The sequence below is a fragment of the Papio anubis genome, unplaced genomic scaffold, assembly GCF_008728515.1.
Source record: "Papio anubis isolate 15944 unplaced genomic scaffold, Panubis1.0 scaffold278, whole genome shotgun sequence".
In the NCBI taxonomy this organism is placed as follows: domain Eukaryota; kingdom Metazoa; phylum Chordata; class Mammalia; order Primates; family Cercopithecidae; genus Papio; species Papio anubis.
The window spans coordinates 39,562-108,359 of record NW_022162869.1 but is presented as its reverse complement, the minus strand read 5'-3'; the positions used below and the strand labels follow the sequence as shown (position 1 = coordinate 108,359).

Here is a 68,798-nt window from a genome sequence, read left to right as displayed (position 1 = left end):
CCTGTCTCTACTAAAAATACAAAAAAAAAAAAAAAAAAAAAAAAAATAGGCGTGGTGGTGGTGGGCACCTGTAGTCCCAGCTACTCGGGAAGCTGAGGCAGGAGAATGACGTGAACCCAGGAGGCGGAGTTTGCAGTGAGCTGAGATCATGCCACTGCACTCCAGCCTGGGTGACAGAGCGAGACTCTGTCTCAAAAAAAAAAAACAAAAAACAAAATAATATATGTCTACTGGATCATACTGAAAGACACCATCTGAGATTGGTTCAATCTAGATCGCAGAATCTAGGGAGAGTAAATTGCAAGAAGAAGGGCAGTGTAGATTGCCATTTCCTTTGGCATTCTGGGATAAGTTGAGGCTGGTTAAAATTACAGAGAGGCCAGACATGGAGGCTCATGCCTGTAATCCTAGCACTTTGGGATGCTGAAGTGGATGGATCATGAGGTCAGGAGTTCGAGGTCAGGAGATCTTGGCGCACTGCAAACTGTGCCACCTGGGTTCAAGTGATTCTTCCTGCCTCAGCCTGCTAAGTAGCTGGGATTACAGGTGTGTGCCATCACATGTGGCTAATTTTGTATTTTTAGTAAACATGGGTTTTCACCTTGTTGGCCAGGCTGGTCTCGAACTTCTGACTTCAGGTGATCCACCCTCCTCGGCCTCCCAAAGTGCTGGGATTACAGGGTGAGCCACTAGGCCAGACTGATCCTCCCACCTCTTAGTCTCTGGAGTAGCTGGGACTAAAGGCAGGCACCTCCACTCCTGGCTAACTTTTCTGTTTTTTGTAGAGGTGGAGTATTGCCATGTTATCCAGGCTTCTTATATTTTTTTTATATTCTTTCTTTTTCTTTTTCTTTTTTTTTGAGATGGAGTCTCGCTCTGTTGCCCAGGCTGGAGTGCAGTGGTGCAATCTCTGCTCACTGCACGCTCCACCTCTCGGGTTCACGCCATTCTGCTGCCTCAGCCTCCCGAGTAGCTGGGACTGCAGGCACCCGCCACTGCGCCCAGCTAATTTTTTGTATTTTTACTAGAGATGGGGTTTCACCGTGGTCTCAATCTCCTGACCTTGTGATCTGCCCACCTCAGCCTCCCAAAGTGCTGGGATTACAGGCATGAGCCACCGCACCCGGCTTTTTGTTTTGTTTTGTTTTGAGATGGAGTTTTGCTCTGTTGCCCCGGCTAGAGTGCAGTGGGCAGCATTGGCTCCCTGCAACCTCTGCCTCCCAAGTTCAAGTGATTCTCCTCAGCCACCACACCCGGCTAATTTTTGTATTTTTAGTAGAGACAGGGTTTCACCATGTTGGCCAGGATGGTCTCAAATGTTAACCTCAGGTGATCTGCCCACCTTGGCCTCCAAAAGTGCCTGAATTTCAGGCCTAAGCCACCATGCCCGGCCTACACCCGGCTAATTTTTGTGTTTTGTTTTTAGTAGAGATGGGGTTTCACCATGTTGGCCAGGCTGGTCTCAATGCCTGACCTCAGGTGATCCAACACCACTTTGGCCTCCAAAGTGCTGGGATTACAGGTGAGCCACTGGGCCCGCCTTTTTTTTTTTTGAGACGGAGTCTTGCTCTGTCGCCCAGGCTGGAGTGCTGTGGCTGGATCTCAGCTCACTGCAAGTCTGGGCCCCGGCGTTCCGCCATTCTGGCTCTGCCTCCCGAGTAGCTGGGACTACAGGCTCACCACCTCGCTAGTTTTTGTATTTTTTAGTAGAGACGGGTTTCACCGTTAGCCAGTGATGGTCTCATCTCCTGACCTCGGATCTCACTCGCCTCCTGCCTCCCAAAGTGCTGGGATTACAGGTTGGAGCCACCGCCTCCTCGGGCCCTTTTTTTTTTTTTTTTGAGACACAGTCTTGCTCTTTTGCTCAGGCTAGAGTGCAAATGGCATGAACTGCCGTCTCCCAGGGTTCAAGTGATTCTCTTGCCTCAGCTTCCCAAGTAGCTGGGAGCACAGGCACCCACTACCATGCCCAGCTAATGTTTGTATTTTTAGTAGAGATGAGGATTTTACCATGCTGTGGCTGGTCTGGAACTCCTGACCTCTTTGATCCGCCCACCTCAGCCTCCCAAAGTGCTGGGATTACAGGTGTGAGCCACCGTGCCTGGCCTTATATTCTTGAGTAAAACTTTTCACTTACCCAGCAACAAATTTCAAATCTAACAGGATTCCTGTCCATATTAAAGGAAAATTATTAGGGTTTTAAATATTTAAATATTTAAATATTAAACATTTTCTGATACCTTTTAAATAGTAAGGATTTATTGCCACTTGCTTCAAAACAGTATCTTGTGTTCTGAGAATATACTGAGAATACCGGGTTTGCAAAAGCCTACTGTGAAAACTGATTACTAAGCTTTCTGAATTACAAATGGAAGACTAGGGCTTTGAATATGGTAGGAAAATAGCAGCAGGGGTCTAAAGGAAATTGAAGAGCACTTAAAGGCATGAAAAGTTACCAAGAGTATGGGCAATGCTCATTCTGCTCTTTTTTTTTTTTTTTGGACGGAGTCTCTGTGTCACCCAGGCTGGAGTGTAGTGGCGATGATCTCGGCTTCACACTGCAAGCTCCGCCTCCCAGGTGGTTCACAGGCCATTCTCCACCAGCCTCCGAGTAGCTGGGACTACAGGCGCCACCACCACGCCTGCCAGTTTTTGTATTTTAGTAGAGACGGTTCACCATGCTAGCCAGGGATGGTCTCATCTCCTGACCTTCGTGGATCCGGGCTCTCACTTCGGCCTCCCAGTGCTGGGATTACAGGTTTGAGCCATCACACTCGCCATGATTCTGCTCTTTTTAAAAATTATTATTATTATTTTTGAGATGGAGTCTCGCTTGTCACCAGGCTGGAGTGTAGTGCACGATCTTGCCTCACTGCAACCTCCACCTCCGGTTTAAGTGATTCTCCTGTCTCAGCTCCTGAGTATGGGATTACAGGCACACGCCACCATGCCCAGCTAACTTTTAGTTTTTTAGTAGAGGTAGCATTTCACCATGTTGGCCAGATGGTCTCAATTTCTTTTTTTTTTTTTTGAGACGGAGTCTCAGCTCTGTCGCCCAGGTTGGAGTGCAGGGCCGGATCTCAGCTCACTGCAAGCTCTGCCTCCTGGGTTTACGCCCATTCTCCTGCCTCAGCCTCCTGAGTAGCTGGGACTACAGGCTCAGCCACCACCGCTAGTTTTTGTATTTTTTAGTAGAGATGGGGTTTCTCACTGTGTTAGCTAGGATGGTCTCTCAATCTCTCCTGACCTCGTGATCCGCCTGCCTCGCCTCCCAGTGCTGGATGCAGAGCACTCCCGGGCGCCTCGGCCGGTCTCAATCTCTTGACCTTGTGGTCTGCCTGCCTCAGCCTCCTCAAAGTGCTGGGATTGCATGTGAGCCACCGCTGCCAGAGTTTCTCCAATTTTTTTTTTTTTGAGATGAGTCAACAAACAAACAAACAAAAACAGCCTCCATATCTAGGATGGAGTGCAGTGGCGCAGTATCAGCCACACTGCAGCCTCTGCCTCCCAGGTTCGAAGGGATTCTCCTGCCTCAGCCTCCCAAGTAGCTGGGATTACTGGGCCCACTGGACATGCTCCAGCTAATTTTTGTACTTAGTAGAGACAGGATTTCACCATGTTGACCAGGGCTAGTCTCAAACTCCTGGACCTCAAGTGGTTTGCCCACCCTGCCTCCCAAAGTGCTGGGATTAGAGGCTGAGCCACCATGGTCTGGCCTTACATTTATTTTTAATAAACTAGTTATGGGGTTCACAGGCTGCCCAGGCTTGTCTTGAACTCCAGGGCTCAGTAACCTCCTGCCTCAACCTCTCAAACTGTTAGGATTACAGGTATGAGCCACTGTGCCTAGCCCATTCTCCTCATAACTGCACATTTTAAAGCAGTGAAACTGACAAGTATATAAGGCAGTGGGTTTTGTTGTTGTTATTTTTTGAGAATCAGCCTGTCACCCAGGCTGGAGTGCAAGTGGCATGATCTTGGCTCAATGCAACCTCCACCTCTAGGTTCAAGTGATTCTCCTGCCTCAGCCTCCTGAGAAGTTGGGATTACAGGTGTAAAAACACCACCATGCCTGGCTAATTTTTGTATTTTTAGTAGAGACAGATTTTCGTACCATGTTAGCTAAGCTGGTTCAAACCCTGACCTAGGTAATCTGGCATCCCAAAGTACTGGCTATTAGGCATGAGCCATTGCTACCGCCATAGCAGGACTTTTTCTTTGTCTTTTTTTTTTTTTTTTTTTTGAGACGGAGTCTCAGCTTCTGTCACTTCAGGCTGGAGTGCAGTGGTCGGATCTCAGCCACTGCAAGCTCCGCCTCCCGGTTCACGCCATTCTCCTGCCTCAGCCTCCGAGTAGCTGACTACAGGCTCTCACCACTGCACTCGGGCTAGTTTTTTGTATTTTTAGTAGAGACGGGTTTCACTGTGTTAGCCAGGATGGTCTCGGGACCTCCTGACCTTGTGATCCGGGCCTGCCCTGCCTCCCAGTGCTGCTGATTACAGGCTTGAGCCACCGCTACCGGCTCTTTTTTTTCTTTTTGAGATGGAGTCTTTGCCCTGTCACCCAGGCTGAGTGCACCGCCATCTCAGCTCACTGCAATCCTGCCTCCCGGGTTCAAGTGGGATTCCCCAGCCTCAGCTCCCCTGAGTAGCTGGGACTACAGGCATGTGCCACCACGCCCAGCTTAATTTTTGTAACTTTTTTTTTTTTTTTTTTGAGGATGGAGTCTTGTTCTGTCGCTTCTCCAGGCTGGAGTGCAGTGACCGGATCTCAGCTCACTGCCTCCGGCTTTTACACCCATTCTCCTGCCTCAGCCTTCTGAGTAGCTGGGGACTACAGGCGCTCTGCACCACCTCGCCCGGCTAGTTTTTTATATTTTTAGTAGAGACGTGGGTTTCACTGGTTAGCCAGGATGGTCTCATCTCCTGACCTCGATTCGCCTGCCCTCGCCTCCCAAAGTGTGCTGGGATTACAGGTTTGAGCCACCGTGGCCCGGCCTAATTTTGTAACTTTAGTAGAGATGTGGTTTTACCATGTCGCCTGGCTGGTCTCAACTCCTGACTCCTGCATCTGCTCCGCCTCGCCCCAAAGTTTTGGGATTACAGGCGGAGCCACCGCGGCCCGGCTTTCTTTTTTTTTTTTTTTTTTTTGAGATGAGTTCTCTGCTGCCCATAGAGTGCAGTGGCTTAACTCGCTCACTACAAGCTCTGCCTTCAGGGTTCACGCATTCCCTGCCTCAGTTCTCTGGTTGGGACTACAGGCTTTGTATTTTTTAGTAGAGATGGGGTTTCACCGTGTTAGCTAGGATGGTCTCAATCTCCTGACCTCGTGATCCGCCCGTCTCGGCCTCCCAAAGTGCTGGGATTACAGGCTTGACCCCGGCGCCCGGCCGGTCTCAATCTCTTGACCTTGTGGTCTGCCTGCCTCAGCCTCTCAAAGTGCTGGGATTACAGGCGTGAGCCACCGCGCGTAGCCCAATTTTTTTTTTTTTTTTTTTTGGGAGATGGAGTCAAACAAACAAACAAACAAAAAACAGCCTCCGTTACCCAGGATGGAGTGCAGTGGCGCAGTATCAGCTCACTGCAGCCTCTGCCTCCCAGGTTCAAGGGATTCTCCTGCCTCAGCCTCCCAAGTAGCTGGGATTACCGGGGCCCACTGACATGCCCAGCTAATTTTTGTACTTTTAGTAGAGACAGGATTTCACCATGTTGACCAGGCTAGTCTCAAACTCCTGACCTCAAGTGGTTTGCCCACCTCGGCCTCCCAAAGTGCTGGGATTAGAGGCGTGAGCCACCGTGTCTGGCCTTACATTTATTTTTTAATAAAACTAGTTATGGGGTCTTGCTATGTTGCCCAGGCTTGTCTTGAACTCCAGGGCTCAAGCAATCCTCCTGCCTCAACCTCTCAAACTGCTAGGATTACAGGTATGAGCCACTGTGCCTAGCCCATTCTCCTCATAACTGCATTTTAAAAGCAGGTGAAACTGACAAGTATATAAGGCAGTGGGTTTTTGTTGTTGTTATTTTTTTGAGAAGTCTCGCTCTGTCACCCAGGCTGGAGTGCAGTGGCATGATCTTGGCTCAATGCAACCTCCACCTCTAGGTTCAAGTGATTCTCCTGCCTCAGCCTCCTGAGTAGTTGGGATTACAGGTGTGTACCACCATGCTTGGCGAATTTTTGTATTTTTAGTAGAGACAGATTTTCACCATGTTAGCCAAGCTGGTCTCAAACTCCTGACCTTAGGTAATCTGGCATCCCAAAGTACTGGGCTAATAGGCATGAGCCATTGCGCCCGGCCATAGCAGTGACTTTTTCTTTTTTCTTTTTTGAGATGGAGTCTTGCCCTGTCACCCAGGCTGGAGTGCAACGTCGCCATCTCAGCTCACTGCAATCTCACCCGGTTCACGCTTTATTCTCCTGCCTCAGCCTCCCCGAGAAGCTGGGACTACCACCACTGCCTCCCCGCCAAGGTTTTTGTATTTTTAGTAGAGACGGGAGCCTCACCTGTTAGGCCAGGGATGGTCTCTGACCTCCTGACCTAGATCCCACCGTCTCGGGCCTCCCAAAGTGCTGATTACAGGCTTGAGCCACCGCTACTGGGCTCTTTTTTTTCTTTTTGAGATGGAGTCTTGCCCTGTCACCCAGGGCTGAGTGCAACGTCAGCCATCTCAGCTCACTGCAATCTCTCTGCCTCCCCGGGTTCAAGTGATTCCCCAGCCTCAGCTCCTCTGGAGTAGCTGGGACTACAGGCATGTGCCACTCACGCCCAGCTAATTTTTGTAACTTTTTTGAGGATGGAGTCTTGTTCTTGTCGCCCAGGCTGGGAGGCAGTGACCGGATCTCAGCTCACTGCAGCTCAGCCCCGGGTTTACACCATTCTCCTGCCTCAGCCTTCTGAGTAGCTGGGACTACAGGCGCTTCACCTCACCTCGCCTCGCTAGTTTTTATATTTTTTAGGTAGACGGGTTTCACCGGGTTAGCCAGGGATGGTCTCATCTCCCGATTCGGGGTGATTCTACTGCCCCCGCCTCCCAAAGTGCTGGGATTACAGGCTTGGAGCCACCGTGTGTCCGGCCTAATTTCTTTTTGTAACTTTAGTAGAGATGTGGTTTTTACCCATGCTGGCCTGGCTGGTCTCGAACTCCTGACCTTGTGGATCTGCCTCACTGGCCTCCCAAAGTTTTGGGATTACAGGGCGTGAGAGCCACCGTGTCTCGCTTTTTTTTTTGAGATGGAGTTCTCTCTGTTGCCCAGGCTAGAGTGCAGTGGCTAACTGGCTCACTACAAGCTCTGCCTTCAGGGTTCACGCATTCTGCCTCCTCAGCTCTCGAGTAGCTGGGACTACAGGCTCGGCCACTGTGCCCAGCTAATTTTTGTATTTTTAGTAGAGAGATAGGGTTTCACCTGTTAGCCAGGATGGCCCCGATCTCCTCCCTGACCTTGTGGATCCACTTGTGTCACCTCCCCCAAAAGTGTTGGGATTACAGGCCTGAGCCACCACCCCCCTGCTTTTTTTTTCTTTCTTTTTTTTTTTTTTTTGAGATCTGAGTCTTAGCTCTGCTTGCCAGGCTGGAATGCAGTAGTGGATCTCGGCTCACTGCAACCCTCGGGCCTCTGTGGTTCAAGCTGCATTCTTCTGCCCCCAGCCTCCTGAGTAGCTGGGACTACAGGCACTGCATGCCATGCCTGGCTAATTTCTGTATTTTTAGTAGAGATGGTGTTTCACTGAGTTAGGCCAAAATGGCCTTTGATCTGTTGACCTTTGTGGATTCGGGTCTACCAGCCTCCCCAAAGTGCTGGTGATTTAGCTGAGCCAACACGCACCTGGCCAGCGGTGGTTTTAAAATGAAATCTTAATGGAAACCTAGTATTGTTTTATGAGGACAGTCAAGAAAAAGGTGACAAAGGACAGAGGGAGAGAGGGCCAGGATCTGGGACCCTCTGCCCAGTTTTAATCACAGCTGCTGTGCTGTTAATTCTATTTTATATATATGAGTTTTGCTTTCAGAGAAGTTCAAGAGGCTGGGCACAGTTAACTCAAGCCTGTAATCTCAGCACATTGGGAGGCAGAGGTGGGAGGATCCTTTGGAGCCAGGAGTTCGAGAGCAGCCTGAGTGACATAGCAAGACTCTGTCTCAACAACAACCAAAGCCAGGTGTGGTGGCATGTGCCTGTAGTCCCAGCTACTCAGGAGGCTGATGTGGGAGGATTCCTTGAGTCCAGGAAGTGGAGGCTGCAGAGAGCTGAGATTGTGCCACTGCACTCTAGCCTGGGTTATTTAGAGCAAGACTCTGTCTCAAAAAAAATAAGTTTAAGAAACACTGCTATAGGTCACGAAGAAGCTGTTAGACCATTCCTTGTCATCAGAATTAATCTTTCTTCTGTTTCCTTTGATTTTTTGGTTAACTTGAGAACTTAAACAAATATGCCAAATAGGCCAACAGCCTTACTCACTTGTTTGTTTTACATACATTTGCTGTGATTCATAAATCAGATTAGATTAAAAGGGTTCTCCTGGGACTGATTCCTTACCTTTGTAGCAAAGGTTCTCAGCCTAAGCTGTAAATGAGAATTACCTGTTTAACATTTTAAAGATATCCATGACTAAACCCTCACCCCAGAAATTGCAATTTAGTAGATTTTGGGTGGAGACCTGGCATTCATTTGTATTCTCCAAAAATCTCATAGGTGATTCTGATGTGCAGCCAGGATGGGGCACTTCTAATAGAAAGTTTTCTGGTTTTTTTGAGATGGAGTCTTGCCCTGTCAACCAGGCTAGAGTGCAGTGGTATGATCTGGGCTCAGTGCCTCCCATTCTGGTGGTCTGCTGCATTCTCCTGCCTCAGCCTCCCGACCAGCTGGGACTACAGGGGTGTGCCACCACACCCAGCTAATTTTTGTATTTTTAGTAGAGATGGGGTTTCACCATATTGGCCAGGCTGGACTTGAACTCCTGACCTCGTGATCCACCCACCTTGGCCTCCGAAAGTGCTGGGATTACAGATGTGAGCCACCTTGCTTGTCCAGCATGTACATTCTTATATTTATCTCATTCCAGCCCTCATAATTCAGAACAGGTGTCAGAGGCGTTTGAACCAGAGCAACTCCATCTTGAATAAGTTCTGGATAAAATAAGGCTGAGACTTAATGGGCTGCATTCCCAGACAATTAGGCGTTCTAAGTCACAGGATGAGATAGGAAGTCAGCACAAGATACAGGTCATAAAGATCTTGCTGATAAAAGAGTTTTCAGTTAAGAAGTCGGTCAAAACTCACCAAAACCAAGATGGCAATGAGAGTCATCCTAAAAATTAGCCGGGCGCAGGGCGATGCCTGTAGTCCCAGCTACCGGGAGGTTGAGGCAGAAGAATGGTGTGAACCCGGGAGGCAGAGCTTGCAGTGAGCCATGATTGCGCCACTGCACTCTAGCCTGAGTGACAAAGCAAGACTCCATCTCAAAAAAAAAAAGAGAGTCATCCTTACTGCTACAGCCTCTCCAGCACCATGACAGTTTACAAATGCCATGGCAACATCAGGAAGTTACCCTATGTGGTCTAAAAAGGGGAGAAACCCTCAGTTCTGGGTATTGTCCAGCCCTTGTTTAGCATATAATCAAGAAATAATTCGATTGGTGCGGGCCATCAGACCAGTGATGGAGGTCGGGAGGTGGGCGGACTATGTCAGGAGATCATGACTATCTCAGCCTAACACGGTAAAAAACTCCTCGCTCTACTAAAAATATAAAAATTCACTCAGTGGTGAGTGGGCTCCCTCAAGCAGCTAGAGTTGCAGGAGAATGAGTGCGGGAGGCAGAGGTTTCAGTGAGCCGAGATCACCACTGCACTCTAAGAAGCCTGGGCGATAGAGCCAGATCTCTGTCTCAAAAAAAAAAAAGAAAAACTATAAAATGGCAACCAGCAGCCTTCCTGGCTGCTCTTACCTGTGGAGTAACCATTCTTTTGTTTCTTTACTTTTTTTTTTTTTTTTTTTTTTTTTGAAACGGAGTCTGCCTGTCACTTCCAGGCTACAGTGCAGTGGCATGATCTCAGCCTACTGCCACCTTCTGCCTCCCCGGGTCATGCCATATTCTCCTGCCTCAGCCCTGAGTAGCTGGGGACTACAGGCTTACCTCACCACCACACCACCTAATTTCTTGTATTTTAGTATAGATGGGGTTTCACCGCGGTTAGCCAGGATGGTCTCGATCTCCTGGACCAGGATCAGCCCTACCGGGCCTCCCAAAGTGCTGGGATTACAGGCATGAGCCACCGCCGCTTGGTGTGTTTCTTTACTTTCTTAATAAACTTGCTTTCACTTTATAGACTTACTCTGAAATCTTCTTCGTGATATCCAAGAAACCTCTCTTGGGGTCTGGATTGGGACACCTTTCCAGTAACACAAGTGCTGTTAATCCCTTTTTTTTTTTTTTTTGAGAAGGAGTTTCACTCATTTTGCCTAGGCTGGAGTGCAATGGCACGATCTCGGCTTACTGCAACCTCCGCCTTCCGAGTTCAAGCGATTCTCCTGCCTCAACCTTGTGAGTAGCTGGGATTACAGGTGCATCACCACACACAGCTAATTTTTTAATATTTTTAGTAGAGATGGGGTTTCCCCATGTTAGTGAGGCTGGTCTCGAACTCCTGACCTTCTGATCCGCCCACCTCTGTGTCCCAAAGTGCTGGGATTACAGGCGTGAGCCACCGTGGCCGGCCTGCAATCCCATTTTATAGATAAGAAAAATGAGGCTTGAGGGCATGAATGATGTACCAGTGTCTTATATTGGGAGAAGGCAAAACCAGAACTTCGGTCTTTTGACTTCTAGTCTATTGTAGCATTGCCTCACCAAGCTATCTTCTACTAGACTGCAAGGAAATAAGTACAACCTGAAAATGTAAGCCAAAGGACCCTGTGAGTCAAGTCCAAACCCCTCATTTAACATACAAGTATGTGATTGCTTTCTAAATAAGTGTGATAATAAAATGGACTATCACTTTGATGACTTGTATATTGAGCCAAGCAGTTTACATCCATAAGGTCATTTCGTCCTCAAAACTCCATGGACCCCAGGTACTATTGTGTGTTTATTTCAGAAAGGTGAAAACTAGTGCTCAGAAAAGGTAAGGGTCGTGATTCCAATCCCAATTTCTCCCATGAGAGTCTGAGCCAGCAACCACTATACTCCACTACCTCCTAGTTGGTAATTATATGATTTCTGAGGAAGGCATGCTCACTGACTAGATTGGTCTGATTTTTTGTTTTCTTTTAAGGTTTTGGAAATGTAGGCTCAGCCATTTAAGAATGGGAAGATTGGACAGGCGCAGTGGCTCACGCCTGTAATCCCAGCACTTTGGGAGGCCGAGGCAGGCAGATCATGAGGTCAGGAGATCGAGACCATCCTGGCTAACACAGTGAAACCCCATCTCTACTAAAAAATACAAAAAATTAGCCGGGTGTGGTGGTGCCTGTAGTCCCAGCTACTCGGAAGCTGAGGTGAGAACATGAACCTCGGAGGCAGGAGCCAAGAGCTTTGCAGATCACTTCACTGCACTCCAGCCTCACGCATAGAGCAAGACTCCATCACCCCAAAAAAAAAAAGATTGAAGGGTCAGGGCGCTGCACTCCAAGCCTGCAATCCCAAAGCATCACTCTTTGGGAGGCCGACGCATGGATCATGAGGCCGAGATCGACCATCCTGGCTACTACGCCGGTGAAACCCTGCCTCAGCAATACAAAACTAGCTGGCTGGCGGTGGTGCCTGTAGTCCCAGCTACTCGGGAGGCTGAGGCAGGAGGAATGGCTGAACCCGAGAGGAGGCTTGCAGTGAGCTGAGATCCGCCACTGCACTCCAGCCTGGGTGATAGAGCAAGACTCCATCTCAAAAAAAAAAAAGATTGGGAAGATGGGTCCGCATGGTGGTGGTTCATGCCTGTAATCCCAGCACTTAGAGGCCATGTGGGTGGGATCACTTAAGGGGTCAGGAGAGTGAGACTATGCTCTACAATATGCAATCCCCGTCTCCTACTAATAAACTACAAAAATTCAGCCAGGCATAATGGCATGCACCGTAGTCCCCAGCCACTTGGGAGGCTGAGGCAGGAGAATCAAGAACTCCTGGGGAGGTGGAGGCTGCAGGAGCAGAGATCACGCCACTGGCTCATATCTGAGTGACAGAGCAAGACTCTGTCTCAAAAAAAAAAAAAAAAAAAAAAAAAAAAAGAGAGGGGTAAAAGATTTTTAATAGGTGTGGTGTATTTTTACGCCTCTGTAATCCCTAAGGCCCTTGGGAGGCCAAGGAGGGTGGATCACCTGAGGTCAGGAGTTTGAGACCAGCCTGGCCAATATGGTGAAATGCCATCTCTACTAAAAATACAAAAATTAGGGGTGGTGGTGCGTGCCTGTAGTTCCAGCTACTAGGAAGGCTGAGGCAGGAGAATTGCTTGAACCTGGGAGATAGAGGTTGCATTGAGCGCCATTGCACTCTAGTCTGGGTGACAAGAGCGAAACTCCACTTCAAAAAAAGAAAGAAAAAAAGGGAACTTTCTAACGCAAACAATTGGTGTGCTTCACACTGTTGTGGTAAGCACATAAATGCATGATCCATGCTTTCTAGAAGAGAACTTCTCACTGGCTTTTCATGAAAGCCCAGGGGGAGGGTGGTTAACCTAGACTGCCCAGAATACAAACTTCCAACTACCTGGAAGGTGGCTTTGCAAAGAGGAATGTGGTTCAATTATTTTGGAAATATTGAGCAAAGACATCTGCCTTGAGGAAATATGCAAGACATGAGAAGGGCTTATCTATCAACTGCCTGCCCTCTTTTGCCCAAGGCTTTCCTATTATGATCTTGTAAACCATCATTCCTGAGTCCTCCAAGTGTGTCTGCATTTGTTGCGTGGATAGATTTACCCAGACAGGTGGAAGAGTCATGACTTAAGGGTTATAAACAGCTGCAGAGGCCTGAGCTGCTCCCATAGTCTTGGTAGCAGGGAATGAGGCCATTCCTGGTGCCAGGCATTAACCAGCCTTAGAATAGGCCCCCAAATAGGAGCGACTGTAATTTTCACCCAGTACATGCACCACCCATTACAACTAAACAGTAACATTAAAATGTAAAGAATTTCCAGTCCTTTTAAAAGGGATCATCTTGGCGTGCTCTCTGTTGCTGACTCATAGTGCTGCTGCTTTGAGACTATTAGGTTTCTAAATGGGACACACAGTAGGTATTCAATAAATAAATGTCAACTTGTTGCAGTACTTTTCATCCTTTAAGGAGGATGCCCTTACTATTCCACCATCAGTAAAGCAAATGAGAGAATAGTAACAGTGACAAATCTCCCTTCTGCTTGCCGAGGTTGTAACTCCCCAAGAAAGAGCTTCACCCTCTGTCAGGTAACGTTTTAAAGTGACAGCCAGCACGACTTGTACCCAGCGCGAGGTAGATTCGCCTTCTGTCCAATCATCGCCGAGATTTTGGGGTGGGGGAGGGGAGAGCGTCCCAAGGCCTTCCCAGTCCAGGAAGGGGGCGGGCTTAGGCTGAGCCGTGGCCGCCACAGCCTATCGTAATGCCGCATGGTGCTTGGCACTCCAGAAAGCCAATAGGAACGAAAGGGTTCATTTGAATCGGCCAATGCCGGAGGATTAGGGGGAGGGCTTTGAGAAGTCTATAAAAGTGTCGCTCGCCCGGACAGGCGGTGGCGGCGGCTCCTGCGGCGGTGGCCGGCTCTTGGGTGTGGAGTTACCCTGCGCACCTCGGGTCCGACCCTTTGAGCGTTCTGCTCCCGCGCCAGCCTACCTCGCTCCTCGGCGCCATGACGACGACGACCACCTTCAAGGGAGTCGACCCTAACAGCAGGAATAGCTCCCGGTGAGGCAACCGGGTCGCGCCCGAGCCGCACGGGGCTGAGGGGCCGGGAGGGCCGCTGCCGGCGGGGCCTCGCGCCGGTCGTTGCGGGTAACAAGCCCGGTGCTCTGTGCTCGCTCCGGGGCGGGTGGCGGGGTTCTGCCGTCGGCGCCGCCTTTGTGCCGCCTGGCGAGCCCTGCGCGCCGGCCCCACCCGGGTCCCTGCTGCTTTCCATTCATTCCTCCCACGGAGCCAGGGGCTGGGGAGGCCGGAGCTGGTCGCCCCTCGGAGCACGGCCGGTTTTCGTTAATCGGAACCTGTGGGGAGGGCTTCCCTTTCTTCTGTGGGCATCCGGGCTGGTCCATCCCCAGGGTGGTGGGCTTGGCCCCCCAGGTGCCCGGGGAGCCTTAGGGCCCCATGCATGGTCAGGCCCTATTGTCCCATTGCTGGGCCACGCGCTCCTGCCTTTGGCCCGTGGCATGCGGTTGGTCTTGCTCTCGCGCGCAGCCATCGGATCCGGAGACCGGATCGATTACGTCCGGGGGGCTTCTTACCCTCGCCGTGCCCCACTCCTTATTCGGACCTACCTGGCAGGTGCATTTGTGGTCGGGCGGGGCTGGTCATCACGACCTTTCACCCCGCATTCAGGACCCAACCGTTCTTCCCTTCCTCGAAGTGCCTCCCCTCTTCCAAGTGTCTCCCCTTTCCTAACAAAGGAAAGACCCCTTCTCCCCCTCCCTGCGCTCATTTCTAAGAGGGAGGGGGAATGAGCCAACCCGAGTGGGTTTTCTGCGCTTAAACCTTCGGACCATGGTCTTTGCATCCTACCTTCGCTTCCTCCTTTGACGTTTGCCCAATGAGTTCATCCCTGGCCCTGGTTCCCTTGCAGGAGGAGGTTTCTTGTTCTTGGGCGGGGCCGGAGACATCCATTGTCTCTAACGTGGTAGCTCTACCTGGGAAGCGAGGGATTTTTCTTGCCCTTCATCCCACTGCTTTTTGGGCTTGAGGCACTGGGTACAGTGTTTGGACAGGAACCCTTTTCAAGTCCTTGCTTAACTTGGTGGAAGGGTTTGGATTCTGTAGAAGGTGTCCACATTGTCTCAGCTAATTGCACACTGTTCCTTAAGGTGGGTTACAGTTATGTCTGGGATCCTTCTCAAGGCTTGGAGGAAGCTTAAATTTCACTTTTTTGAGCATGTATTTTACATCGATTATGACCTGCATTCATGTGTGGCTAGCCTCGGGGTCCTGGCCAAGTGGCACAAAGGGAGCCATTTTGTGGGGCTAAGAAGACACGTGAAATAGCAATATCTCACAGGGGTTAGAGAACTTGGGAACAAAAAGCACGCCTCACTCAGCAATTGAGCCTTAGGAGGAAAGCATGGGAAATGACATTTCTTTACAACTCATTTCTTTCAGGTTTACAAGGTCAAAAAGATTGGGTAAAATTCAAAAAAATAAATTGGTGATTACTGGGATAGGGAACTTGAGTAGCACAGGAAACTGGTTGCTCCCTTTCTGTTTTCTTCCCAATGAGATAATTTTTTCAGCGGACAGGAACAGATTGAGCCTTGGTTTTTCATTTTGTGTTGTGAGGCCAACTTTCTGCCGGTTAGACTTCAGTTGTCAGAATGATAATGTGTAATCTGGGGTTTTATTTGGGGTTGAGTTCATATTAGTGTTTTGCAAAGAATTTCAGTAATCAGGTCAAATGAATCCTCACACTTAGTTTTTTCATATGTACATTTGAAATATGAGACAAATGAGTTTTGATCCTGTGGAATGAATGTTTAATTCACCTTTTGCCATCAATTCCCCTCCAGTATTGTGCTCTAGGGACTGTAGTAGCATTGTCATTTTATTGTCTCTCTACCTTCCCTTTTTCTATAATCTCACCTAATTCTCATAAACTTAATTTTGTCCAATAATGTTCTCCTGGCCCCATAAACTCGTTATAAATTTAGTCTGGTAAGGAATGATCTGCAAAGATATACGGAAACTTCGGGATTTAAAGAGAGAAGAAAGAAAAGGAGTAATTTTTAAAAAATCGTTATCTACAGTACATGGACACATTTTTGTTCAGTCTTAAATATATAATCCTGATTTAGTTGTCATGTATGATTCTGAAAGAATAGTAGGATCCTAAAACATTGTACTTTCTGCCTTATGATCTACATCCTTTGTTTGGGGATGTCTCACTATTACAAATGGTCTCTACAACACTGACGTCATCCGAGTTGGTTACTACCTGCTATTGCAGGAGGAACAGAGACCTTTAGAAAGTTGGACTGATTAGAGTTTTGACTTGCTCTTACGCTGGTGTTTGGGTACTAGTGTCTTTTTCTTGATTTTTTTTGTTTTGTTTTGGAGATGGAGTTTTGCTCTTCTTGCCCAGGCTTGAGTGCAATGGCCCAATCTCTGCTCACCTCCGCCTTCTGAGTTCAAGCGATTCTCCTGCCTCAGCCTCCCGACTAGGTGAGATTACAGGCATGCACCACCACACCTGGCTAATTTTGTATTTTTAGTAGAGACAGGGTTTCTCCATGTTGGCCAGGCTGGTCTCAAACTCCCGACCTCGGGTGATCCGCCCGCCTTGGCCTCCCAAAGTTCTGGGATTACAGGCGTGAGCCACCACGCCCAGCCTTATTTTTTAAAATTAATTTTTTTTTTTGAGACATAGTCTCACTCTGTTGCCAGGCTGGAGTGCAGTGGCACGATCTCCGGCTCACTGCAACCTCTGCCTCACGGGTTCAAGCGATTCTTCTGCTTCACCCTCCTGAATAGCTGGGACTACAGGCACATGCCACCATGCCCAGCTAATTTTTGTACTTTTTGAGTAGAGACAGAGTTTCACGACATTGGCCAGGATGGTCTCAATCTCTTGACTTCGTGATCCGCCTGCCTTAGCCTCTCAAAGTGCTGGGAAAACAGGCATGAGCCACCGCTCCTGGCCTTAATTTTATTATTAATATTATTAGAGACGAAGTCTTGCTCTTTTGCCCAGGCTGGAGTGCAGTGGCACGATCTTAGCTCACTGTAGCCTCCGCCTCCTGGGTTCAAGCGATTCTCCTACCTCAGCCTCCTGAGTAGCTGGGATTACAGGTTCGCGGCACCACACCCAGCTAGAAGTGCTATATATTCTTAGAAAAATGTTTCTTGGCCGGGCATGCTGGCTCACACCTGTAATCCCAGCAGTTTGGATCTTACTATGTTGGGAGGCAGGCAGATCACAAGGTCAGGAGATCGAGACCATCCTGGCTAACACAGTGAAACCTCATCTCTACCAAAAATACAAAAAATTAGCTGGCCTTGGTGGCAGGCGCCTGTAGCCCCAGCTACTCTGGAGACTGAGGCAGGAGAAAGGTGTGAACCTGGGAGGCGGAGCTTGCAGTGAGCTGAGATCATGCCACTGCACTCCAGCCTGGGCAACAGAGTGGGACTCCGTCTCAAAAAAAGAAAAAGAAAGAAAGAATGGCCAGGCCCGGTGGCTCACGCCTGTAATCCCAGCACTTTGGGAGGCAGTGAATTGGATCACCTGAGTCCGAGTTCAGACCAGCCTGACTAACATGGAGAAAACCGTCTCTACTAAAAATACAAAAAAAATTAGCCAGGCATGAAAATTAGGCGCATGCCTGTAATCCCAGGTGCTCGAGAGGCTGGGCAGGAGTCCCAGCAGACAGAAGAAGCGGAGGGTTGGAATGAGCTGAGATCACGCCGACACACTCCAGCCTGGGCAAAAGAACAAAAAACAAAACAAGATCAAAATGTTTCTTATTCTGGCCCGGTATGATGGCTCAAACCTATAATCAACACTGGGAGCCAGACAGGCCGGATCCGAGGTCAAAGTCAGGACCATCCTGGCTAACACCGTGAAACCCGATCTCTACAAAATACAAAGATGGCAGGCGGTGGTGCTCAGGAGGCTGAACAGGAGAAGTCGGCGGCCCGTGGCAAAGGTGGACACGGTGAGCCGAGATCCAGCGCTCCACTACACTCAGCCAGAACTGAAACAGACTCCGTCATGTTTTCTTATTAAAACTTCTGCTGAAGAAACTCGAACCAGACCCACTTCATTATCAGCAGTAAAGGAATTGAATCAGTGGATTAGAAGTCCTTCCATATTCTGTAATTACACAGGGCAGTAGGAAAACAACAAAAAAGAAAAAAGTTTAAAAAAAAAAAAAAAGTTGGCTGGGCTCGGTGGCTCATGCCTATAATCCCAGCACTTTGGGAGGCGACACAGGCGGATCCTGCCTGAGCTCAGGAGTTCAAGACCAGCTTGACCAGCGTGGGTGAAACCCTGTCTTTACTAAAAATGCAAAAATTTGGAAGGCGAGAGTAGCGGTGGGCACTCAAGCCTGTAATCCCAGCACTTGGCGGAGGCCCGAGGCGAGTGAGATCCACGAGGAATCGGGAGATCCGAGACCATCCTACAGCTATGCAGTGAAACCCAGTCTCTACTGAAAAAAATACAAAAAAACTAGCCCGGGCGGGTGGCGAGAGCCTGTAGTCCCAGCTACTTGGGAGGCTAAAGGGCAGGAGAATGGTGTAATAAACCGGGGGCCGGAGCTGCAGTGAGCTGAGATCCGGCCACTGCCTCAGCCTGAGGCGACAGGGAGACTACGTCTCAGCAGGTGGGCCAGGTGCAGTGGCTTGCGCCTGTAATCCCCTTTGGGGGAGGCCAGGTGGAGGTCAGGGAGTTAGAACCAGCCTGACCAACAGATGAAACCATCTGAAATTCTAAAAAGTTAGCTGTTTGGTGGTGGTGGCGGGTGCCTGTAATCCCAGCTACTAGGAGGCTGAGGTAGGGCGTCGGCTGAACCGGGGTGAGGAGGTTGCAGTGGGCGAGAGTGCCTGCACTCAAGCCTGAGGCGACAATAGTGGTGTGCCTTAAAAAGGCGGTAGCGGTGGCTCAAGCCTGTAATCCCAGCACTTTGGGAGGCAGCCCGAGGTGGATGCAGGAGTCAGGAGATGAGACCATCCTGGCTAACATGGTGAAACCCTGTCTCTACTAAAATACTAAAAACTAGCCAGGCGTGGTGTGAGGCCTGTAGTCCCAGCTACTGGGAGGCTAGAGAGGCAGGAGAATAAGCGTGAACCTGGGAGGCTGAGAAGCTTGCAGTGAGCAGGAATCAGCGCCCACTGCACTCCAGCCCTGGGTGACCTGTGAGACTCCATCTCAAAAAAAAAAAAAAAGAGGCCGAGGCGCCGTGGCTCAAACCTGTAATCCCAGCACTTTAGGAGGCTGAGACAGGCCCAGATCACTAAGGTCAGGAGTCCAGAGACCATCCCACAGCTAACATGAGTGAAACCCCACTCTACTAAAATACAAAAAAATACAAAAAAAAACTAGCCGGGCGAAGTGGCGGGCGCCTGTAGTTCCAGCTGCTCGGGAGGCTGAGGCAGGAGAATGGCGTGAACCCGGGAGGCGGAGCTTGCAGTGAGCTGAGATCCGGCCACTGCACTCCAGCCTGGGCGGCAGAGGGAGACTCCGTCTCAAAAAAAAAAAAAAAAAGAAAGAAAAAAAAGTATTTCCATAAAACCACCTGCATTTTTTGTTTTGAGAGGTGGCATGAGGAGTTAAATTGACTTTTTCCAAGGAGGAGACAAATTGGTCAACCTATGGCAGGAAGATTTGGAAATGTTAAAAAATATATTACCATGTTGGAACAGAGAGCTATAGATGATGTTCAAAGGAATACTGACATAGACCATGCCATGGAATCTTCTACTTAATTTCTCATACTGACTTTGTCCTCATGGGTAGTTACTTAAGTTTATTGTGAGAATAGTGAGGTACAAGTATGTAAATGGCTTTTTAGTGAGGTTGAGATAGAAGAGACTATTATCAGCTCTTCTTGGGCTTCTAAATTGGTCAAGCCAACTTGTGTGTGTGTGTGTGCGCGCGCATGTACGTGTGCATGTGCGTGTAAGGGCATAAATGATTAGAGATGGGGATCTTACTATGTTGCCTAGGCTGGCCTTGAACTCCTGGGCTCAAGCAATCCTCCTGACTCAGCTTCCAGAATGACTGGGACTACAGGGGCCTGCTACTGACCGTGCCCAAGTTATTTATCTAGTTGAAAATAAGAAGGAAGTGATTTTTTTAAAATATACTTTTTTTGGCTGGGCGCAGTGGCTCACGCCTGTAATCCCAGCACTTTGGGAGGCCGAGGCGGGCGGATCATGAAGTCAGGAGATCAAGAGCATCCTGACTAACACAGTGAAATCCTGTCTCTACTAAAAACACAAAAAATTAGCCAAGCGTGGTGGCGGGCACCTGTCGTCCCAGCTACTCAGGAGGCTAAGGCAGGAGAATGGCGTGAACCTGGGAGGTGGAGCTTGCATTGAGCTGAGAGTGTGCCACTGCATTCCAGCCTGGGCGACAGAGCGAGATTCTGTCTCAAAAAAAAAAATATATATATTATTTACTTTTTACATTTTGAGACAGTCTTGCTCTGTCACACAGGCTGGAGTTCAGCGGTGGGAACAAAGCTCACTGCAGCCTTAACCTCCTGGGCTGAAGCGATCCTTCTGTCTCAGAGTCCAGTGTAGCTGGGATCACAGGCATGTGCCGCTACACTTGGCTGATTTTTAATTTTTTTTTTATAGAGACGGGGTCTTGCCATGTTGCCCAGGCTGGTCTTGAACTCCTAGGCTCAAATGATGATCCTGCTTTGGCCTCCTAGAGTGCTGGGATTACAGGTGTGTGCCACTGTGCCTGGAAACGATTTTTAAATGAATAATAACAAGAAATGCTTCTAAACTTCTTTGCAAATATATTCCGCCAAGCCCAGTAGAGTAAGGTGCATTAGGTCTTTTGCCATTTCCAAAAAGGGGACACCAACCAGGCTGTTATTTGTGATGAGTTCCACGCTGTTTGAGCTGCCTTGTGTGATCGATGACCTTATTACAAGTATTATAAAGCAGTACTTAGTATCTTAACATCTAGCATTGAATGTAGACGCTGATGGAGGTGATTCCTTTTCCTGTTAGCAGCTATCTGTTGTGGGGGTGAGGGAGATGAATGGGTGAGGAAAGTGAAATGAAAGTTGTCTGAAAAGATTTATGCCAAGAAATGTTTCAGTATGATCTGAAGTTGATGTTTTGCCATTATTTGTAGGGTTTTGCGGCCTCCAGGTGGTGGATCCAATTTTTCATTAGGTTTTGATGAACCAACAGAACAACCTGTGAGGAAGAACAAAATGGCCTCTAATATCTTTGGGACACCTGAAGAAAATCAAGCTTCTTGGGCCAAGTCGGCAGGTACTCTTGTTATCTGTGCTCACTGTTCAAAGGGATGGGCCCAGCATCAACAGCCACAGATGCAGCCTGGGCACCAACGTGTGCCCCCGCCCCGTGTCTAAAAAACAAAACAAAACAAAAATTAGCTGGTGGTAGTGGCAGTGTGCCTTTAGTCCCTGATACTCGGGAAGCTGAGGTGGGAGGATTGCTGAGCTTAGGAGGTGGAGGCTGCAGTGAGCTGTGATTGAGCCACTGCCCTCCAGCCTAGGTGACAGAGTGAAACCCTGTGTCAAAAACAAACAAAAGAAAAACCAACTACAGCTGGTTTTGAACTAATAACAAAATCTAGCTTAATGGTAATAAACAACAGTTTAGACTTAGCCTGAGAGGAAAGAAATGGGAAATACTGAGAGGCTATGTGATGTATCAGAGTAAGGACTGAAGTCAGACTGAGTTAATGTTTAAGTGATCAGCTTAACTTCCTTAAGACTGTTTCCTCATTTCATAATATGAGACTAACACATAACGTCAATTGAAGTGTGTTTTTGTTTGTTTGTTTGTTTGTTTTTGAGACAGAGTCTCATTCTGTTGCCCAGGCTGGAGTGCAGAGTGCAGTGGTGCCAACTTGGCTCACTGCAACCTCCACCTCCCGAGTTCAAATGATTCTCCTGCCTCGGCCTCCCAAGTAGCTAGGATTACAAGCATGCACCACCACGTCCAGCTAATTTTTATATTTTTAGTAGAGACAGGGTTTCACCCTGTTGGCCAGGCTGGTCTTGAACTCCTGACCTCAGGTGATCCGCCCACCTTGGCCTCCCAAAGTGCTGGGGTTACAGGCATGAGCCACCATACCCAGCCTGAAGTGTTTTGCTTTAGAGTTTTTCTATTGTATTTCTGAAGAAAGTATATTTTGATTTTTAGGTGCCAAGTCTAGCGGTGGCAGGGAAGACTTGGAGTCATCTGGACTGCAGAGAAGGAACTCCTCTGAAGCAAGCTCCGGAGACTTCTTAGATCTGAAGGTCAGTGTGACAGCATGAGGCCAGAAAGGCTTTGAGGTCAATATGATTCTGAAATTTGTACTAAGAGTTTCAGTTCTCCCACTGGAATTTTACATTGATGTAGTTAGGAAAGGGACTGGGCCATATTGATAATGGAAGATGGATAGTAAAATCATAGAAGTGTGTTAACATGGTCTCAGTCTGTTTCTGTATCTCTTTTACCATTAGGATTTGTTTTATCTCCCATATTGATTTTTGGAACTTGCGGTTCTTTCTCACTTCCTGTGTGTCTCATATATAGAAGCGTTTCTGAGTTCAGGGGCTGTTTTTTTTGCAGATACTGCTTTGCGTTGAACTCCAGGAGACTAGTGCTGGCATTACCATTAGTTGTGTCTGCAATTGAGTACTGCCACCAAGCCCCCCAGGGTGTGTGCTGCAAAGTGGAAAGACCCTGCCCGACTAAGCACTAAAGCCCTCAGAGCACAGTGAGGCGTCACCTGTCTGAGTGCCGAGAGAACTGGAGAAGGGCTTTGGAACTGATAGGGGTCCTTCTACAACTAGATGAGGGGAAAGGAGAGAGATGAAAGGATAGATTCACCAGTTTTCCATTCTAATAAAAGATCACTGAAATGCTAATTGGTGTTAGGTCATCAGAGGAAATGTTGGGTTTTTTTGTTTGTTTGTTTTAGATGTGGTACTGGCACTAGAGCAATTTATCATGCAGAATTTTTGCATAGCATTGTCCTAAGTTGGACAGAGGTAGCCGACTGACCCTGTACTTGATTGCATCACAATGAAATGTCACATTTGGTTTCCAGTAGATGTTAGCTGCTATGAACTATGACTGTTTTGTGTGTTCCAAAATTAAAATAGGAAGTAAATTTTTGAATTTTTTTCTTTTCTAGGGAGAAGGTGATATTCATGGTGAGTACTTCTGAAGACCAAATTTCTGGCTCTGTCCATGGTTTCAGGACAGATCTGAATCTTGATTTAAATCATGGGGAAAGAGATGGGGGAGTGAAACCTGGCCATGCTCCAAGTGTCGCCATACTCTGGGTGGAGAGGAACAAAAATGAAACTGGAAAGTTAGTAAACATGGCCACATTTTTAATCTGCCAGTAATGCGATCAATGCTAGAAATGTAATAGAAGGGAAAAAACAGAATCCTTTAAAATTACATATATTGGCTGGGCATGGTGGCTCACGCCTGTAATCTCAACACTTTGGGAGGCTGAGGCAGGTGGATTGCTTGAGCCCAGGAGTTCAAGACCAGCCTGGAAACATGGCAAAACCCTGTTTCTATAAAAAAGTACAAAAATTAGCCTGGCATGGTTACACATGCCTGTAGTCCAGCTACTCGGGAGGCTCAGGTAGGAGGATTGCTTGAGCCCAGGACGTGGAGGTTGCAATGGGCAGAGATCACACCATTATACTCCAGTATGGGTGACAGAGGGAGACCTTGCCTTAAAAAAATAAACTAAACCAAAATATATGTATACACACACATACATATTAATCAGGTCAGTATTTGTTACACTTAATGAGAACTTTTTTTTTTTTTTTGAGACGGAGTCTCGCTCTGTCGCCCAGGCTAGAGTGCAGTGGCCGGATCGCAGCTCACTGCAAGCTCCGCCTCCCGGGTTCACGCCATTCTCCTGCCTCAGCCTCCCGAGTAGCTGGGACTACAGGCGCCCGCCACCTCGCCCGGCTAGTTTTTTGTATTTTTTTAGTAGAGACGGGGTTTCACCGTGTTAGCCAGGATGGTCTCGATCTCCCGACCTCGTGATCCGCCCGTCTCGGCCTCCCAAAGTGCTGGGATTACAGGCTTGAGCCACCGCGCCCGGCCTGAGAACTTTTTTTTTTTGAGACCAGGTGTCTCTCTGTTGCCAAGGCTGGAGTGCAGTGGGCAATCACAGCTCACTGTGGCTTCTTTGGGCTTAAGTGATCCTCCCACTTCAGCCTCCCGAGTAGCTGGGACTACAGGGGTACACTACCACACCTCGCTAATTTCTTTTTATTTTTAGTAGAGATAAGGTCTCACTATGTTGCCCAGGCTGGTCTCAAACTCCTGAGCTTAAGTGATCCTCCCACCTCAGCCTCCCCAAAGTGTTGATATTACTGGCATGAGCCACAGCGCCCAGCTGAGAGCTTTTTGTATTTATGTGGTTATTTATTACAGACTAGCCAAGTGCAGTATAGAGAAGAGGGGAAAGAGTAAAACAAGGAGGTTGATCTGTAACTATGAACAATCAAGATAACTCACACCAGCCAGAGAGAGCTTTTTAATATAAGCATTTCAAGCTCAGCTCACAAAGTTCATTTGTTTTTATTTTTTATTTTTATTTTTTTTTTTTTTGAGACGGAGTCTCACTCTGTCGCCCAGGCTGGAGTGCAGTGGCCGGATCTCAGCTCACTGCAAGCTCCGCCTCCCGGGTTCCCGCCATTCTCCTGCCTCAGCCTCCCGAGTAGCTGGGACTACAGGCGCCCGCCACCTCGCCCGACTAGTTTTTTGTATTTTTTAGTAGAGACGGGGTTTCACCGTGTTAGCCAGGATGGTCTCGATCTCCTGACCTCGTGATCCACCCGTCTCGGCCTCCCAAAGTGCTGGGATTACAGGCTTGAGCCACCGCGCCCGGCGTTCATTTGTTTTTATAGGGAGGTGCTTATTCAGCAAGACATTGGTTACCCGCTTGGTGATTTTGTAAATGATGATTTAGGGGGCAGATGTAATTTTTCAGCTAACCATCCATATTACCAATTATAGGTGGAAATGAGCTGTGATCATTGACTTAATTATCTTAAATCTTGGAAGTATTTATTGGCATTTCTTTAATAAGTGCTAAAGAATTGCTGATGAATGCAAGGTTTATAAGTGTCAGGCAGTAGCAATCGGTGAAGTGCAGCAGTCACAAGGCCCTCTGGTCTAGACAGAGCAGCAGCTTCCTCTTAAGGCCTTTTCATACCCTTATGTTTTGTGGTGTGCTTACAAGGACACACAGAAAGGTTGAAGAAGCAGATTCCTCTCCTGCCTTCTACGCAGTGTTTTGTTTTTTGGTTGATTTTTTTTTTTGAGTTGGAGTCTGGCTCTGTCACCCAGGCTGGAGTGTAGTGGCAGGATCTCAGCTCACTGCAACCTCTGCCTCCCGGGTTCAAGCAATTCTCCTGGTTCAGCCTCCTGAATAGCTGGGATTACAGGCACGTGGCACCATGAGCCGGGTGCATGAGCCACTGCGCCCGGCCTCACAGTGTTTCTTGGTGGGGCTTAGAGGAGAAGCTTCTGAGCCTTTGGGAGCATTGCCTGGGTTCTTCCTTATAGGACCTGTTTAGGGGGAAAACACTCAGATGTGTTTTTCCTCTTTTTTCACACCACAACAATCAGCAACACAGAAGACACCTGTGACCAAATGTTGGGGGTTTCTCCCCACACACCAATCAGTGGACACCAGCTGGGAGTCCTCCAATCCAGTTTCTACACCCTCTACCAGAAGATAACCTCAGATTCAACAGGTTGAGGGTCAGTCCCACAAGACCACCCCTTCCTTCCCATCAGTTGTAAGCCTGGGCCTCTGGAACTTCTGACTGACTGGCTTCAAGTTGCGGTTCCTGTGACGACTCCTATGGTTTTAATTTGCTAGAGAGGTTCACAAAAAGAACTTAGGGAAACATTTATGTTTACAGGTTCATTATGAATATATGATTCAATTTTTTTTTCTGTACTTTTTTTTTTTTTCGGGAGGCTGAGAGACGGAGTCTGGCTCTGTCGCCCGGGCTGGAGTGCAGTGGCCGGATCTCAGCTCACTGCAAGCTCCGCCCCCCGGGTTTACGCCATTCTCCTGCCTCAGCCTCCCGAGTAGCTGGGACTACAGGCGCCCGCCGCCTCGCCCGGCTAGTTTTTTGTATTTTTTAGTAGAGACGGGGTTTCACTGTGTTCGCCAGGATGGTCTCGATCTCCTGACCTCATGATCCGCCCGTCTCGGCCTCCCAAAGTGCTGGGATTACAGGCTTGAGCCACCGCGCCCGGCCGATACATATATTTTTCATTTTTTTTTCTAAACTGAATCTTGCTCTGTTTCCCAGATTGGAGTGCAGTGTCGCCCTCACAGCTCACTGCAACTTCAAACTCCTGAGCTCAAGCAGTCCTCCTGCCTCATCCTCCTGAGTAGCTGGGATATACGTGTATGCCACCATGCCTGGCTAATTGTTTTTCTTTTTTGTAGAGATGTGGTCTCACTATGTTATGTTACACAGGCTAGTCATGTGATCCTCCCGCCTCAGCCTCCAAAAGTATTGAGATTACAGGCATGAGCCACTGCACCTGGGTTTTTACGAAGGATATTTGAAAGGATACAAATCAACAGCCCGGTGAGGGGATACATGGGGCCTGGTAAGGAAAGGTCCCAAGTGCAGGAGCTCCCATACCTTGGAGTTGGGGTGTGCCACCCTCCTGGCACATGGATGAGTTGTTACCCTTGCCAGCACCACGTGATGTTCAGTTATCACCAGGAGATCCTCAGAATCCATCACGGTGTTTTGAGTTCGGGCAGTTTTGCTCTCACCCCGGCTAGAGTGCAGTGGTGTAATCATGGCTCACTGTAGCGTCCACCTCCTGGACTCAAGCAATCTTCCCACCTTCGCCTCCCAAAGTGAGAAACCATGCCCAGCCCCTTTTGGGGTTTTTTTTGAGATGGAGATTCGCTCTTTTTTTTTTTTTTTGAGATGGAGTCTCACTCTGTTGCCCAGACTGGAGTGCAGTGGTGCGATCTTGGCTCACTGCATCCTCCGCCTCCCGGGTTCAAGCGATTCTCCTTCCTCAGCCTCCTGAGTAGCTGGGATTTTTTTTTTTTTTGGGGGCAGTCTGCAGCTGTGCTCCCAGGCTGGAGTGCAGTGGCCTGATCTCGGCTCACACTGCAAGCTCTGCCTCCCGGGTTCCACGCCATTCTCCTGCCTCAGCCTCCCAAGTGGCTGAGCTACCACGCCACCAGCCCGGCTAGTTTTGTATTTTCAGTAGAGACAGGGTTTCACCATGTTAGCCAGGATAGTCTCGATCTCCTGACCTCGTGATCCACCCGCCTCTCGGCCTCCCAAAGTGCTGGGATTACAGGCTTGAGCCACCGCGCCCGGCCGAGTAGCTGGGATTACAGGCACCCACCACCACACCCAGGTAATTTTTTATTTTTAGTAGAGACAGGGTTTTGTCACGTTGGTCAGGCTGGTCTGGAACTCCTGACCTCAGGTGATCCACCCTTCTCGGCCTCCCAAAGTGCTAGGATTATGACTGTGAGCCACCGTGCCTGGCAAAGTTTCACACTTTTTGCCCAGGCTAGAGTGAAATGGCATGATCTCGGCTCACTGCAACCTCCGCCTCTTGAGTTTAAGCAATTCTCGTGTCTCTGCCTCCTGAATAGCTGAGATTACACATGCACGCCACTATACCTGGCTAATTTTGTATTTTTAGTAGAGACGAGGTTTTACCATGTTGGCCAGGCTGGTCTTGAACTCCTAACCTCCAGTAATCCACCCGGTTTGGCTTTCCAAAGTGCTGGTATTACAGGCATGAGCCACCATGCCTGGCCCCTTTTGGTTTTTTATGGAGGCTTCATTACATAAGCATGATTGACAACTGTACAGAAATGTGATTAGACAAAAGGTTTGATTTCATACCAGTGGACTGAACAAGGAGACTCAGAAGGCCCATCTGTTCAGATTCTTGGCCTCTCCACGTAGCATTCCCTCCTCCAGGGTATGGAGCAGAACCCTCTGGCTTGAGGGTCTTTTGACCTGCCATCAGATTACAGTCCTGCCCTGGGCTGATAAAAGGAGGACAGAAGGTCACAAAGAGATTCTGTTTCCTGAGGGCTGTTCCTGAGGCTTAATGCACCCCATTGTAACAAAAGACTATATCAAGGGCTATGGGAGTTACTGGCCGGTAGCCATGGACGAAAACAGATTGTGTGTGTATATTTTCATCCATGTATGTATATGATAATATCATAGGACCAGTTACTTTTGCAGTGGACCGAAGATGTGTGTATTAGTTACTGTTTGTGTTCTATTTGTACCGTTCTGGAAAGACTTCTGGAGGTAAAATCTAGGTTTTTTTGATTCCACTGCTTGCTTCCTTCCTTCTTCCCTCCCCTCCTTCTTTGACGGAGTTTCGCTCTTGTTGTCCAGGCTGGAGTACAGTGGCACGATCTTGGCTCACTCCCGCCTCCCGGGTTCAAGTGATTCTCCTACCTCAGCCTCCCTGAGTAGCTGGGACTACAAGGCCCGCCACCACGCCTGGCTGATTTTTTTTTTTTTTATTGGTAGTAAAGACAGAATTTCACCATGTTGGCCAGGCTGGTCTTGAACTCCTGACCTCAGGTGATCCACCTGCCTCGGCCTCCCAAAATGCTGGGATTACAGGCGTGAGCCACCAGGCCCGGGTGTTTCCACTGCTTTCTATATTCTGAATACTTTCACTGTCAGACCTTATTTAGCAAGACTCAGGTAATCTTTATTCAATTATTTTGGCCAGTTAATATAACTAGAAGTTAGGGGAACCTGGAGAAATATGTCGACAATGTGTCATTAGTCCTACCACATAATTAATAATCTGTTCCCTGTTCAGTCCCCCTCACAGTTTTGTTTTTGTTTTTCTGAGACAGTCTTGCTCTGTCACCCAGGCTGGAGTACAGTGGTGCGATCTCAGCTCAATGCAACCTCCGACTCCTAGGTTCAAGCGATTCTCCTGCCTTAGCCTCCCGAGTATCTGGGACTACCAGTGTGTGCCACCACACCTGGCTATTTTTTGTATTTTTAGTACAGACGGGGTTTCGCCATGTTCGCCAGGCTGGTCTCGAACTCCTGACCTCAGGTGATCCACCCACCTTGGCCTCCCAAAGTACTGGGAGGCATGAACCACTGTGCCCAGCCTCGCTGAACTGATTTAATTTTTAGCAGACACGGGGTTTTCACCATATTGGCCAGGCTGGTTGCAAACTCCTAAGTCCTTTCTTTTCTCCCCCAGTGGTTACCTGATTTTGTTTTTTCCTTTTTTTTTTTTTTTTTTAATTGAGCTAGATCTGTTGCCCAGGCTGGAATGCAGTGGCACGATCTCAGCTCACTGCAACTCCACCTCCCAGGTTCAAGCGATTCTCCTGCCTCAGCTTCCCGAGTAGCTGGGATTAGAGGCATGTGCCACCACACCTGGCTAATTTTTGTATTTTTAGTAGAGACGGTATTTCACCATGTTGGCCAGGCTGGTCTTGAACTCCTGACCTCAGGTGATCCCCCTGCCTTGGCCTCTCAAAGTGCTGGGATTACAGGTGTAAGCTACTGTGCCTGGCCTTTTTCCTTTAAGTTTTTGACCTGATATATTCTGTGTTGTTGACTGCTGCAACTTTTAGTTCATCTGTCTTAAAATGACAAGGGGCACAATAATATTTTTTCTTTACTGAGACAGGTTCTTACTGTTGCCTAGGCCACAAGTGCAGTGGTACAATCGCCATTCACTGCAGCCCTGGCTTTTGGGTTCAAGCCGTCCTCTCGCCTCAGCTTCCCTAGTCGTGGAGGCTACAGCTGCATGCTGCCACGCCTGGCTCATTTTCGTAGTTTTGTTTTTGAGACAGAGTCTTGCTCTGTTGCCCAGGCTAGAATGCAGTGGCATGATCTCAGCTCACTGCAGCCTCCACCTCCTGGGTTCAAGCAATTCTCCTGCCTCAGCCTCCTGAGTAGCTGGGATTACAGATGCCCGCCACTGTGTCCGGCTAATTTTTGTGTTTTCAGTAGAGACGGTTTCACCATCTTGCCCAGGCTGGTCTCGAACTCCTTACCTCGTGATCCACCCGCCTTGGCCTCCCAAAGTGTTGGGATTATAGGCGTGAGCCACCGCGCTTGGCCAGTTTTTGTAGTTTTCGTAGAGACAGGGTTTTGCCATGTTTCCCAGGCTAGTCCTGGGTTCATGTTGATCTTCCTGCCTTGGCCTCCCAAAATTCTGGGATTACAGGTGTGAGCCACTGTGCCTGGCTGGGGTACAGTAATAAGATACATCTAGAGGATGAAAGGTCAACCCCAATTCAGTTTAAGATAGATTCCCTTTGGATGTACAGGAAGTTTCTTTTACCTCCTGGGCTATTAAACGCAGGAATGGCTACAGGAATGACTTTGGAGTTTCCGTCTTGAGAAATCTTTTAAGAGGGAGAAGGTCCCGGCAGTTCAGGCAGAGAAGTCTCCCTGACTGCGGGCAAGTTAGATGGTCGGCTGTATTTCTTCCAGTTCTGATTCTTGGATGCTTACAATGAATCATTTCTATTCAGATAGAGGTGTCTTTGTTCAGTTATCTTACTGATGTGCCAAATAAGAGAGACAAGTTAGGAGTGTCTAAAATGTATATTTTGGTAGAAATAATTTCATTTGAAGCTTTTTTTTTTTTTTTTTTTAAATTCAGCAGACAAAAGCTTTCTGTGTCAAATTGGTATAAAAGTTTCTAAACATTGGGCTGGGCACGGTGGCTCACGTCTTTGGGAGACCGAGGTGTGCGGATCACGAGGTTAAGAGATCAAGACCAGCCTGGCCAACATGGTGAAACCCCGTCTTTACTAAAAATACAAAAATTAGCCACGCGTGGTGGTGCGCGCATGAAATTCCAGCTACTCGGGAGGTTGAGGCAGGAGAATCGCTTGAACCCGGGAGGTGAAGGTTGCAGTGAGCTGAGATCGCACCACTGCACTCCAGCCTGGCAAGAGAGAGACTCCATCTAAAAAAATAAATAAAAGTTTCTTTTTTTTTTTTTTTGAGACGGAGTCTGGCTCTGTTGCCCAGGCTGGAGTGCAGTGGCCGGATCTCAGCTCACTGCAAGCTCCGCCTCCCAGGTTTACGCCATTCTCCTGCCTCAGCCTCCCGAGTAGCTGGGACTACAGGCGCCGCCACCACGCCTGGCTAGTTTTATGTATTTTTTAGTAGAGACGGGGTTTCACCGTGTTAGCCAGGCTGGTCTCGATCTCCTGACCTCGTGATCCGCCCATCTCGGCCTCCCAAAGTGCTGGGATTACAGGCTTGAGCCACCGCGCCCGGCCATAAATAAAAGTTTCTGAACACTTACTCTCAATTCCTGTACTTACCTCATTATAGGCTGGAAACGAACAAACCTCCCTCATCTGTGACTGGAGTATTTCTGACTGGACAGACATTTATTTAATTTATTTTTGAGACAGAGTCTCACTCTGTCGCCCAGGCTGGAGTGCAGTGGCACGATCTTGGCTCACTTCAAACTCCGCCTCCCGGGTTCAAGCGATTCTCCTGCCCCAGTCTCCCGAGTATCTGTGAATACAGGCGCGCACACACGCCCGGCTAAGTTTTGTACTTTTGTAGAGATGGGGTTTCACCGTGTTGGCCAAGCTGGTCTCAAACTCCTGATCTCAGGTGATGCGGCTGCCTTGGCCTCCCAAAGTGCTGGGATTTACAGGCGTGAGCCACTGCACCTGGCCTGGACAGATTAAGTAAGGCCTATGGCTGCTTGTTTAGTCTCCATGGGTGCTTTTTTCTTCTTCCTCTTCTTCTTTATTAGTATGTTATGTATTTGTGAAAAACAAAACAGTTCTAGTAATCATGTAAGACAAATATAAGATTAGTAGGATTGAGCTTGATTCATCTGAAGAGGACTTTATGAAAATGAACCACCATGGCAGGACTGCAAGGTAATTTTTTGTTCTTCAGAATGTTCCTTAACTGCTTGATTCAGACAGGGAATGAAGACTTCAGTAGATCCTGTATGTATAGCAGGAGGCCATGTCCCACCTGCAGAAATGAAACTGCTTGAACTATCAAGTTGTCTCAGTTCGAATTCTCTTTATCTTGAATATTTTAAATGTGGAGTTTTGTTTTTCTTTTATATTTACAATTATATTTAGGTTATTTCAGGGGCACTTATTGTAGGACTTGTGTATCTGAGCCAACGCATTTCATCTTGCTTCTTTTTTTTTTTTTTTTTTGAGACGGAGCCTTCCTCTGTTGCCCAGGCTGGAGTGCAGTGGCGCGATCTCGGCTCACTGCAAGCTCCGTGTCCAGGGTTCACGCCATTCTCCTGCCTCAGCCTCCCAAGTAGCTGGGACTACAGGCTCCTGCCGCCACAGCCGGCTAATTTTTTGCATTTTTAGTAGAGATGGGGTTTCACCGTGTTAGCCAGGATGGTCTCGATCTCCTGACCTCGTGATCCACCCACCTCGGCCTCCCAAAGTGCTGGGATTACAGGCGTGACATCTTGCTTCTTTTACAATGGATGTAACCATAGGAAACTAATGGGTGACCTTCTCTGAGTTTTAGTTCATAATTGCGACGGCTGTTGTTCTGAAAAGCTTCATACTCTATTTTTGCTTGTAGTTAAATAGTATAGAACATTTTATATGTTACTTCCATAGAATGTTCCAGAAATTCATGAAATGTTAAAAGCAGCAGTAGCATGTTAACATTAACAAAGCATGAAAAATAAACAAAATAAATGTCTGTCCAGTCAGAAATAGTGCAGCCACAGAAGAGGGAGGTTTGTTTGTTTGTAGCCTGTAATGAGGTAAGTACATGAATTGAGAATAAGTGTTTAAAAACTTTTTTTTTTTTTTTTTTTTTTTATAAGACAGAGTCTTTCTGTTGCCAGGCTGGAGTGCAGTAGCGTGATCTTGGCTCCCTGCAACCTCCACCTCCTGGGTTTAAGCGATTTTCCTGCCTCAGCCTCCTGAGTAGCTGGGATTACAGGCGCGCACCACCATGCCTGGGTAATTTTATATTTTTAGTCGAGATGGGGTTTCTCCATGTTGGTCAGGCTGGTCTCGAACTCCTGACCTCAGGTGATCCACCCGCCTTGGCCTCCCAAAGTGCTGGGATTACAGGTGTGAGCCACCACGTCCAGCAAGAATATATATTTTTAGTTTAAAGACCTCTTCTTGGCTGGGCACAGTGGCTCAGACCTGTAATCTCAGTACTTTGGGTGGCTGAGGCAGGTGGATCACCTGAGGCTATAACCCCAGCTACTTGGGAGGCTAAGGCAGGAGAATTGCTTGAGCCAGGGAGGCGGAGGTTATGGTGAGCCAAGATCGCGCTACTGTACTTTAGTCTGGGTGACGGAATGAGACCCAGTCTCAAAAAAAAAAAAAAAAAAAATTCCATTAATATAGGAGCGTTATTAACTGCCCTTACTGCATTTTCAGGCAAAAGGGCTTCTATGAAATATTTGTACAAATATCTTAGAATATGCAACTTAATTTGGTTCATACTGAAATAAACTTGCTATTAAAAAGAAAACTAGGCCCGAGTATGGAGGCTCACACCTGTAATCCCAGCACTTTGGGAGGCCAAGGCAGGTGGATCGCCTGAGGTCAGGAGTTTGAGACCAGCCTGGCCAACATGGTGAAACCCTGTCTCTACTGAAAATACAAAAAATTAGTCGGGCGTTGTAGCGTGCACCTGTAATCCCACCTATTTGGGAGGCTGAAGTAGGAGAATCGCTTGAGCCCAGGAGGTGGAGGTTGCAGTGAGCCAAGATCGCACCACTGCACTCCAGCCTGGACAACAACAGCGAAACTCTGCCTCAAAAAAAAAAAAAAAAAAAGAAAACTAGGCAGTGGCTTAATGCCATAATCCCAGCACTTTGGGAGGTCAAGGTAGGCAGCTTACTTGAGGCCAGGAGTTCGAGACCAGCCTGGCCAACACGGCGAAACCCTGTCTCTACTAAAAATACAAAAATCAATCAGGCATGGTGGTGTGTGCCTGTAATCCCAGCTACTCGGGAGGCTGAGGCAGGAGAATTGCTTGAATCTGGGAGGCAGAGGTTAAAGACCCTGTCTCCAAAAAAAAAAAAGAAAAAAAGAAAACTAGGCTGTGTGAAGGGTGAAGGTGGCTCATGCCTATAATCCCAGCACTTAGGGAGGCTGAGATGGGAGGGAGGATACTTGAGCCCAGGAATTTGAGACCAGCCTGGGTGACATAAGGAGACTCCATCTTTTAAAAATAAAAAAAATAGCCAGTTGTGGTGGTGCACACCTATAGTCCCAGCTGTATGGGAGACTGATACAGGAAGACTGCTTGAGCACAGGAGTTTGAGGCTACAGTGGGCTGTGATTGAGCCACTGCACTCCAGCCTGGGCCACAGAGTGACACCGTGTCTCAATATCCCTCACCACCACCCCCTGCAAAAAAATTAAAAATAAAAAAATATGTCAACTATTAAATTCTTAGTAAACATTTTCCTTTCATAGAAAATACAGAATTTTTTTTTTTTTTTTTTTTTTTTTGAGGCGGAGTCTCGCTCTGCCGCCTAGGCTGGAGTGCAGTGGCCGGATCTCAGCTCACTGCAAGCTCTGCCTCCCGGGTTCACGCCATTCTCCTGCCTCAGCCTCCCGAGCAGCTGGGACTACAGGCGCCCGCCACCTCGCCCGGCTAGTTTTCTGTCTTTTTTAGTAGAGACGGGGTTTCACCGTGTTAGCCAGGATGGTCTCGATCTCCTGACCTCGTGATCCGCCCGTCTCGGCCTCCCAAAGTGCTGGGATTACAGGCTTGAGCCACCGCGCCCGGCGAAAATACAGAATTTTTGCATTCACTTTTCACTTTGAATCAGTGTTTTTTCTCGGTTTGGAAACAATCCTGACGAGAAACAATTCGTTTGGAAAGGCTGGATTGTTCCAGTTTTTTTTGCGGTCAGAGAATTGGATAAATAGCCTATGTCATGGGATAATTACTATAAAGAAGTGAAGCTTGACAGTGAAGTGAGAGATTTGAAAAAATACAGTTAATAAGCAAGGTGAATTACTACCCTGTTTGTAAATATGGATACATTTTCAAGAGTGAAAAAAAGGAAGTTGATACCATTTATGTTAAATGTAACCAAAACATGTTGCATGTTACCTGGTTAAATGTAAATAAATATACATAAAACAAGTGGACTAGAAGGCTGCACAGGACTTGCAGTGGGAGCTCTGGGAGTAGTGAGAGCCTGACCCACCTGGAGCTGGAAGGGGCCAGAGAGCTAGAGTTCCCTGTTCTTACTTAAAAATCTTCATGTCCTCATGTATTTGTGTAATTTAGAAAAGAATGTAAACAACAGATATGGGAAAGATGAACACTGGTGAATTCTGTGGAGTGGGAGCGTGGCGGGTGACAGATACGGGAAAGATGAACACTGGTGAATTCTGTGCAGTGGGAGCGTGGCGGGTGGCAGACATGGGAGAGATGAACACTGGTGAATTCTGTGGAGTGGGAGCGTGGCGGGTGACAGATATGGGAAAGATGAACACTGGTGAATTCTGCAGTGGGAGCGTGGCGGGTGACAGATATGGGAAAGATGAACACTGGTGAATTCTGTGGAGTGGGAGCGTGGCGGGTGACAGATATGGGAAAGATGAACACTGGTGAATTCTGTGCAGTGGGAGCGTGGCGGGTGACTGTTATTTTCTTTATACTTTTAGGTATGTTTCCAACCATCAAACCAAAAACAAAAAAGATCCTTAATCTTAACAGGAAATAGCTGTCGTTATGAGTGTTATTTCTATTCCCTGTTTTCATAGAAAATGTGGACACAGACTTGCCAGGCAGCCTGGGGCAGAGTGAAGAGAAGCCGGTGCCTGCTGCGCCTGTGCCCAGCCCGGTGGCCCCGGCCCCAGTGCCATCCAGAAGAAATCCCCCTGGCGGCAAGTCCAGCCTCGTGTTGGGTTAGCTCTGACTGTCCTGAATGCTGTCGTTTTGTCTGTTTTCTCCATGCTTGTGAACTGCACAACTTGAGCCTGACTGTACATCTCTTGGATTTGTTTCATTAAAAAGAAGCACTTTATGTACTGCTGTCTTTTTTTTTTTTTCTTTTTTTTTCTTTTGAAGAACAGGTTTCTCTCTGTCCTGACTCCTGGGTCTGTGGGCCGTGGCATGAGTGTTTTCTAGTAGTAGATTGGAGGGAAAGCTTTGTGACACTTAGTACTGTGTTTTTAAGAACAAATAATTTGGTTCCAGATGTGTTAGAGGATCTTTTGTACTGAGGTTTTTAACACTTTACTTGGGTTTACCAAGCCTCAACTGGTCAGACCATGAACAGTCCCCAGGCACCGTTCCTGCCAGGCCTCAGCACAGGGAGTCTCTCCACAGAGCCGCCTTGGTGTTGCCCTAACTTGCCAGTGGCCTTTGCTCAGAGCCTCCTCCTGTGCCATGTGAACAATGAAGAGGCCTGTGCCTCATGCCTTGCCGCCTGCAAAGCAAAGAAACTGCCTTTTATTTTTTAACCTTAAAAAGTAGCCAGATAGTAACAAGACTGGCTGGCTGATGAGCAGAGCCTCTGCTCTCAGGCAGAGGAAGGCTTGGATGTACAATGAAACTGACTGGAACTAAGAGCAGTGAAGCAAGGGAGGCAATCACACCGAAGTGGGCCTTCATTCAGGAACGGGACCCCACAGGGGTGTTTTTTTAAATAACTTGATGCTGTGTGCATGATGCTGGTGCTTGACCGTGAAAGGAAAGTCTCATCCTTAAAATGTGTGTTGTATTTCACAATCCTGGACTGTTGCTTCAAGTAAACAATATCCACATTTTGAAACATTGTGTACTGTGTCTTCTTTTTGAGATAGTTTCAGTGTTCTCTCTGGTTAGATGCTTTTCTCTTTGTCACTATAAATCCTGCCCACTGATTGGATGAGTCATTTGAAGTTAAATAGCCAGATGTGCCTGTAATTAGCTACTTGGGAAGCCAAGGCAAGAGGATGCTTGAGCCCAGGAGTTTGAGGCTATCCTGGGCAACATAGCGAGACCTCCTTAAAAAACAAACAAGGCCGGGCGCGGTGGCTCAAGCCTGTAATCCCAGCACTTTGGGAGGCCGAGACGGGCGGATCACAAGGTCAGGAGATCGAGACCATCCTGGCTAACACGGTGAAACCCCGTCTCTACTAAGAAATACAAAAAACTAGCCGGGCGAGGTGGCGGGCGCCTGTAGTCCCAGCTACTCAGGAGGCTGAGGCAGGAGAATGGCGTGAACCCGGGAGGCGGAGCTTGCAGTGAGCTGAGATCCGGCCACTGCACTCCAGCCTGGGCGGCAGAGCGAGACTCCGTCTCAAAAAAAAAAACAAAACAAACAAACAAAAACAAGTTAAAACAGATGAAGACCCAGGGAGAAGTGGGTTTCTTTCTGAAGAAGTCTCTAAAGTAGGTTAGACTCTTCTACCTCCCCACTGTTCTGGGCAGTAACATTTTAAAGTGTTCTCCAAGACTGGGCAACATGGTGAAACCTCATCTCTACCAAAAATAGCCAGGTGTGATGACACACGACTAGTCAGGAGGCTGAGGCAGGAGGATTGCTTGAGCCTGTGAGATCGAGGCCGCAGTGAGCCACGATCGCACCACTGCACTCCAGCCTGGGTGACAGCAAGACCCTGTGTCAAAAAAAGTGTTCTCCAACTTTAAATATGTGGGGATTTCTCCCCACCAGCAAGCAAGCAGTTCTGCAGTGGATACCAGCTAGATGTCCTCCAATTTTTTTTTTTGGATACAGAGTCTTGCTCTGTTGCCTAGGCCAGAGTGCAGTGGTGTGATCTCAGCTCACTGCAAGCTCTGCCTCCCGGGTTCACGCCATTCTCCTGCCTCAGCCTCCACCGTAGCTGGGACTACAGGCCCGCCACCTCGCCCAGCTAATTTTTTGTATTTTTATTAGAGATGGTGTCACCGTGTTAGCCAGGATGGTCTCGATCTCCTGACCTCGTGATCCGCCCGCCTTGGCCTCCCAAAGTGCTGGGATTACAGGCGTGAGCCACCGCTCCTGGCCCGGTTCAGCATTTTCTAGACGGGAGTAGGTAAGCCATGTCAGTTCCACATAAAGTCCTGAGGACAGTCCTGATTACCTATGTTTGATCAAAATCATCTTTCCAGGGGAAACCACGCTGAAGCTCCCATGTTTCAAGCCAACTCTAGTGTGAATTAGCTCTTAACCAGCTAGACTTACACAAAGCAGTTAACCGATTCATTTCACTTTGTAGTCCTCAAGGGACTGTTCCTGCCCCACTCACAGACGATATCAATCCACTGAGACTGCCGCACTCACAGACGAAATCAATCCACTGAGACTGCCGCACTCACAGACGAAATCAATCCAACTGAGACCACGGCATTGCGGTAAAAAAAAGAGTTTGGCCGGGCGCGGTGGCTCACGCCTGTAATCCCAGCACTTTGGGAGGCCGAGGCAGGCGGATCACTTGAGGTCAGGAGTTTGAGATCAGCCTGACCAGCATGGCTAAACCCCGTCTCTACTAAAAATAAAGATTAGCCAGGCGTGGTGGCAGGTGCCTGTAATCCCAAGTACTCGGGAGGCTGAAGCAAGAGAATCGGTTGAACCTGGGAAGCGGAGGCTGCAGTGAGCCGAGATCGCGCCACTGTTGCACCGCATACGGCCTGGGCGACAGAGCAAGACTCCCTCTCAGAAAAACAAACAAAAAAACCGTGGAGCTAGCCCCACAGGTTTAGGACCCTTGACTTCCTCGTTAGTATTTCAGATCAACCCTTTGTTGGGCCCCTGGAAGGTCGGTCCCCTACTAGTAACGTGAGGTGAACGGGGGTACGTCTGCTGTAAAGTGGGGGGCGTCTGATGCGGACAAAGGCTGGGTCCCGAGAAAGCGCAGGGTCAGAAAAGTGCCCCCCAAAGCCGTCCCTGCACCCGAACCCTAGGAAGGCCTCGCGCAGAGCCTTCCGCAGCGGTTTACGACCTGGGCGGGGCGTCCCGGAGGCTCTATGCAAATCAGCCCAGCGGACCCCGTCCAGCGCCCGGGCTCCGGAAGCAGCGCTCCCCTCCGACTCCCCGCGCTTCCGGCCGGGCCCGCGCCCCCCAGACGCCGAGAGCCTGCAGCCCCGGCCCGGCGGCGATGGCGCGGCGCCTGCGTGTGCTGGTGGACATGGACGGCGTCCTGGCCGACTTCGAGGCCGGCCTTCTGCGGGGCTTCCGCCGCCGCTTCCCTGAGGAGCCGCACGTGCCGCTGGAGCAGCGCCGCGGCTTCCTGGCCCGCGAGCAGTACCGCGCCCTGCGGCCCGACCTGGCGGTAGGGGGCGCGGGGTCCCCACACGGGCAGGGCCGGCTCGCTCCGTTCCCGGGGTCACCCCCTTCTGTGTGAAGGGCGCAGAGCCCTTACCCTGGCACCCGCGGGCAGCGCACCCTGGGGAGGAGCCTTTGGGCGCGTGCCCCTGACCAAAGACCCCTCCGCAGCTCGGAGCCCGGGCCCAGAGCCCCCAGGAGCCTCCCTGCGAGTCCTCGTGGGAACTGCATCTGCCGGAGGCAGAAGCCGGGACCTAGAACTCTTGTCTTTCAGGATAAAGTGGCCAGTGTGTACGAAGCCCCGGGCTTTTTCCTGGACCTGGAGCCCATCCCGGGGGCCTTGGACGCTGTGCGGGAGATGAACGACCTACCGGAGTAAGGAGAGTGGGGGCGGGCGGAGTCCTGGGCGGGCTCCCGGCTCCCGGTGGTAACCGCGACCTTCTCCGCAGCACTGAGGTCTTCATCTGCACCAGCCCCCTGCTGAAGTACGACCACTGTGTGGGTGAGAAGGTGTGGCTGCCCCGCCCCTACTCCGCACGTGGAGCTGCCTAAATCCTGATTTTAAAAAGAAACCACCAGAAACCCAGAAGGTCGGGGGTGGGGGGCTCTCAAAGGCTTAGACCCCACTCCCTGTCCCTGAATTCCAGCTCCCATCAGGCCCTACTCACAGACCTGTGTCTTCTACACAGTACCGCTGGGTGGAGCAGCACCTGGGGCCCCAGTTCGTAGAACGAATTATCCTGACAAGGGACAAGACGGTGGTCTTGGGGGACCTGCTCATTGATGATAAGGACACAATTCGAGGTTGGATCCGTTATCCTTGGCAGCCTCCAGGCCTCTAGCCTGCCCTGATTAGGGAGAGGAAGTAATCATGCCCATTACAGATGTCAGCGCTGCCTTTCTTGTCCCAGGCGACGAGGAGACCCCGCGCTGGGAGCACATCTTGTTCACCTGCTGTCACAATCGGCACCTGGTCCTGCCCCCGACAAAGAGACGGTTGCTCTCCTGGAGTGACAACTGGAGGGAGATCTTAGACAGCAAGCGAGGAGCCGCGCAGCGGGAATGAGCGGGGATGCCGCGGGCAGCAGCTGGCGCTGAAGGGCGGGCAGGGGCCACCACAGAGCCGAGTCAGGGCGGCATCGTGCTGGTGCCTCTGGCCCTGTGGAGTGGAGCAGGCAGATACCGTTAAGCGCTGTGCTGCCAGGCCCCAGGCCCAGCCACCCGGTACCTTCCGAGAGGCTGCCGCTGGCCCCTGGCTTGCGTGGAAATAGTGGGAAAACCAGTTGGAACTCTTTAATAAAAGACCTTGGCTTTCTGGTCTTCTAGGACCCTTTATTTGGGAACATAAAGGGACAGGCTCCCTGGGTGGGTGCTGATGAGCCCTTCCCTCCCCTCTGAGCCCAGTGGTCCCTGAATCTGCCCCATTTCCATGCCCATGTGGGTATCATTCTTGTAGCACCTGCCATTCCTGGGCCATGTAAGGGGTCAGCCTTGAGGAGGTACACAAGAGGCAAGGACCCCCCATTTTCCCTGAGCAACTTCCCATCAGCTCCCACGCACCTTCTGTTGACCAGGTGGCGCCGTGGACATGGAGCCACATCCTTTATGTTGCTGTCTCTTCCTGTCTCCCTTGAGCACCATTTTCACTGCGTCCCTCATGAGATACACTTCTGGGGTAGGGCTCCCCATCACTGAGTGTGACGGCAAAGGAGGAGGGCCAAAGCTTTCAGCTGGGGCGGTGGAGTGGTGAGGGGGGAGGAGGAGGGCCAAAGCTTTCAGCTGGGGCCATGGAGTGGTGAGGGGGGAGGAGGAGGGCCAAAGCCTTCAGCTGGGGCCGTGGGGTGGCAAGGGGAGAAGATGCAGTTCCCAGGGCTGGCGCCTCTACTCCGACATCTCATCACCTGCATGGCCTTGTGCTTGATGCCCAATGGCCACATTAAGTCACTGGGCTGTCACTCAAGGGCAGGGACCATATCTTCATCTTGGAATCATGGTGCCTAGCAGATAGCAGGGCTGGGTGGACAGTCAATGCTGGGCCACAGGTTATCCAGGTTGGCATCCACCAGGCCCAAATGCCCAGCTTGGGGAGCCCCTGGGGGAGGTATCCATCCTCCACAGCCCCGGAGGGGGCACCACATCTTTTACCATGAGGCATCTCATTCCTATCCCTGAAAACTACTCCAGCCACTTCTGTTAAGGGATAATCCCTGATTTCCCGCAGCAAAGGCAGCTCTCCTAAGCCTCAGTCCCAGCTCTTGAGAACACTGTACTGCTAAGCCTCTGGGTCCAGGCACTTGGCCACTTCTTACACCAGGGCCTGAGCCTGGCAGTGGTGGCACCAGACGTAGGGTAGAGAGTGCCGGCCTATGAAAGCAGCTCCAGTTTGATCTCCGCGTGCCTCGAGTCTGGCTTCCTCACTCCTGACGGCGTTTCATCACAGTGTAAATGCCTGTCCTGCTGAAAGAACCTGCCTTTCAAATGGCTGAAAAGGCACCAGTGGGGCAGCATATGCTCCCCCCGTTCCCTGCGTCCACATCAGGACCGTGGTCTCCAGCAGTAGGGGTGCTACAGTCTCACGGTCCCCGTGGATCAGCGCTGCCGTGGGGCCATGCTCCTCGGCAGTGGGATACCCAGGGCAGAGTGCGCCTGCCGGCTGCGGGCCTCGGCCACCTGGCGTGGGGAGCAGAAGTCCTCCAGGAAGATCTGCGCCAGGTTCCGGAGCCTGGCACTGGCCGAGAGGGAGAAGCGAAGCATGCACTGCACCACGGGCGCGGCAGTCAGCTCCGGGGGAAAGCTGTGGCCCGGCGGGCTCAGGTGCATGAGCGTGGTAATGGCAGACAGCACCGTCTCCTCGTTGGGGCTGGACAGGCAGTTGATGATGAGTGGGACGCCTCCTGCCTGCAGGATGTGCTCCTTGTTGGCCTGGTCTGGGCACAGGTTGCACAGGCCTCCTGTGGGAGACCAAGGAACAATCTGGATGCTGTAGCCCCGGGCCTCCTGCCAGCTCCCCAGCTCATGAATCCCAGGGAGGGCCCAGGCTGAGAAGCTGGTCCCAGCACAAGCGATCCAAAGCCCATTCCGGCTCCTGCCTTCTCGGTTCTAGAAAGGCCTGCCTGCTCCCGTCGGCCACAGCCCAGCCTTCCAGAGGTGCGCACAAATCCCTTTCCCTCTCGGTTCAGCCAGTTCAATGGCTGATACGCTTTCTTTTTTCCCTTTAATGTAAAAACCTAAAACAAGGCCGGCCCAGGCACAGTGGCTCACGCCTGTAATCCCAGCACTTTGGGAGGCTGAGGTGGGTGGATCACCTGAGGTCAGGAGTTCGAGACCAGCCTGGCCAACATGGTGAAACTCTGTCTCCACTAAAAATACAAAAATCAGTCGGGCGTGGCAGGTGCCTGTAATCCCAGCTACTTGTGAGGCTGAGGCAGGAGAATCGCTTGAATCTGGGAGGCGGAGGATGCAGTAAGCCGAGATTGCACCATTGCACTCCGGCCTGGGCAACAGAGCGAGACCCTATCTCAAAAAAATAAACTAAAAACCTATAATGTATCATCACCTTAGAACAATTTATAAAAATTATAAACATATAAGATGATGGTTTCATGGGTATACACTTACACCAAAATTTATCAAATTGTACCCTTTAAATATGTACAGTTTATTATGTCCATAATATAGCAATAAAACTGGTAAAAATACTAGAATGGGCTGGGCACAGTGGCTCACACCTGTAATTCCAGTGCTTTAGGAGGCCAAGGCAGGAGGATCCCTTGAGCCCAGGAATTCAAGACCAGCCTGGGCGACATGGCAAAACTCTGGCTCTACAAAAACACACAAAATTAGCCAGGCGTGGCGGTACATGCCTGTAGCCCCAGCTACTTGAGTGGCTGAGGTGGGAGGACTGTCTGAACCCAGGAGGTGGAGCTACAGTAAGCCATGATCACACCACTGCACTCCAACCTGGGCGACAGAGTGAGACTCTGTCTCAAAAACAAACAAATGGCTCAAAAACAAACAAACAAATTATAGGCTCACGCCTATAATCCCAGCACTTTTGGGAGGCCGAGGTGGATGGATCACCCTGAGGTCAGGAGTTCCAGACCAGCCTGGCCAACATGGTAAAACCCCATCTCTACTAAAAATGCAAAAATTAGCTGGGCCTGGTGGCGTATGTTTATAATCCCAGCTACTTGGGAAGCTGAGGCAGAATAGCTTAACCCAGTAGGTGGAGGTTGCTGAGATGGCACCACTGCATTCCAGCCTGTGCGACAGAGCAATAGTATGTCTCAAATGTCAGGCGGCTGACTGAACATTGGTTTTTCATCCCACAATTTGAAATATGTGAATACATGTAAGTATTTAGTAAAAATGGGATACTCTGCTTGCTGCTTGATCAGTTTTCTGAGATGGGGTCGGGTCTCCCTATGTTGTCCAGTCTGGTCTTAACTTCTGGCTTCAAGTCATACTTCTGCCTCAGCCTCCCTGGGAGTTAAGACTACAGGCATGTACCACTGTGCATGGTTTACGCCAGCTTTTATTTTATTTATTTATTTAATTTTTTTGAGACAGAGTTTTGCTCTGTCACGCAGGCTGGAGTGCAGTGGCGTGATCTCGGCTCACTGCAACCTCCACCTCCTGGGTTCAAGTGATTCTCCTGCCTCAGCCTCCCAAGTAGCTGGGATAACAGGCATGTGCCACCACGCCCGGCTAAATTTTTGTAGTTTTAGTAGAGACGGGGTTTCACCATGTTGGCCAGGCTGGTCTCGAACTCCTGACCTCAGGTGATTCACCCGCCTCGGCCTCCCAAAGTGCTGGGACTATAGGCATGAGCCACTGTGCCCGCCCCAGCTTTTTACATTTAACAATATATTGTGATTAGCGGGGCATGATGGAGCCCACCTATAGTCCTAGCTACTAGGGAGGCTGAGGCAGGAGAATCGCTTGAACCCAGGAGGCTGAGGTTGCAGTGAGCCAAGATTGTGCCATTGCACTCCAGCCTGAGCAAACGAGTGAAATCCATCTCAAAAACAAAACAAAACAAAAAAACCCCAAAAACAATGTATTGTGAACATCTTTCCATGCCAATAAATGCACATTCATGGCTATGCAATCATTGTAGATTAATGGTAAGGAGTGTACCATTTGACTTATGTACTGTAATTAAGAGATTAGAGCATTTTAAAGTTATTTGCATGTCACCGTTACTAGGATTCTGGAGGAAAACAGAAAAGGCAACAGTGAGACATCAGTGGTTGGTTCTGCATCAAAGAACTCATGTGCTCAGGTAGTGTGGCCGGAATCCCACCCCCATTCCCTCAGGTCAGGCCCCCTCAGTGTAATGACCTCTTGGCCTTGGGGACAGATGCTACCTTGTTTTGGAGGTCACTCCGCTCAGCACCGCTGCTCACTGCGGGAAGATGACTTTCCGTGCATCCTAACGCAGCTTCCTGTCATCACAGTACCCCTCCCTTTGGTTCCTGCTCAGTGGAGGAAGCCACCTCTCAGCTCATTTGCAAAACATGCCCAGTGTCCTGAGTGACCAATCAGGAGTGAAGACCACAGCTCCACCCACTTGCCCTGTTTTTCTGGAAACTAACAAAGATTTACCTGAACCTGAAGCCCCACTAAGACATCTTCCCCAGCCGGAGGGACAGGTGCCCATGGTGCCCCTGCCAAGGACCCTCCTCCACTGACGGGGGCAGGAGCCTGCCAAGGTTTCACTCTGCTGCCTGCTCCCGAGCAGCACCTGGGTCAGACTGGTCCTGCTTTGGGGAAACTTTTTTTTCTTTTTGAGACGGAGTCTCGCTCAGTTGCCCAGGCTGGAGTGCAATGGCGCGATCTTGGCTCACTGCAACCTCCACCTCACAGGTTCAAGTGATTCTCCTGCCTCAGCCTCCCAAGTAGCTGGGATTACAGGCACATGCCACCACGCCCGACTCTTTTTTTTGTAGTTTTAGTAGAGACAGGGTTTCACCATGTTAGCCAGCTGATCTTAAACTCTTGACCTCAGGTGATCCACCCATCTTGGCCTCCCAAAGTGCTGGGATTACAGGCGTGAGTCACCACGCCCAGCTGGAGGAACATTATTACAGGATCCCACTGCATGTAGAGTAAATTCCAGACCCCCGTGTGCTCCTTACCCCTGAGCTGTCCTGTCTGTTCTTCCCTCTCCCTGGCACTCACTGCAGTCGCCAACCTCAGTCCATCCCTGAGACCCTTCAGCCCCCAGCTGTCACACGCTGACACCCTCTTGCTGCTAACAAGCCCTCCACGGCTCTCCTTGTGAGTTGCGTCTTCCTGGGATACCAGACTAGACGCTCTGCCATGTCGGGGTGGCCCTTCGTCACCCAGTTCTTTAAGCACTGACCCGGGGGGGGAAGGGTTGAAAGAACCATGGATGGTCAGGGGGCTGGACAGGATGGCTCCCTGACATCCCGCCCACCCTGGACTTCTGTAGTTCTTAGATCTGGGCTGCAGCTCACAGGCAGGACATGTCTGAGAGACCGAGGGGGCTCTTTGGCCTCTCTGGAGTCCTGAGAAAGAGGAGCAGCGGCAGAGGGCAACTAGGCACTGACCGAGAGCCTCTCCCCATGGGGCCCTTGGAGCCTCCCTTGCCAGTCCCACCTCAGCACTTCCTAAAGCACAGGGTGGCCCCTAGCATGGCTGCCTTCTGTCCTTCCGCCAGGAGCTGTAAGGCAGGGCTCAAGCTCCTGGAACTGTGGACACTTCACTGAGCACGCACTGGACACATGACTGAACCCTAGAAACAAGTGCTATCATCACCCCCATTTCCGTGGGAGAAGTCAAGGCCATGAGAGGCTGAGTGAGCTGCCCACAACGCTAAAGCGGGGGAGCCTTCTGCCCCTCCCAAGGGAAATGGCAGCCCTCCGGAAGCAGTAAGGACAGCTCATCCAGCCTTGGGCAGATGCCAGGTTCAGTCCGGAGCAGGGGCAGTGGAAGTGCTATGGTTGGACTCAGCTGCTCAGACACACCCGCGGCATGTCTCCCGAGCTGACAGGGGAGCAGCCTCCTGTGCACACTGGACTGCGGGTGGGGTGATGGGATTTCTCTCTGTGTAAAGTGTGATAAGATGAAGCCCAAGTCACGGCCTGCCAGCTGAGTCATCACCACACCCAGGTGCACCTGGGCAGGACACGGCCACCCAGACTGCAGAAAACCAGAGGGTGGGGGCAGGAGGCGGCCTCAGGAAAGCCACTCTCTCCCCTCCCTCCCCACGCAGAGGCCCGGGAGTCTCCAAGGATGGGCCGGGGGCCTGCCGGAGCTCACCAGCTGCTTGGGCACCCTCCACAGTAGCAGGGACCTTCCTGAAGTCCCTCTGCCTGATGGGCAGTGTCCCTTAGAGATGAAGAAGGGGGTGAGGGCCAGAAAAGAAAAGGGCAGAGAGCTTCAGGGCAGGTAGGCTGACCTGGAGCAGAAAGATGAGCCGAGATGGCGCCAGAGGACCCACAAGAGGCCACAGCCACAGCTGCTTTGAGCTTCTCCCTGGGTCTCCCTGTGTGAACCTGCCCTGAAGAACTGAGGAAGGCCATGGAAAAAGAGCAACGGGGAAACTGGGAGCTTCTTAGAATGCTCGGTAATAGTCAGATGGCTAAATTATGGAACATGTATATGATGAAGCAGTATAGAGTACTTTTTTTTTTTTTTTTTTTGGAAGGGGGTGCCCCCTTTGTCGCCCAGGCTGGAGTGCAGTGGCCGGATCTCAGCTCACTGCAAGCTCCGCCTCCCGGGTTCACGCCATTCTCCTGCCTCAGCCTCCCGAGTAGCTGGGACTACAGGCGCCCGCCACCTCGTCCGGCTAGTTTTTTGTATTTTTTTAGTAGAGACGGGGTTTCACCGTGTTAGCCAGGATGGTCTCGATCTCCCGACCTCGTGATCCGCCCGTCTCGGCCTCCCAAAGTGCTGGGATTACAGGCTTGAGCCACCGCGCCCAGCCACTTTTTTTTTTTTTGAGTATGAGCCTCGCTCTTGTCGCCCATGCTGGTGTGCAGTGACACGATCTCGGCTCACTGAAACCTCCACCTCCTGGGTTCAAGTGATTCTCCTGCCTCAGCCTCCTAAGTAGCTGGAATTACAGGCATGCACCACCATGCCCAGTTAATTTTGTATTTTTAGTAGAGACGGGGGTTTCACCATGTTGGCCAGGCTAATCTCGAACTCCTGACCTCATGCCTTGGCCTCCCAAAGTGCTGGGATGACAGGCGTGAGCTGCTGTGTTTGGCAATATTTACAGTTCTTAAAAATAATGTCTTCAGGTTGGGCGTGGTGGCTCACGCCTTTAATCCCAGTATTCTGGGAGCTGAGGCGGGTGGATCACGAGGTCAGGAGATTGAGACCACCCTGGCTAAAACGGTGAAACCCCATCTCTATTAAAAATACAAAAAATTAGCCAGGCGCGGTGGCGGGCGCCTGTAGTCCCAGCTACTCGGGAGGCTGAGGCAGGAGAATGGCCTGAACCCGGGAGGCGGAGCCTGCAGTGAGCAGAGATCACGCCACTGTACTCCAGCCTGGGCAACAGAGCGAAACTCTGTCTCAAAAGAAAAAAAAAAAAAAGTCTTCAAAGGCCAGGTGTGGTGGCTTATGCCTGTCATCCCAGTACTTTGGGAGGCCGAGGTGGGTGGATCACAAGGTTAAGACCAACATAGCCAATATAGTGAAACCCCGTCTCTACTAAGAAAAAAAAAAAAATACCTGGGCCTGGTGGTGTATCCCTGTAGTCCCAGCTACTCAGGAGGCCGAGGCAAGAGAATTGCTTGAACTCAGGAGGTGGAGGTTGCAGTGAGCCGAGATTGCGCCATTGCACTCCAGCTCGGGTGACAGAGTGAGACTTCACCTCAAAAATTAAAAAAAAAAAAAAAGGCTCCAAAGAATAATTCATGTTAGAAAATGCCTGTAATTTAAGATGAAGGAGGGAAGAAGAACACCAGATTGTACATACAATAAGATAGGCCCGCTAAGATGCCACCTCCTCTGAGAGCTTTCTGTGACCACCTAACCTGCCCCCAACTACGTCCCCCGCACCAGGCTTTGCTTCTTTCCCTCACACTTACTGACATTACAGTAGTTATCTGTCAAAATGTTTATTGGCTGTTGCTCCACTAAACTATAAACTCCGTGAGAATGGGGACTCTGCCTTGTCTCACTCTCTATCGGCAGCCTCGCATGTGGCAGGTGTTCAATAAATAGGAAACTGTTATCCCTACAGATATTCTTTTAAAAATTAAAAAAGCCGGGGACAGGCATGGCGGCTCACTCCTGTAATCCCAGCACTTTGGGAGGCCGAGGGGGGTGGATTACTCGAGGTCAGGAGTTCCAGACCAGCCCGGCCAACATGGCAAAAACCTGTCTCTACTAAAAATACAAAAATTAGCCAGGCATGGTGGCACACACATGCAACCTCAGCTACTCGGGAGGCTAAGGTGGGAGAATTGCTTGAACCCAGGAGGCGGAGGTTGCAGCCAGCTGCGATGGCGCCAACTGTGCTCCAGCGTAGATGACAGGGAGAGACTCCATCTCAGAAACAAAAGAAATGGCCAATACTAAGTGTTGGCAAGGAAGTGGAGCATATAGCATAACCTGGTGTAACTACGTGGAAAGTGATTTGGCAGCTTCTCATGACGTTAAACGCACATCTACCCTAGGACTGAGCAACTCCACTCCTAGGTGAGAAATGAGTACATATTTGTATGAACATGATCCTAACAGCTTCATTCATAAAGCTTCCAAATTAGGAACAACTCAAATCTCCCTCTACAGGTAGATGGATAAACATCCAAAGGAATGGACGATGATACTGCAACCATTTAGATGAATCTGAAAAACGTAATGTTGAGTGAAAGAAATGAGATACGAGTAGATCCTGCATGATTCTGTTTGTATGAAGTTCAAGAACAGGCAAAACAAATCCAGGGGATAGAGGTTAGAATAGTGGTTGCCTTGGAGTGGGAGATACTGACCCAGCGTGGGTGTGAAGGGAATTTCTATGTCTTGGTTTAGAAGCTGCTTACATGGATGTACACATAGCTCAGTGAATTTCAACATTCACCAAACTGGCACTTAAGATATGTGCATTTTATTCTGTTGATCATACTGCAATCTTTTTTTTTTTTTTTTTGAGACCAAGTCTCGCTCTGTCGCCCAGGCTAGAGTGCAGTGGTACCATCTTGGTTCACTGCAAGCTCCGCCTCCCAGGTTCACACCATTCTCCTGCCTCAACCTCTCGAGTAGCTGGGACTACAGGCGTCCGCCACCTCGGCCGGCTAATTTTTTTGTATTTTTAGTAGAGATGGGGTTTCACTGTATTAGCCAGGATGGTCTCGACCTCCTGACCTCGTGATCCACCCACCACAGCCTCCCAAAGAACTGGGATTACAGGCATGAGCCACCGGGCCCCGCCGCCATACTGCAATCTGAAAAACAATTATAAAACAGAAAACAGAACAAGTTCTGACTGCCTAATGAACATGCTCTGGACAAGACAGAGAAAACAAGCAGCAAGGGCTGGGCCTTCGAGACTTCAGGAAACACAGGAACTCTATACGAGAACCCTGAGGGAGGCAAAAGAGGAAACCCCACATGAAAGCAAGATGAGAAAGCTAGAGATTCGGGGAGGTCAGGTGGGTGACCTCAGCTCACACGCCATGTCGGGCACTGGTGCAGGCAGCAACAACCCGGACCATGAGGGGAAGGTCAAAGGATGGTCCCAGGGATTAAATGAGGTGATGGTGGTCGAGCACGGTGGCTCACACCTGTAATCCCAGCACTTTGGGAGGCCGAGGGTGGATCACCTGAGGTCAGGAGTTCAAGACCACCCTGGCCAACATGGCGAAACTGCATCTCTACTAAAAATACAAAAATTAGCTGGGCATGGTGGCATTCGCCTGTAGTCCCAGCTACTTGGGAGGCTGAGGCAGGAGAATGGCTTGAACTCGGGAGGCGGAAGTTGCAGTAAGCCCAGATCGTGCCACTGCACTCCAGCCTGGGCAACAGGGTGAGACTCCATCTCAAAAACAAAACAAAACAACAAAACAAGGTGATGCTTCTGACAAGCGCTTAGCTGGCACCTGGCACCTGGTGGCTGGGCAGGCCCTCGGTGAGGGCAGCTCAAGATACAGCTACATCTGGGGACTCGCCCATGCTGAGATGAATCAACCCAGGGTCAAAGTCTTCACAGGGGGCCGGGCGTGGTGGCTCACGCCTGTAATCCAGCATATTGGGAGGCCGAGGCCAGTGGATCACCTGAGGTCAGGAGCTCTAGACCAGCCTTGCCAAGACGGTGAAACTCCGTCTCTACTAAAAATACAAAAAATTAGCCAGGCATGGTGGCAGGGGCCTGTAATCCCAGCTACTCGGGGGTGCTGAGGCAGGGAATCGCTTGAACCCGGGAGGCGGAGGTTGCAGCGAGCCAAGCTTGCGCCACTGCACTCCAGCCTGGTGGGACAAGAGCAAGACTTCATCTCAAAATATATATATATACATATTACATAACAAGTATTATATTATATATTATATAATATATATTATACATTACATATATATTTTATATTACATATATTATATGTTATATTATATATTATATATATATATATCTTCACAACGGATTATTTGTTCTTGGGCTTTCCTTTAGTGTCTTGCAAATGTCTCCTTCGATTTCAAGTCTGAAGGACAGACAGTACACAGAGTAAGCCACCCTTTGTGTAAGAAGGCAGGGTGAACAGGAACACACCGTGTATGAACTCACCCTTGCAAGACGCCAAAGTGTAATAAGGAAACGGGTTAGTATGAGACAGGGAACAAGGGAGAAGGGACCCGAATGGAGGTGAGACTTCTGAAAATACCCTGTAATACAGTTTTGACTTATGCATCGCGGCTTTTCATAATTTTTTTTTTTTTTGAGACAGAGTTGTGCTTTGTTGCCCAAGGTGGAGCGCAGTGGCGCGATCTCGGCTCGCTGCAACATTCCCCTCCCAGGTTCAAGCGATTCTTCTGCCTCAGCCCCCCAAGTAGCTGGGAGGACAGGCATGCACCGCCACGCCCGGCTAATTTTTGTATTTTTAGTAGAGATGGGGTTTTGCCATGTTGGCCACGCTGGTCTCAAACTCCTGGCCTCAAGTGATGCACCGACCTAGGGCTCCCCAGTGTTGGGATTACAGGTGTGAGCCACCGTGCCTGGCCTGTCACACAGCATTTAAACAAGACAGTTCTTTACTGACCAACAGGGCAAGGGTGTCAAAATTTGTTGCTAAGTTAAAAAAAAAGATACAGAGGCTGGGCGCAGTGGCTCATACATGCAATCCTAGCACTTTGGGAGGCTGAGGTAGGCAGATCCTGAGGTTAGGAGTTAGAGACCAGCCTGGCCAACATAGTGAAACACCGTCTCTATTAAAAATACAAAAAATTAGCCAGGCGTGGCCGGGCGCGGTGGCTCACGCCTGTAATCCCAGCACTTTGGGAGGCTGAGGCAGGTGGATCACGAGGTCAGGAGATCGAGACCATCCCGGCTAACACAGTGAAACCCTGTCTCTACTGAAAATACAAAAAAAAACACTGAGCCAGGTGGCGGGTGCCTGTAGTCCCAGCTACTCGGGAGGCTGAGGAGGAGAATGGCGTGAACCCTGGAGGCGGAGTTTGCAGTGAGCCGACATTGCGCCACTGCACTCTAGTCTGGGCAACAGAGTGAGACTCCCGTCTCAAAAAAAAAAAAAAAAAAATTAGCCAGGCGTGGTGGTGGGCACCTGTAATCCCAGCTACTCGGGAGGCTGAGGCGGGAGAATCGCTTGAACCCAGGAGGTGGAGGTTGCAGTGAGCCGAGATCCTGCCATTGCACTCCAGCCTGGGCAACAGTGTGAGACTCTGTCTTGAAAAAAACAGCATATAGAGACAGCATGCCACCACATGTGTACAACATGCAGGAAATTTACTGTATACATATTTGTTTATAAATCCTGAAAATATCCCTGGTGAGCACACAGAAACAAATACTTGTGGTTGCCTCTGGAAAAAGCTACTGAGGGAGAGCTACTGTTCACGACTCTTTGAATTTCATACCACCTGAACCAGTTATGTATTAACATAGACAGCGTGCACACACATGCACCCTGCTTGTGCCTGGTACTAAAGGGAGGGGGAATTGGTCTGGGAGTCAGGGCATATGGGGAGGTGGCCTTTGCGTAGGTCGGAGACAGCCTGAATCTAGCCTGCTGAACAAATGGTGAAAGCGGCTGGAGACATCCAGGGAGAGATTAATGGAGCAAGAATCTCAATGTCACCTCCTTCCTGAGATGGGAATCCCGCTACATGTGGATGGCAGGAGAACTTCTTCTGAAGCAGAAAGACGTGTGGCCCAGGATCAGTAAGAGAAGGAGACACAGGGCAGCCACCCAATGCAGAAAGGAAGCAGGGCTCTGTGTCAGGCAGACCCAGTGAGAACCCCAGCACTGCCACTGAGGACCAGGCAACCAGAGTCAGCTACTGAATTTCTCTAAGCCTTGGTTTCTTCACCAGTAAAATGGGCAGAGAAAGTAAATGATGTGATCAGCACATCTTGCTCGCACACACAGGTGATGTGGAGTGAGCATGCACCTGCTCAGAGCCAGGGGTTGGCAGTGCCAGACCTGCAGCCTCACACACAGAAAAGTGCCGGCACATACAGGCAGTTTATCAACGAGAAAGCAAGTGCCTGCGTAGCCAGTACTGAGGTGATCCATAAGCCTTCACATGTGCCTTTCTGATCCAATCCTCTCCCTCCCTCAGAGGTGCACACCTTCCTAATCACACTGTAAGTATTACTATGTGTATAGCATCATTTGCTAAATATTATGTTTGTAAGATTGTTGCGTGGAACTGTAGATTTCATTTTCGTTGCTAAATAGTAGAAATATCTGGCCAGACACAGTGGCTCACGCCTGTAATCCCAGCATTTTGGGAGGCTGAAGTGGGTGGGTCACAAGGTCAGGAGCTCAAGACCATCCTGGCCAATGTGGTGAAACCCCATCTCTACTAAAAATACAAAAATTAGCCGGGTGTGGTGGCGGGCACCTGTAGTCCCAGCTGCTCGGGAGGCTGAGGCAGGACAATTACTTGAACCCAGGAAGCAGAGGTTGCAGTGAGCTGAGATCGCACCATTATACTACACCCTGGGCGACAGAGCGAGACTCCGTCTCAAAAAAAAAAAAAAAAAAGAAAAATATCCTGTGATGTCAGTATCCATTCTCCTGCTGACTGTCTCCAGTTCGGGACTGTTACAGACAGTGCTGCTGGTGGCATTTCACTGCATGTGCACGTACCCTAGCCCTATGGATTTAAATGCTGGGTCATGGGGTGCGCCTGCTATCTTCAACTTTACAAAATACTGTTTTCCTTTTTCTTTCTTTTTTTTTGAGACGGAGTCTTGCTCCGTCGCCCAGGCTGGAGAGCAGTGGCCCGATTCCGGCTCCCTGCAAGCTCCGCCTCCCGGGTTCACGCCATTCTCCTGCCTCAGCCTCCTGAGCAGCTGGGACTACAGGCGCCCGCCACCACGCCCGGCTAATTTTTTGTATTTTTGGTAGAGCCGGCGTTTCACCGTGTTAGCCAGGATGGTCTCGATCTCCTGACCTCGTGATCCACCCGCCTCGGCCTCCCAAAGTGCTGGGATTACAGGCGTGAGCCACCGCGCCCGGCCTTTTTTTTCTTTTTTGAGATGGAGCTTCACTCTGTCGCCTAGGCTGCAAGTGCAGTAGTAGGATACTGGCTCACTGCAACCCTCGCCTCCTGAGTTCAAGCAATTCTGCCTCAGCCTCCCAAGTAGCTGGGATTACAGGCATGCACCACCACGCCTGGCTAATTTTGTCTGTATTTTAAGTAGAGACGGGGTTTCACCATGTTGGTCAGGCTGGTCTCAAACTCCTGACCTCAAATGATCCACCCATCTCGGCATCCCAAAGTGCTGGGATTACAGGCATGAGCCACTGTTCCCAGCCCAAAACACTGTTTTCCAAAGGCTGATGAGGATTCATTTACCAGCCTTTATCGGAACACCACTACCATCTGGTGGCAGCTACATGTATTGCAGGAAACAGAACACAGGAAAGAGATTGACCTGAATTCTAGGAGGCCACCTTCTTAAAACTTTTTTTCTTTTTTTTGAGGAGTTTCACTCTGTCGCCCAGGCTGGAGTGCAGTGGTGCGATCTCGGCTCACTGCAACCTCCACCTCCCGGGTTCACGCCATTCTCCTGCCTCAGCCTCCCAAGTAGCTGGGACTATAGGCGCCCGCCACCATGACCGGTTAATTTTTTCCATTTTTTAGTAGAGCTGGGGTTTCACCGTGTTAGCCAGGATGGTCTCGATCTCCTGACCTCGTGATCCGCCCGCCTCGGCCTCCCAAAGTGTTGGGATTACAGGCGTGAGCCACCGCACCCCACCTTTAAACTGTTTCAGTAACAAAACTGCTAAGTAATCTATGATTCTCTTGGATTCAACCAGTTTTCATGAAAGCAGAAAATTATTTCCTGATTCCTTCATATCTCCATGCAACATCTAGGATGGTGCAGGTATACAGAACATCTAAGAGTCAGTCAATGGTGCTGTGGGCAGACACTCCCAAATGAATTCCAAAGGCTACCAATGCTTTCATTTAGGACTTGAACTCAGAATTCTTTCATTCAACGACTATTTACTGAGATCTTGGTTTTACATCTAGTTTCCATAATTCATCCACCTCCCATCTAACATCCCAAACAAGGGCAGCTCTGGCCTTACCAAGGCTCCCTCCCAATGTCTGTTCCTTCTTTTTTTGTTTGTGGTTTTTTTGGAGACAGTGTCTTGCTCTGTCACCCAGGCTAGAGGGCAGCGTTGTGATCATGGCTCACTGCAGGCTCAACCTTCTGGGCTCCAGTGATCCTTCTGCCTCAGCCTCCTAAGTACCTGGGACTACAGGCGTGTGCCACCATGCCTCATTAATTTTTTATAGTTTTTTTTTGTAGAGATGGGGTCTTACTATGTTTCCCAGGCTGGCCTCAAACTCCTGGGCTCAAGTGATCCTCCGACCCCAGCCTCCCAAAGTGCTAGGATTACAGGCATGAGCCACTGCACCCAGCCCCAGTGGCAGTTCCTCTGTGACACTGGTACAATGTGGCCCCCGACTGTGGGCACTACCAGTTGCAGCAGAAATTACTTCCCACCAGAACTCACTCAGGGATGTGGCAGAGGCAGCAAGGTGCCATAGAGACAAAGAACAAAGGAAGAGGCTGGGCGGGGTGGCTCATGCCTGTAATCCCAGCACTTTGGGAGGCCGAGGTGGGCGGATCATCACGTCAGGAGTTTGAGACCAGCCTGACCAATATGGTGAAATCCCATCTCTACTGAAAATACAAAAAAATCAGCTGGGCGTGATGGCATGCACCTGTAATCCCAGCTGCTCAGGAGGCTGAGGCAGGAGAATCGCTCGAACCCGGAAGGCAGAGGTTGCAGTGAGCACTGCACTCTAGCCTGGGTGACAGAGACTCTGCCTCAAAAAAAGAACAAGGGACTAGAGTCTGAGCCTGGTGCCAGCTGGGTTCCCGGGGCACGGAATTTGGATCCTGGATGACAGGGGCGAAATCCTGGCTCCAGTCATCACTAACAGCGGGAACTCCAGGCAGTGGACTTGCCCTCACTTGGTGGTGGGGGTTCCTGATATGTAAAAAGGGGTTAGAACCATCCGCCTTGCTGTTAATGACAGATTCAGAGGCCTTGTAGGCAGGGCGGGTTCAGGTGGGTGTGTGGTGAGCACATGGTGTGCACTGGGTGGGCGTCCAGAAGAGGCAGCTTTTATCCCAACAGCACCCAAACAAGAGCCCTGCACCCTAGGGAGAAAAGGCAGCCAGAAGCACAGGAAAGGGTCAATAAACTAGTTCTACAATTGCTCTAAATGGGCAAATCCACGAGAGGCCACAAGAGGCCAGAGACTTGAAAACCCATGCATGTTCTCCGCAATCGCTGTAACCAGATCCTTCCTCACGGCTGTGGCGTGCCCACGGCAGGCAACTGAAAGGAAGCCACAGGAGAGACCCCCCCCAGAGAGGAAGGTGAGCGAGGCCAGGCTGCTGCTGGTGAGTGGTTGCGGCCACTGCAGTTCCGCTGCCACCGCTGATGGGTGGAACTGCAGTGGCAGCAGGGTGGCAGCCAGGGCCAGACTGAAGCCCTGGCTGACATCGAGAGAGAGCAGGGGCTTCTCTAGGGGCCTGCAGGCCCCCAAGCATGGAAATAAAGGAAAATCTTGAGTCCCTTCATGAAATTCCAGGCACCTAGCTAGCCCTGAGAAGCAAATGAACAACTTGATAAGCAAGAAGGTAACAGTTAGCTTAAAACAATAGCCAAGGAAGTCAGAATCAGGGGATGTCTGGTTCCCCCACAGAAATTAAAGATAACATCTGTTTGTTTGTTTTTGAGACAGTCTTGCTCTGTCGCCTATGCTGTAGTGCAGTGGCATGATCTTTGCTCACTGTAACCTCTGCCTCCTGGGTTCAAGCGATTCTCCTGCCTCAGCTTCCCGAGTAGCTGGGATGACAGGCTCCTGCCACCATGCCCGGCTAGATTTTGTATTTTTAGTAGAGATGGGGTTTCACCATATTGGCCAGGCTGGTCTTGAACTCCTGAGCTCAAGTGATCCACCCGCCTCAGCCTCCCAAAGTGCTGGGATTACAGGCGTGAGCATCTGCGCCCAGCCTAAAGATAACATCTTAACATCTGTCCTTGAGTTGCTTTTCAGAAACCTGGACCCCCAACAAACAGTTCCCCTGGCACTGAGACCTCAGATAAGGGGAACTGAAAACTGCACTCTGACCACTCTCTAGACTCCCTGAGGGGCCTGGGGGACACGCTCACAGGTCATAGCTAACATTCTTTTTTGCTGATGCCAAATTTGTAGACAAAGCCTCACCTCCCTACCCAATCACAAACCAGAAAATCTTTGAAGCCACCTATGAGCCCATCCCTTGGAGACATCCTGCCTTCTTAGGCCAAACCAATATATAGCCTCCTGGTGTTGATTTAAAACTTTGTCTGTAACCTCTGCCTCCCGCCTTTAAACACCCTTACCCATAAGCCATCTGGGAGTTTGGGTCTTAAGCATGAGCTGCCGGATTCTTCTTGCTTGTCACCCCACAATAAAGGCCTCACTTTGGGCTGGGCACAGTGGCTCACACCTGTAATTCCAGCACTTTGGGAGGCCAAGGCAGGCGGATCTCCTGAGGTCACGAGTTCGAGACCAGCCTGGCCAACATGTCGAAACCCCATCTCTACTAAACATACAAAAATTAGCCAGGTGTGGTGGCAGGTGCTTGTAACCCCAGCTACTCAGGAGGCTGAAGGCAGAATTGCTTGAACCAGGTAGGCAGAGGTTGCAGTGAGACGAGATCGCGCCATTGCACTCCAGCCTGGGCAACGGAGTGAGACTGTCTCAAAAACAAACAAACAAACAAAAAACAGAAAACAAAGCCTCACTTTCTCACACTGCAATTTTGTCAGTAATTGGCCTTAGTGTGCAGGGTGAGCCAATCCATTTGGTTGGATAGCATCCAGCTTCCAGCCCTCAGAGAGGAGGCAGAATGCTGGGCCAAAGAGCAGGCCTCGGAGCTGCCACAGCAAAGCCAGCATGGAAGAGCACCTGTGAGTGTGGCCGCTGCAGGCACAGACGGAAGGAAGCCTGCATTCTCACCCTGGCCTGTGACAGCCAGACAAGGGGCAGCTGTCTACACCACAGCTTCCTTATTGATAAAATGAGCCATTTGGAGTAAACTCCTTCCTACCTTTCACTCCACAATCCTAGGAATTGGAACTCCTGTAAGGGCAGGAAAAGGGCCAAGGGAATAGCTTGTAGATTCTGACTGCTTTGGGTTTAAGTCTCAGGTCTGGTACTCTATTTTTTTGAGGCGGAGTTTCACTCTTGTTGCCCAGGCTGGAGTGCAATGGTGCGATCTTGGCTCACCTCAACCCTGCTTCCTGGGTTCAAGCGATTCTCCTGCCTCAGCCTCCCGAGTAGCTGGGATTATAGGTGCGTACCACCGCGCCCAGCTAATTGTATTTTTTTTTTTTTTTTTTTAATTTTTTTGTTGTTGTTGAGACAGAGTCTCGCTTTGTCACCCAGACTGGAGTGCAGTGGCCGGATCTCAGCTCACTGCAAGCCCCGCCTCCCGGGTTCACGCCATTCTCCTGCCTCAGCCTCCCGAGTAGCTGGGACTACAGACGCCCGCCACCTCGCCCGGCTAGGTTTTTGTATTTTTTAGTAGAGACGGGGTTTCACCGTGTTAGCCAGGATGGTCTCGATCTCCTGACCTCGTGATCCGCCCGTCTCGGCCTCCCAAAGTGCTGGGATTACAGGCTTGAGCCACCGCGCCCGGCCCTAATTGTATTTTTAGTAGAGATGGGGTTTCTCCATGTTGGTCAGGCTGGTCTCAAACTCCTGACCTCTGGTGATCTGCCCACCGTGGCCTCCCAAAGTGCTGGGATTACAAGCATGAGCCACTGCGCCCGGCCTAGATCTGGTACTCTTTAAACCTTTGGCCAGCCCACGGAACCTCCCTAAGCCTCAAAGTCCTGATTGGAAAGAAGGCAGTATAAGCACATCTACTTCAGTACTATCTCTAATGCACAAGAAGCAAGCGCCTGGCACCCAGTGGGTGCTCCCCAAGTGTGAGCTAATGCCATCCGTGATGGGGACACAACAGTACCGGGCCAGCAGCCAGGCTCTCCCCACCTAACATTGCCTGGGCACCCTCTGGGAGGCTGAGGATCGGCGTTCCTGTCATTCCGTGATGTTTTTCCAGAAGGTAAGAATTCCTGGAGCAGGGCTGGGTGCGGTGGCTCAAGCCTGTAATTCCAGCACTTTGGGAGGCCGAGACGGGCGGATCACGAGGTCAGGAGATCGAGATCATCCTGGTTAACATGGTGAAACCCCGTCTCTACTAAAAATACAAAAAAAAAAAAAAAAAAAAATAGCCGGGCGACGTGGCTGGCGCCTGTAGTCCCAGCTACTTGGGAGGCTGAGGCAGGAGAATGGCGTAAACCCAGGAGGCGGAGCTTGCAGTGAGCTGAGATCCAGCCACTGCACTCCAGCCTGGGCAGCAGAGCGAGATTCCGTCTCAAAAAAAAAAAAAAAAAAAGAATTCCTAGAGCAGATGAGTGGTTCCCTTGATAAGACGTTATCCCATCCCCCACCTCACCACCCTGGGAGAAGGGGCGACTGCTCACCCTCAAAGGGTTTTGGGTATCATTTGTCTTGGATGGCGACCAAGGGGATCCTGTCGAAGGCTGCGCTGACCCTAAAAGAGCACTGTAGTGCTTCATTCAATTCTCTCGATGTGAAGCAGCTGCTGGCACTGTCCCCATCTGACAGATGATTGGAGAAGAGCCCACACCCAGATGCCTGCCTGACCCCAATGCCCAGCTCTCGTCCAACTCACTGTGCTGTTTGCCAACAAGCAGACATTTGTTTTGTTTGTTTTTGTAGGGACAGGGTTTTGCTATGTTGCCCAGGCTCCTCCCGAACTCCTGGGGACTCACGCAATCCTCTTGCTTCAGCCTCCCAGAATGCTGGGATTACAGGTATGAACCACCCTGCTCAACCAGGCAGACACGGGTTTTGGTTCTAAGAGACAGTCTCACTCTGTCACCCAGGCTGGAGTGCAGTGGCGTGATCTTGGCTCACTGAAATCTCTGTCTCCTGGTTCAAGTGACTCTCCTGCCTCAGCTTCCAAGCAGCTGGGACTACAGGTGCGCGCCACCATGCTCAGTTAATTTTTGTATTTTTAGTAGAGACGGGGTTTTGCCATGCTGGCCAGGCTGGTCTCAAACTGACCTTAAGTGATCCACCTGCCTCGGCCTCCCAAAGTGCTGGGATTACAGGTGTGAGCCACCTGAACCAACCCTGCTCAGGGGTGCTGCACCAAGTCATGGCCAGGACTCCACACTTATTAAGTGAAGATCCCTTGCTTTTCCTTCCCCTTCTCTCCTCCTCCCTAGGCCAAAAGGCCTAAGCACTCAAACCATGCAGACAGAAGCAAGGCTGGCTCGGGCTCAGGGAGGTCACAATCTCAGGGCTGCCACAGGGGATAAAAGACTCAAAGCTCCAAAGCGCAGCATGGAGCCTTCTCCGGAAACAGCAGAATAAGTGCCTGTCGGGGATCCCCAAGCAGAGACACTAAGAGAAAGGGAAACGACGCCAGTAAGAAAATACGCGGGGGCTCTCCTTCTCAGTTATGCATAATAAATATACGAGAAATTTCATCTGCAGAGGGTCCCACGGAGGGATTCCATGCTGAGAAAGCTACCGTGCTTGGGGCGGGGCGGGGCTTGCTCTGGCAGAAGAAGAGAAAAAAAGGAGGAAAAAACGGTTGGGAAAAGTAAAACTGGTGATAATGATCCCAACAATTCTAGATAAAGTAACTGCACAGAGACGCAGATGCACAGACACACACACACCCACACTTCTGCTCCCACAACCACCTGCGAGGCAGGCAAGGCAGGTGAGGAAACCACGCTCGGAGAAGGGACGGGAGTCAGCTAGGAATCAGCTGAGAAGTGGAGATGCTGGGGCTCAGTCACCCACGCGGGGAAGCTGCCCAGGGTGGCAAGAACCCAGGCCAGGCCCATGCCGCCCCCATAGCTCAGTGGACCCGGACCTCAGGGTACCCCTGTCCTGGGAAAGTTGCTTCCTGACCCTGAGGAAACGCCAGCAGGAAAGACCCCACTTGGTAAACATTTTTTGTGGGGACTGCTCTGTGACTTCCGCCAATTTTTCTCCAGGGTCAGCGGCTTGATTTGAAGGGGCTCTGTCGCCCCCTGGTGGAGGTTTAGCCACATGCATCTGCAGGGGCCACAGTCACCATTCAGAAAGCAGCAGCTGTGTGTGGGGCAGAGGCATGAAAAGGGAGGGGACAGAGGACATTTTAGAGACCAACTTTTTAGAATATTTGTTTGGCATAATAATCTTCTAGAGGAGCTGGCATCACTCGGGGACCTGGGCAACTAGGGCTCCTGCGCTGGCTTGGCTTTAGCAGGCCCCACTCTGGTCCTCTGCAGGGCAGTAAGTCCAGGGAACTCACCCAAAGCCCAGGGCCGCCCTTCCCCTGTACCTGGAGCTCCAGGCCCTAAACCTGCTCCCACGGCCGCATGGGCCTCTTTCCTGGATCCTGACTCCCAGGGGTGAATGCCACCGTTGGTGTGTGCACTTCCAAACCCAGGGAGTGGCCAAGGGGCAGCTGTCTGTGGGGGTGTGAATCTGCTCACACATGTGCTGGAGCCCCCTCATGGAGAGAAGACCCTCATTTGTAGTCTAGTCCCAGGAACCTCCTCTCCTCTCCTCTTTAGAGGAGACCTGGGCGGTCTTTGAAAAATTTGAATCACACTTATAATAATGTATTTTTTAAAATGTGTTACTTGGGCCAGGCGTGGTGGCTCACGACTGTAACCCCAGCACTTTGGGAGGCTGAGGCGGGCGGATCACCTGAGGTCAGGAGTTTGAGGCCAGCCTGGCCAACATGGTGAAACCCCATCTCTACTAAAAACACAAAAATTAGCCAGGCATGGTGGCGGGCGCCTGTAATCCCACCTGCTCGGGAGGTTGAAGCAGGAGAATTGCTTGAACCCAGGAGGCAGAGGTTGCAGTGAGCTGAGATCACACCACCACATTCCAGCCTGGGTGACAGAGCAAGACTCCATCTCAAAAAATAAAATAAAATAAAATAAAATAAAATAAAATAAAATAAAATAAAATGTGTTACTTGATCCTATCAAGACTTTCAACCCAATTTCTAGATTATAGGAAATAAAGGGGATAAAGAAACAAACCACAAAGAGGCAATGAGACAAACCGGAAGGGGGAACATTTGCATTCCTAGTTGGGGCCTTCAAGAATCAGTGTTATGAAATGAGGGTCTGTTTAGGATTACAAGAGATTTATCTCTTGGGGCCAGGAGTTCAAGACCATTCTGGGCAACACAGTGAGACCGTGTGTCGACAACAAATTAAAAAAAAAAAAAAAAAAAAGCCGAGTTCGAGACCAGTCTGGGCAACACAGTGAGATCCTCTCGAAAACAAATTAAAAACAAAAAAAAGCCGGGCATAGTGGTGTCCACCTGTAGTCACAGCTACTCGGGAGGCTAAGGCAGGAAGACTGCTTGAGCCCAGAAGTTTAAATTTATGGTGAGCTATGATCACACCACTGTACTCCAGCCTAAGTGACACAGTGAGACCCTATCTCAAAAAAAAGAAAAAGATTTAAGATAATTTATGTAGTGACTTCCTTCCAATGGGTATAATACATAATACGTAAAGAGGGGAAAGAAAGAGTAATTTTACAGTGGAGAAGCCTGACAAGACTTCAGCCAGGTGATCACGCGCGTGTTGCCCAGGCTGGAGTGCAGTGGCTATTTACAGGTGCAATCATGCAATCGTAGCACACTACAGCCTCAAACTCCTGGGCTCAAGCGATCCTCCTGAGTATCTGGGGCTACAGATGAGCACTGTGCATGGCTTGAAAAAGGGATTTTTGTTTGTTCTCAAAATTTTGTCTGCTTCAAACTATTTCCCACGGCCTAGATCTAAGCTCCGGCAAGCTCTGGTGCCGCTTAACTCTCTATCCTCTTTTTGTGCCATTCTCCACTTCACTATAACGATCCTGCCACATTCATCTTCCTTCTGGCTCCTTCCTGTTTTAAGGCCTTTGCCCATGCTGTGTCCCTGCTAAAATGCCTTTCTCATGATGGCCAAAACGGAAGTAACCACCACCTTCTACTGCTGTCTCTCATCACCCCATTTATTTGCTGCTGAGCATCATCTTTTTTGTTTGCTAACCACCTGTCCCCCCTACTAGAATGTAAGCTCCTGAGGGGCAAACACTTTCCCTAACTTGTTCACCATACTCCAGCATTTAGAGCAGTAGTTTACATATACGGTACATGCCCAGTAAATATCTGCCCAGTGAATAAATCAATAGGTCTTAAGATCATAACTACAAAAGAAGCCGTAAGTTACAGACTGCAAGCCATCTCTGCTTCTCCTGATATGAAAACACTAAATATGAGTTACTTTTGTTTCTAAGACAGATTCTCGTTCTGTCACCCAGGCTGGAGTACAGTGGCCCAATCCCAGCTCACTGCAGCCTCGTCCTCACAGGCTCAAGCAATCCTCCCACCTCAGCCTCCTGAGTAGCTGGGACACCACGCCAGACTAATTTTTTTTTTTTTTTTTTTTTTTTTAGCAGAGGTGGGCTTTTGCCAGGCTGGTCTTGAACTCCGGGACTCAAGTGATCTGCCTGCTTCGGCCGCCCAAAGTGCTGACATTACAGGTGTGAGCCACCTCACCCACCTGAAATTTTTTTTTTTTTTTTTTTTTTGAGACGGAGTCTCGCTGTTGCCCAGGCTGGGGTGCAGTGGCGCCATCTTGGCTCACAGCAACCTCCGCCTACCGGGTTCAAGTGATTCTCCTGCCTCAGCCTCCCAAGTAGCTGGGATTACAGGCGCCCGCCACGCCCGGCTAATTTTTGTATTTTTAGTTAGAGACGGGGTTTCATCATGTTGGCCAGACTGGTCTCGAACTCCTGATCTCAGGTGATCCGCCTGCCTCGGGCTCCCAAGTGCTGGGATTACAGGCGTGTGCCACCGCGCCTGGCTACAAAACTGCTCTTTTTAAAACATCTTTTTTTGAGACATGGTCTCACTCCGTCGCCCAGGCTGGAGTGCAGTGGCACAGTCTCAGCTCACTTTGGCCTCTGCCTCCCGGACTCAAGCAATCCTCCTGCTTCGGCCTCCAGGGTAGCTGGGCCTACAGGTGCACACCACTGTGTGCGGCTAATTTTTGCTCCCGCTTAGCTGGGATTACAGGCACTCACCACCATGCCCAGCTAATTTTTGTACTTTTAGTAGAGACGAGGTTTTGCCATGTTGGCCAGGCTGGTCTCGAACTCCTGACCTCAGGTGATCCACCCGCCTCGGCTTCCCAAAGTGCTGGGATTACATGTGTGAGCCACCACGCCAGGCCCCAAGGACTCACTTCTAACTCACTTATCTCACCCCGGCCCATTTAGGCATCTAGCGAACGGGCCCAGCCCTTACCAATAGCAAACTCCACCAGGGTCTCGTTCTCCTCCGACAGCGAATCGAGAAATAAATCCAGGACCTGCAGCTGCCGCAGATACTCGTAGTTGCTGGGGTCATAAGCGAAGTTGGCGAGGTTGGCGAGGACTTGCTCCTTGGCGTCTGCAACGGGAAAGCGGCACTGGAGCCAGGTCCGGGCGGCGGTCACAGCCGACCCTGCCACCTGGTCCCACCGTGGCTCTCACCTTGGCTCTGGGTCTCCTGGAATTCCGTGACCAGCGCCTGCAGGTATCCCAAACGCCCGACGTGGGGGTCCACCTTCGGCTTCTGGGCCATGGCCAGCGTGACGGAGGACCCCCAGGGACTGGCGGGAGGGTGGGAAAGGTGCAGGGGGAAAGCCGAGCAAGACCCTCACCCACTCTCCACCTGTCTGGCGAGGGAAGACGCGGGGACGGCAAACGGGTTTCTTTCTTGGGTTCAGACTCTGCAGTAATTTGCAGCTGGAAATGGAATGTGGGGAGATGGGCCGGGGTCTCGGAATCCTGTAGGAGTTGGGTCTGAAAATCGAAATTGGGGCGCGGGAGACAGGGAACCGTCTGCGGGTTGGGGCTGGCGGAGTAGGTACCGGCGCCCAGCCCCCGGCTGCCGGGCTCGGTTCCAGGCTCCCGGCGGAAGCCGCGCTGTCCCCACCCTCCAAGGCGCGGAAGGGGCGGGACGAGGCAGGCGAGGGGCGGGGCTGTCGCCGAACTCCTTGGCGCGCGTGCGCGGTGCGCTTTCGGTTTTCTGGACGCGGAAGCTCTTTAGCCTGCGCTGGAACACGCTGCGACACGCTTTGCCGAGGGAGGTGTGGGTGTGGGTGGGTGTACTGCGAGGAGCAGCCTTGTCTCCCATATCCCATGTCCAGCTGCAAATTATTGCAAAATCTGAACGCAAGAAAGAAACCCACTTGCCGCCCCCGCCAACAGGAAGGCGGGTGAGGGCCTCTCTCGGCTTTCCCGCCCCACCTTTCCCACTCTCCCGCCCGGCCCCCCGGGTCCTCCGCCGCCCCGACGTGGCCCAGAAGCCGAAAGTGAGACACCCATGTCGGGCGGCTGGAATTCCGTGAGGAGCAACTCAGGAGCGCAACGGAGTCTGGCAGCACCCATGTTGGGAGGACGTCGAGGCAGAAGCACCTCCAGGATCCCCATGGCTGGCGGGGCGCGGCCCAGCCTCCTTGACCAGGACGCCCCTTTAGAGCGCGGGCGTCAGCTCCTTACCCACCCCCATCAGTCTTTTTTTTGACGGAGTCTCGCGCTGTGTCACCCAGGCTGGAGTGCAGTGGCGCGATCTCGGCTCACTGCAAGCTCCGCCTCCCAGGTTCACGCCATTCTCCTGCCTCAGCCTCCGAGTAGCTGGGACTACAGGCGCCCGCCACCACGCCCGGCTAGTTTTTTGTATTTTTAGTAGAGACGGGGTTTCACCATGTTAGCCAGGATGGTCTCGATCTCCTGACCTCGTGATCCACCCGCCTCGGCCTCCCAAAGTGCTGGGATTACAGGCTTGAGCCACCGCGCCCGGCCGCCCATCAGTCTTTTGACCCTTTTGCAAAAAGCGTAGCGACCCCGACCCGTCCTCTATCCCAGCCCCGAGGTGAGTCCGCCACCTCTGGACAGAAATCAAAGGGGACGGGGTCACGTCCTGGTGCTTTTTGTCAGCCGGGTGGATGGCGCGCGCCCGGGGCAGCACCGGGGAGCCCGAGGAAGAGCCATGTTTGTGGCGCTTTCGGGGCTTTCTGGATGCTGAAGCCCTTCGGCCGATTCCTTCTCGAGGATTCTCGGGAAGCAGGTGTGTGATGGATTACTACTCGTGGTTACAGGGAACAAAGCACCAGGGAAGGAGGTGGCCTTACTACACTCCCATCGCGTTTGACAACGTAGGGGTAGAGAGGTGGCTTAGGCTGTGAGTGTCCTGAGAGTGCAAAAGTTGTTAATCTAATTGGAGTCACTTGTGTTAAAAAAAAAAAGAACAAAAAAACCCGGACAGAGCCCGAGAAAACCATGACAAGAGGGTTCTCATGCATAAATATCTGATAATGAAAACTACCACAAAGATTCTGCAAAAACCCCAACCCTGCACAAAACATACTTTTGAATGGCCATCTGCCCAGCAACTTTCCTGTCCAACGTTGAACTGGTCACCCTTGTTACTAATTCTTCTACCTAAGGATAATTATCTCAAAACAATTATGTAATCCTATTTTTTCCCTTAAAGCCTTTCTTTCTTTACCTCCCTGAATACCCATATAGTTTACTATGGCATGGATACTACTTTTGCAATGCCCTATGCCCAAATAGATACTATTTTCTTTGAGAGAGCCTCTCGTATTTAGGTTGACAAAGGCAAGGACCATATCTTAAGTCCTGGGCCTGGATGAAGGCAGAGTGGCCTACACGCTCCAGCCAGCTGCAGCCCCATTGGAAGCAGGCCTCACCTCTGAGGTTTCAGGTCCTTGTGGTCAGCCCCTGCCCTATGCACATCCTCTGACGCAGGAGTTTCGACCTTAGTCTGTGTGCCTAGGCCCGAGGACCCTCACCAAAGCCCTTTGGCTTCTATTGGGAGCCTCCGCAGCCTGGGAAGTGCATGTCACCCCAGGGTGCCCAAGGAGTTTTTCTGCCTCTTGCTGGACAGAGCAGCAAATAGGAGCCCAGAAATAGGGAGAATGGAAGTAAGCTCCATCCTCCCTGCCCGGGAACTGCCCCAGACCTCCTCTAGAGGTTCGCGGGCCGTCAGCTAAGTGGGGATTGCAGAATCAGATGGACCACCCCATCCTCCCTCATTGGTCTTCTCCTTTTTTTTTTTTTTTGAGACGGAGTCTCACTCTGTTGCCCAGGCTGGAGTGCAGTGGCGATCTCGGCTCACTGCAACCTCTGCCTCCCGGGTTCAAGTGATTCTCCTGCCTCAGCCTCCCGAGTAGCTGGGATTACCGGCACGCACCACTGTGCCCAGCTAATTTTTGTATTTTTAGCAGAGACGGCGTTTCACCATGTTGGCCAGGACGGTCTCAATATCTTGACCTCGTGATCCACCTGCCTCAGCCTCCCAAAGTGCTGGGATTATAGGCATGAGCCACCATGCCCCGCCAGTCTTCTCCCTTCTTAAGGCCTCAGGGAGGAGCCCTCCTTCTTGGGGTAGAATTCTCAGCCCTTGGTAGGTTTTACCTCTGCCCAGTCTCTGGCACACAGTAGATACTCAATAAATATTTAGTGAAGGAATTCTGCCCAGAGATGATTGCTATTCTTGCCTAGGAGCAGGTGAGATCACAGTTTCCTGTGCAGGACACTCATTGATACCTTTTTTTTGGGGGGGGGGGGGAATAAGGTCTCTCACCCAGGCTGGAGTGCAGTGGTGTGATCACAGCTCACTGCAACCTTGAACTTCCTGGCTCAAGGGATCCTCCCACCTCTGCCTCCTGAGTGGCTCGGACCACAGGCCTTTGCCACCATGTCCAGCTAATTTTTAAATCTTTTGTAGAGATGGAGGTCTCCTTATGTGGCCTAGGGTGGCCTCTCAAGTGATTCTCCCATCTTGACCCTCCAAAGTGTTGGGACTACAGGCATGATCCACCACACTTGGCTTTTTTTTTTTTCTTCCCCTTAATTTTTTTGTAGAGACAGGGTCTCTGTGTTGCCCAGGCTGGTCTTGAAGTCCTGGTCTCAAGAGATCTTCCTGCTCTGGCCTCCCAAAGTGTTTTGTTTTTTTTTTTTTGAGACAGAGTCTCATTCCATCACCCAGGCTGGAGTGCAGTGGCATGATCCCAGCTCACCACAACCCCTGCCTGTCCGGTTCAAGCAATTTTCCTGCGTCAGCCTCCCAAGTAGCTGAGATTACAGGCTCCTGCTACTATGCCTGGCTAATTTTTGTATTTTTAGTAGAGATGGGGTTTTGCCATGTTGGCCAGGCTGGTCTTGAACTCCTGACCTCTAGTGACCCACCCGCCTTGGCCTCACAAAGTGCTGGGATTACAGGCATAAGCCACCATGCCCGGCCTTTTTTTTTTTTTTTTTTAAAGAGACAGGGTCTTGCTGTGTTGCCCAGGCTGGCCTCAAACTCCCAGGTTCAAGTGATCCTCTCACCTCAACCTCCCGAGTAGCTGGGATTACACGTGGGCACTACCATCTCCAGCTGATATCTTTTTTCTTTAAATGTTTTCAGGAAGTGGGCTCATTACGGGATGCACACAAAACCTGGTGGATACTAGCACCAAAAGCACCTATCTACCAGCCCCACCTCCCTCCTTTTCCATTCAACTGAGATGGAGGAGACAGGATTTGGCAAAGTACATGCAAGCACTCTCCCTTCAGAGCGCGTGCTATTGATGGCTGCTAAGAGTAAGACTGGGTGGGGAGCCAGAAGGCAGTGGCGTCTTCCGGATCAGACTCTTCAACTAGAAGAGACTAGCTCATCCAGACAAACCTCCTACATTTTCTTTTTAAAAATTAAATTTTATTATTTCGCTCTAACAAAGTAACCTGCTACTTTTTCAAGGCTCAGAGGTGGTCAACAATTTGCCCAAAGTCACATGGCAGATAGTGGCGGAATCCAAGGCACTCAGGGAGGGCTATTCCAGCCCAGAGCCCTTTGCTTGGCC

At 50.3% G+C, this 68,798-nt stretch overlaps 3 protein-coding genes and 1 long non-coding RNA gene across 10 annotated transcripts; 2 read left to right on the top strand and 2 right to left on the bottom strand.

The window, feature by feature from the left end:
* Positions 1–13,526: 13,526 nt before the first annotated feature.
* Positions 13,527–36,627, top strand: JPT1 (Jupiter microtubule associated homolog 1). 3 transcript variants are annotated; one of them, XM_003913410.4, is made up of 5 exons: positions 13,527–13,863; positions 20,963–21,105; positions 22,006–22,103; positions 22,988–23,006; positions 35,615–36,627. In XM_003913410.4, the coding sequence occupies exons 1-5, from the start codon at positions 13,808–13,810 to the stop codon at positions 35,761–35,763; spliced, it is 465 nt and encodes a 154-aa protein (XP_003913459.1). In that variant the 5' UTR covers positions 13,527–13,807; the 3' UTR covers positions 35,764–36,627. The 3 variants fall into 3 exon arrangements, with proteins under 3 accessions (XP_003913459.1, XP_009189480.1, XP_009189479.2); XM_009191215.3 differs by lacking the exon at positions 13,527–13,863 and adding an exon at positions 14,222–14,433; XM_009191216.3 differs by lacking the exon at positions 22,988–23,006 and having other exon boundaries at positions 13,531–13,863.
* On the bottom strand, positions 20,602–28,276 carry LOC116272956. The gene is made up of 2 exons (XR_004181470.1): positions 27,744–28,276; positions 20,602–21,202 (listed from the first exon to the last, which is right to left on the bottom strand). It is a non-coding gene; the product is annotated as an uncharacterized LOC116272956 (long non-coding RNA).
* Positions 36,628–38,461: 1,834 nt separating the features above from the next.
* NT5C (5', 3'-nucleotidase, cytosolic) lies at positions 38,462–40,422 on the top strand. Of its 2 annotated transcripts, XM_003913408.5 has the most exons (5): positions 38,474–39,109; positions 39,377–39,477; positions 39,552–39,612; positions 39,792–39,906; positions 40,014–40,422. In XM_003913408.5, exons 1-5 carry the CDS (start codon positions 38,936–38,938, stop codon positions 40,166–40,168), a joined length of 606 nt encoding a protein of 201 aa, XP_003913457.1. In that variant the 5' UTR covers positions 38,474–38,935; the 3' UTR covers positions 40,169–40,422. The 2 variants fall into 2 exon arrangements, with proteins under 2 accessions (XP_009189482.1, XP_003913457.1); XM_009191218.4 differs by lacking the exon at positions 39,792–39,906 and having other exon boundaries at positions 38,462–39,109; positions 39,552–39,604.
* Positions 40,418–64,865, bottom strand: ARMC7 (armadillo repeat containing 7). 4 transcript variants are annotated; one of them, XM_003913409.4, is made up of 3 exons: positions 64,417–64,865; positions 64,190–64,333; positions 40,418–42,053 (listed from the first exon to the last, which is right to left on the bottom strand). In XM_003913409.4, the coding sequence occupies exons 1-3, from the start codon at positions 64,505–64,507 to the stop codon at positions 41,692–41,694; spliced, it is 597 nt and encodes a 198-aa protein (XP_003913458.1). In that variant the 5' UTR covers positions 64,508–64,865; the 3' UTR covers positions 40,418–41,691. The 4 variants fall into 4 exon arrangements, with proteins under 4 accessions (XP_003913458.1, XP_017806453.1, XP_017806451.1 ...); XM_017950964.2 differs by having other exon boundaries at positions 41,913–42,053; positions 64,254–64,333; positions 64,417–64,535; XM_017950962.3 differs by lacking the exon at positions 40,418–42,053 and adding an exon at positions 59,900–60,433.
* Positions 64,866–68,798: the final 3,933 nt, after the last annotated feature.

Bases quoted from the DNA above. Each gene is read 5' to 3' on its own strand.
- ARMC7 (XM_003913409.4), bottom strand. From the start codon at position 64,507: ATGGCCCAGAAGCCGAAGGTGGACCCCCACGTCGGGCGTTTGGGATAC. The intron at 64,334-64,416 runs GTGAGAGCCACG...TTCCCGTTGCAG, and splicing joins CCAGGAGACCCAGAGCCAAG to ACGCCAAGGAGCAAGTCCTC. The intron at 42,054-64,189 runs GTAAGGGCTGGG...GGTCTCCCACAG, and splicing joins CCTGGTGGAGTTTGCTATTG to GAGGCCTGTGCAACCTGTGC.
- JPT1 (XM_009191215.3), top strand. From the start codon at position 14,261: ATGGTCAGGCCCTATTGTCCCATTGCTGGGCCACGCGCTCCTGCCTTT. The intron at 14,434-20,962 runs GTGCATTTGTGG...CATTATTTGTAG, and splicing joins TATTCGGACCTACCTGGCAG to GGTTTTGCGGCCTCCAGGTG. The intron at 21,106-22,005 runs GTACTCTTGTTA...TTTGATTTTTAG, and splicing joins TTCTTGGGCCAAGTCGGCAG to GTGCCAAGTCTAGCGGTGGC.
- NT5C (XM_003913408.5), top strand. From the start codon at position 38,936: ATGGCGCGGCGCCTGCGTGTGCTGGTGGACATGGACGGCGTCCTGGCC. The intron at 39,478-39,551 runs GTAAGGAGAGTG...CCTTCTCCGCAG, and splicing joins GAGATGAACGACCTACCGGA to CACTGAGGTCTTCATCTGCA. The intron at 39,613-39,791 runs GTGTGGCTGCCC...TCTTCTACACAG, and splicing joins ACCACTGTGTGGGTGAGAAG to TACCGCTGGGTGGAGCAGCA.